Source organism: Leucopleurus acutus (assembly GCF_964270905.1).
Source record: "Leucopleurus acutus genome assembly, chromosome: 5".
NCBI lineage: Eukaryota > Metazoa > Chordata > Mammalia > Artiodactyla > Delphinidae > Leucopleurus > Leucopleurus acutus.
In genome coordinates, this window is record NC_139147.1 from 14306819 (window position 1) to 14378907 (window position 72089).

At 34.7% G+C, this 72089-nt stretch overlaps 2 protein-coding genes across 2 annotated transcripts in view; one reads left to right on the forward strand and one right to left on the reverse strand.

Moving 5' to 3' along the window:
- Positions 1-17899: 17899 nt before the first annotated feature.
- LOC309962494 (uncharacterized protein) lies at positions 17900-40876 on the forward strand (the record flags this gene model as incomplete). The annotated part of the gene is made up of 3 exons (XM_082840380.1): positions 17900-18079; positions 31106-31314; positions 40780-40876. The coding sequence occupies 3 exons, from the start codon at positions 17900-17902 to the stop codon at positions 40874-40876; spliced, it is 486 nt and encodes a 161-aa protein (XP_082696506.1).
- A 28550-nt stretch (positions 40877-69426) lies between these two features.
- The window catches only part of LOC309962495 (keratin-associated protein 15-1-like), a gene marked incomplete at both ends in the record, with an annotated part of 3279 nt that continues 616 nt past the window's right edge, over positions 69427-72089 (reverse strand). The window contains 2 exons of the mRNA XM_082840381.1: positions 69427-69584; positions 69780-69896. Coding sequence (XP_082696507.1) covers positions 69427-69584; positions 69780-69896 — 275 coding nt within the window. The remainder of the gene's footprint in view (positions 69585-69779; positions 69897-72089) is intronic.

Below are 72089 nucleotides of genomic sequence, written 5' to 3' on the forward strand. Positions count from 1 at the left end.
TTTGGTACAAATTGAAACTCTGTTGTAGGCAAAGTGAAGGAAATATCTTTTGACAAATCCAAACTCTCAGAAAACGACAGAAACAAGCTGCCTGATGTAAGGGATTTGATGATTACATTTTAAATGTAGAAATAGGTGTAGTCGTTAGCTTTGAACATAAAACCTGTTCTTCTATATAAAGACTGGGTCTTAGACACACTATTTAAATAAATTCAAAGGAAAAATTGACTTCATCCATGTTTGAAACTACCCTTAGTAATAAAGTTATGTCCAAGTGGTATTATTTTTTAATCAGATATTCATTTTCAAAGACAACGAAGCTCATGTTGTGGTTTGCCACACGTTTCACTGAGAATGCCAAAATGAACTGGTTTCTTTCCAGTCTTCATTCTCAGGACATTTATTTCACCATCAAACCAAATCTTCAACTCCTGATATGATGAGTTACTATGGAAACACCTACAGTGGCCTTATTTAGTGTTGGTGGCCTGTTTTATGTCTCTAGCTCCAGCAATGGATTTGGAGGCTATAGTGGTTCTGGCTGTAATACTACTACTACCTTTCCTCTATTGATGGAAATTACTGGTCCTTTGGGTTCTACTTTTTCTGTAGAACTTGCTGATCTCTTAGGCCCTTAGAAGCTACACACAGTCATGTGTTACCTTTACTTGCATGTTCTTCTGTATCATAAACCTCATATTTGTTTTGTCTTCTTTGGCTTGTAGCTATTTATTTGGCATCCAGTGGCAAAACAAACAAACAAAAATAACAGAACAAAACAAAACAAACAAAAAAAAACAAATCTGGGCACTGATTAAAGGTAGTAAGAATGATTTTATTCACTACTACTGAGGTAGGGGAAAAGTTTCATAGAACCGAGCTGAATTCCAATCTATGCAGAAATGACAGGGTGCTTTAGAAAGCGAATGAGGGAATAGGGTAGAGGAACAAACATGGCCTTGAGCAGAGTCAGAGCAATTGAAAATTACAAAAAAACAGGAAGAGAGGTTCACTAATGTGATTAGGCCATCTGGGTTTGTTCATTGGGCTATCTGAAGGAAAAACAACTTTTCAAATCTTCATCGCAAGAGGTAGTTTTGCAAATTGTATCAGGGCACCCAGTGAAGTTAAGCCCTTACCCTCTTATAGGACTAGAGGCAACGGAAAACCTTGGAGGTTTACATTTCAAAGAGATGACTCCCAGGTCCAGGAGGAGACAGTCCTGTGTTGTAGAAGATACATCTAAAAGGGACAGAGAAGGGATTTACAGTCACAACTTGTTAAAGTAAATGCTTCTAAGAAAAGGGTGGTCAGGGACCTATGGTCAGCTTTTGGCTGGAACAACCAACTTCTTTGGGCACTGCTGAGTTTAGGAAGGCTGAGAGTTGCAGTTCTTATAAGTCAAGTCTAAGGCTTAGCTCTGAAGGGAGCTCAGAGGAACCTGGATAAATTTTGGTCAAGAAAAGAATCTTTGTCACATGCAAGCCTAATGATGAAGAATGTGTACTCTTGAATAAATGCTAGTACAAATTGTGTTAGCAGGATCTCACACCTCAAACACATTCATGGATTGCACTATTGGGAAAATGTTCTACCATGCTATCATTGTCAAACTGTTCTTAAACACAGGGGTCTCCTGTGTGAATTTTCTGCTGATTAATAAAAAAAAAATATCCTTAGCTCACATAGCAAAAAAAATGCTCCATTTTTATTAGTCTTCTAGGTAAAATTCTTGCATATAATAATTTTTCAATTACAATACCATTTAAAAAGTTTTTATTATTTGATTCCCATTTTATATAGTATTTTTATTAGTATTGACTTCTAGAACTACTTGGTCTAAATAATTAAAGGTAAAATTTAGTGGAAAAAATGTATTTTGTCTTACATATACATTCTTTGAGTGCCTCAGTACTTTCTTTATTACTATTTTCTCTCTTTTAAATGACTTTTCTTCTCAGTGTCTATACGTCTCAAAACAGGTCAACATCTGCTCCCTCAATGGACTCTAATTAATTTTTTTTTTTTCAGTACGTGGACCTCTCAGTGTTGTGACCTCTCCCGTTGCGTAGCACAGGCTCCGGACGCGCAGGCTCAGTGGTCATGGCTCACGGGCCTAGCTGCTCAGCAGCATGTGGGGTCTTCCCAGACTGGGGCATGAACTCATGTCCCCTGCATCGGCAGGTGAACTCTCAACCACTGCGCCACCAGGGAAGCCCTAAGTATTTTCTTTGTTATAAGTTATACCTTCCTCTACACTTGAGTATATTTTTATCTATGCTTATATCATTAAACATATACATACTGACATCTATTAAAACAAATTTTCTTCTTCATTTATCTATCTATTTGGAATGAAACATGCTGAGGCAGGACCATCATTCTGTTATTTTTGTATGCCATTCAATTTATTGGACACTTTACATTTTTTCTACTGCATTTTAAAAACAATGGTAACTACTGGGACTCCTAAGATGAACAAGCTAAAATCCATTATTTCAAGAAAGTTTAAATATTATGCAATTTTTGAGGAGAGAAAATACATAACAGAAAAGTCTGTTTTAATGCAATAATTTTTAACCTTAACGTTGGATGAAAACTCTTCACATATATGTATAACTGAATCACTGTGCTGTACACCTGAAACTAACACAATATTATAAATCAGCTATACTTCAATAAAAAAAAGAAGATATATGCATGAAAAAAAAGAAGATGTGAGGCCTCAGTTAAGTACTAAAAAATGTATTTCATCTTTGGCAAATAAGAAGGTTGAAAGAAATAAGACGTGCTTATTAGCATGAGAAATGGTGTCCAGACAGGCATAAGCCATGCAAATTATTATGTATAATTATGGTATAGTATAACTTTCTTCATCAATAAGTACACCATAAAATTTGTAATCCTTTGGATCATATTATAAAGCCCTCCACAATCTGACACCAAAGTACCATCAAAGCATAGGTTCTATAATGGTTAAAGACTGTAATTTTTATAAAAAGCGACAGTAAGCATGCACAAAATTTTCCTATATGCATTAATCAAGGAACCAACAGAATGGCAAAACTGCTTCAAAAGAATATGTGAAAAACCAAGATATTCATTAGCAGTGAACAAAAGAAATACTGAGATAGCTAAGTTAGATCAAAAAATGATTAATTTGCAAATGGGCAATAAACAGTAATCTTTGTAGTTCTCTACGCTCATGAAAACAGCCTCATCACACTTCCTCAGTTTTATAGTTGGAAAATGCTGGGCCTTAATGCATTATTCAAATAAAGTTTTATTCCACTAAAGAGTCAGATGACCTTCAGGTGAGTTATTTGGAAAATATCCTGTGATATACAGGACACCTAGTTTCAGTTCTGGCATGTAAAGAGCTTGGAAGTCTTCAGACAAACTGAGACTCAATTAATTTTCTTAGATTCTTCAGAGAACTAAAGTTACTGGGAAAACTACCACCCCAAAACTAGAAAGACGTGTACCTTCAGAAAAACACAGCTACCAAAATCTTCTTACATGGAGCAGAAGTTGAGCAAGTCATAAACTGATGGGAACAGTTAAATGGTGATACTTTTGTGAATTTCTATACAAACATAAATGAGAAACTGCTGGGGGAACAGTATGTGGAAGTCCTTATACTATTTTTGGGTTTCCCTCCAAGAACCTCACCAGGTTTTCACTGTGAAAACGGGAAAGAACTCTTTTTGATTCTGGAAGGGAGAGGGAAGAGTAACCATAGTAATATATGCCCAGAGTCTTCTGGATAAAAAAGGCCTAATCTCCAGGAGAAAAATAAACAAAAACTCAAAACCAAAAACTTTGCCAGAGTGCAATTCTGAAACTTTACCCCAGATGAGGGAAAGAAATTCTCATGACTACAGCTTCCTCCAACCTTCTTGCCTTACCTAAAGCAGACTGAGGAGAATAAATAATAAGAAATAGATGAAGGAAATAGATCTAATTCCAAGGATGCAGCAGTCAAGGAAGAGAGTAAGGAGAAGTGGTAGGGAAACTATATACCTGAAGAAAAATTTAAGAAGGTCATACCACTAAGACCAGTCCCTGTAAAAAAAAAATGATACTTAATCAGAAGATTGTAGAATGATCATTTTCCCCACATCTTATCACCAAACTATTATTGGGTTGACCAAAAAGGTTTGTTCGGGTTTTTCTGTAAGATGTTACAGAAAACAAACAAAACTGTTGGCCAATGCAATACATTGAAGGGCTTCAGTGTAATAAATTAAAATGGATTCAAACTGAAAGGGGTGTAATACACAGATTCTCTCTGAGGAGGGGTACATAGGGAAAACCAAGGTCTAGAAGGATGACAGTACTTTTAATGTGAATGATATAAATGCACCAATGAAAAGACAAAGATTGTCAACACAGATTAAAAGCAAACAAAAAAATAAAAAACACCACCCAAGACTCAACTCCATGTTATCTGCAAAGAAAAACCCACTTTCAGTATCAAGACTCAGATATAGTAAAAGTATGGAGAAAATACACTATGTAAACACAAATCTAAAGAATATTGGGGTTCCTGTGTTAATTTCAGGCAAAAATACTTCAGAACAAGGAAAATGATCAAGAGCAAAGAAGGCATAATTCTAAACTGTATGCACTTAACAAAAGAATGTGAAAATATATGAGGCAAAAACCAATAAAACTTAAAAGGGAAATAGACAAATTAAGTAATGTAGCTGAGAACTTAACACCCTTCTGTCAATAACTGATAGATAAATCAAACAAAAAAAACAATAAGGATATAGATGACATATGTTCATATCTTTTCATAATCAGTTTGATACAATTCATATTCACAAAATATTCCATCCATTAAAAGCAGAATATATATTCTTTTAAAGCTTGCTATGTGCATTCATCAAGATAGACCATATTCTGGGCCATTAAACACACTTTAATACATTTAAAAGGATAGAAATCATAAAAAATTATGTTCTTAGACCACAAAGGAATTAAACTAAAAATCAATAACAGAAAGATAGCTGGAAAATCCCACATGTTTGGAAAGTAAACAGCATACTTCTAAATACACATAAATTAAAAATATGTCTCAAGAGAAGTTGAAAAGATATTTTAACTTAATGAAAATGAAAATGCAACTTATTAAAAGGTGCAAAATCAGCAAAAGCAGTACTTAGAGGGAAATTTATAGCATTAAATGTATATGACAGAGGACAAGAAAGGTCTAAATCAATAACCTTACTTCTACCTTAGGAAACTAGGGAAAGAAGAGCAATTTAAGGCCAAAGTAAGCAAAAGAAAATATAGAATAACATTAGAGCAGAAATCAATAAACTTGAAAATGGAGATCAACAAATCCAAAAGCTAATTTTTTGAAAAGTTCAATAATTAATAGATTTCTAGCCAAGACAAAAAAAGATAAGATACACATTGCTAACGTTAGAAATGAAATAGGGGTCATGACCACAGATCCAATGGATATTAAAATGATAATAAGTTTTCTACAAACAATTCTATACCCATAAATTTAGATAAAATGGACAAATTACTTTAAGACACAAACTATCAAAACTCACACAAGGAGAAATAGATAATTAAATAGCCCTATATCTATTAAATTAATTAAAGCAATAATTAAAGACCTTCGAAATGGGAAAACACCTGGCCCAGTGCTTTTCCAGTTTCACTAGGGTATTCTAACAAACACATATGGAAAAATATATTACAAATTCTCCACAATCACTTCCAGAAAATAGTATCTGAGAAAACATTTACAAACTCATTCTGCTGGGACATTATCCTAATATCAAAATCAGAGAAGAATATTAGCAGAAAAGAAAATTATAAAACAATGTCTCATGGAATTTGTTGCAAGAATCCTCAAGCAAATCTAATCTAACAATTTATTTTAAAAAAATGAATGAGGTAGAATTCATTCTAAGTATGTAAGGCTGGTTTAACATTTGAAAATCAGTTTATGTAGTCCACCATATCAATGAACTGTTAAACAAAATTTCAGAAAAAAAGACTTGATTGAAATAAAGAGACATTTATTTGGGGTTTGTTAAGACTGCAGCCCAGTAGCATAGGTTCAAGAAGCACTTGAATTGTTGTTCACTGGACTACAAAATAGAGGAAGCTTATAAGGGCAAAGACTGCAAGGCTCCAGTTACATGTTATTTGTCCAGAATTATTATTGGAGAGGCAAGAAGTAAGAGTGCTTGTTAAGCAAGGATTAGTTGCGGTCTGAAATGGTTGCATATTTGCAACAAGGTTATAACTAACAGATGTTGTACTAAGAATGGCTGGTGGTTGCCTTGGGTTTGGTATAGTTCAGAAAGTTCAAGTTCTCAGTGGTGCAGAAATGTATCTGAGACCAGAAACTCAGTGGCTGCCCGACTCCATTTTGAATGCCTGAACTATGATTATCCCATTATGATTTCAATCTGTCATCAAGGTGAAAACAAATAAACAAAGAAGCAAAACCACATGGTCATGTAAATGCATGTGGGGCATGTAATTCTCTATTATGTTTAAAAACTCACCTCCAACTAGGAACAGAGTAGAACTTCTTCAACTTGATAAATAACAGGTAAGAAACTTAATCATTAGAAACTAGAGACTGTCAACTAAAAAATTATTCACAACCTAGAAACTGAGTTATGCTTTATTCAGCTGGAATTTTTAAGGCTTCAAGCCCGAGGCACAGCATCTCAAGTAAGCCTGAGAGAACTGCTCTGAGGAGACGAAGAGGAGAGCCAGGATATATAGGAGTTTTGCAACAAAGGGCAGGTAGTCTGAACATCAAAATATTGTTGTTAATTAAAGAAAACCAGATGCGTCAAGTTAAGGAATTTAGCACTTTGTATGGAAGGATTCAAGAGTCTGGGCTCACGGAAATCATTCGTTTGATATGTACCTCAGCTATCTGGGACCAGTATCCTGTGTTTTCACATCCTAAGTTCCCTCAGGCTCACCAGCTCACCTTCGGCTGGTGGCTGCAAACTCTAATGACTGTGACATCCTTTGTTTACTGATATTGAAATGGTTAGGTGTCGCTTGGAGGAGCTTGGTCCTTTATGCCTCAGTGCAGAAAGAATTCAGTGAGTGGCAAAATGATAGATAAGTGATTTATTAGAATAGGATGCTTGTGAGTCTCACAAGTGGGCAGGCGAGAAGGTGCTGCCCCCGGAAAACTTAGTGGGCTACAATTTTATAATCAAAGGAAGAGAGGGAAGGGGGCAAAGATCATTTTCTTCTTCACTCTTGAGTAGACATCATGCTTTCATCATTAGCTCTTCCTCTAGATTGGGTTTCTTGTCCCTACATGGTCATGCCAGGACTGTCATGGCACTATGGAACTTATTATTTTTTATGTGTGCAGAGAGTATGTCCTAGGGGTCATTAAATTACTGAGCTTACTGGGCAGGATGTGGGTCTCATGCCACCATTGTTTTATTGCTTGGGAGCATGTCTCCTGTCTCTGTCACATGATTTTTGTTGCTAAGCAAGCTTTCTTTGTTTTGTGGTTAAGTAAACCTGTTTTCTTGAGTAATCGTCAATTACAGGGGTCTCCTATACGTTTTTCTTTACTTACAATCCCCTAGTGGGATTAACTATTTAAATACCTACTTTGTTCCTTTACTCTGTACCTATCATATGGCAGGCGATATTCCATTTCTCAATATATTGATTCTAAGATTGGGTTATTTTATACAGGTTGACTCAGTTGTTTTCTCTTTAGGAGATCAAATGGATCCCACATTAGGTATGAATATTCACATGCTTTTTTCCTACAGCAATTAACTTTGATAAAAGTTTTGAGATACTTTCAAAATTGCCTTTGTTCAAATGAGTTATCCTTATTCATGTTGGTTCTAAATTACAGACTTGAAGTATGTTATTAAACTACTGCTATTTCCTCTAAGCTTAAACAAACAAACAGGGCCAGACAGTAAATATTTTAGGCTTTCTGGTCAAATATTCTCTAACACAACTACACAATTCTGTTGTTGTAGTAGGAAAGTAGGCACAGAAAATATACAAATGAAGAGTGTACTTGTTCGATAAAACTTTGTTTACAATTACAAACACTGGCAGGATTTAGCCCATGGGCTATAGTTTTTATATTATCAGACCTAAAAGATAAAATAAAAATACTTTATTGGGCATGTAAAGTTTTTAGAAATAAAGGTTTTCTTTTTTTTACCTTATGTTATATCAATACCTCCCACCCCTGCTGCTTTTTATTCCAACATCATTAAACTTTATTCTATATACAAATTATGAAGTATTGTGGTTCTATAGCATGCTACTTAAAGTTCCTTCAGTATAAAAGGTTATATTTCCTTTTTTCTTCTACCTGTTAAATTCTTAGTTTCTCTTTCTGAAAAAAACTTATACATATGCAATCATGTTTATAGGAGGTTTGCTGGTTTGAGCTTCTTTAGATATGAATTACTTCTGGGGTGACCAACCATCCCAATTTACTTGAGACTGAGGGTTTTCAGTGCCCAAACTGGCACAGTCCCAGGAAAACAAGGACAACTGGTCACCCCACCTGTTTCCATGTTCTGCTCTCCTAAATATTTAAATTTAATACTCTCATTAAATTTAAGAGATTTTATATTCTACAACTATGACAATATTGAATTATAAAACATATATTTCATTTTCTATTTATTTTCCATAATAGTGAATTTTATAACTACAGTAAAAACTAGGTACTATTCATCATTTATTGTCCAAAAATATCATATAGTTCTTAAATATTCCATGACTATATATATATATATATATATATATATATATATATATATATATATATAAGAATGAGGTTAATAGAAAGTGGAAAGAAGAAAAGAGGAAGGAAAAAGAAAAAAGGAAGGAAGGAAGGGATAGCTCTGTGTAAATAAAGTATACATTAAAAAGTAACTTTTTCTTTAATAACCAAGAAACCACAATACAATTATAAAATTATTTAGCCTTACAAATGTAAAGATAGATTTTGGTAGAAATCTTTAATTACTTGTAATTATTTGTAATTAGGATTACAAGTAATCTTTAACTTTTTGATATAAGAAATTAAAGTAGTATTGACAGAAGAATATGAAAATATACTATTTCTTGCTATTACCAGAACATAATTGTAAATATTAAATGCTGGTCTTGTTGATTGCCTACTAAAATGCCAGATCAAAATTCTCACTCATGAAATACTTTTGTGTTATCAAAAGATTAAAACATGATGCAGAAAATAAATGGTAAAATGTAGCATCAGATAGTTTACAAAATTTGAATGAAATAAATATTAAAAAAGCATATGTATTACTAAATAATTGCCCTCTTGTCATGTTAAATTAATTATAATTTTATTAGCATTGCAACTTCAGTGACTAACAGGTCTAAGAGATGTCTTGAACATTGAAGAGATAGAAATCATTTGCCTCATTTAATATGATGAAAAATTAATGGCCAATAAAATAGATTGGGCTGTGGCTTCCATGACCAGTGGTGTTTTTAATCTGTGGATGTGGCAGCTTTTGAGAATAGGTGGTGGTGGATATGAATGCTTCCATCCAGCTTGTCATGGAAGACACCTCTGGTTTCTACTAAGTTTTAGGACCCAAGATTCTTGGGGGAATGATCCAACAACAACATCAAACTTTTCAAGTGTTTCATCCTATCAATTCTATTTCCAGCTTGTAACAAGCGAGAAGATGAATTGTAAGCTTACAACTTGTTGGCATAAGATTTAAGAGCTGTCTGTATATGTACAGATAGTATTCTGAATCACCAAAGGGAAATTGATATCAATGAGCTGTGTGAAAGCTTTATACTGAACCACTGAATCAAAGAGTCTACCCATCCTATCACACAGACCCTGTTATTTGTCTTTTAATTAGCTGACTCACGACTTATTTATAGGGTGAGGACTACTTAAGCTGCTCATCAGCTAGAAATTTTGATTGATTTTCTTTCTCCAAATCTTTGCTATTTCCACCTTTTAAAAGCATGTTCACAGAGTCTTTTTGGTACTCTGCACCAAAACCTTAATTGGGAAATTAATTGAAAGTCACCCTAATTTAAATTAGAAACATTTAAAAATTAACCTGATAGGAAATTTTCTGTAAATCACAATTAATCTAAATCATAGTCCATTGAGTAAAAAGAACATAACTTTTTTTTCATTTTAGCACTTCTAGTGGATGAGTATATAATTGTGGTTTTTAATTTGCATTTTCCTGATAACTCTGATAGCTGATGATGTCAAACATTTCATTTACTTATTGGACGTTTGTATGTCTTTGTTTCAGTGTGCCTAGGTTTTTAGTGATGTTTTATCTTTGGACATTCAAGCTGTAGGAGATCTTTTGATGAATATATCGATCTCTATCTGTATCTCTATTCCCTGTGTCTAATCTATATCTATATCATTTATATCTATATGTATATCTATCTATATTTTATTTCTTCCAGGCTGTGGATTGCTGTTGATGACGTAGATTTCACAATTTTTATATAGTCAGTGCTTTCTGCATCTAAAACAAATCAAAACAAAAATGTCTAGAGGCTTTAGAATTTTAGCTCTTATGCTTGGGTTTATAATACATTTTGAATTAATTTTTATGTATACTATGAATAAATTAAGCCATTTTTTCTGTTTTCATATGAGTATTTCATTGTTTCAGTACTATTTAATGAAAAGTCTTTTGTTCTGGAATCTTTGTAGAAGAAAAAGTCGAATTCTAGACTTCTTAATATTTTCCATTCTTTTATTTGTGTATCCTCACTTGAATATCACACATTCTTGATTATACTAGTTTAATGTCTTAAAATCAGTTAAGGCAATTTTTTTAAGATTGTGTTGGATATTCTAGGTCCCTAGGATTTCCTTATACATTTTAGAATACTTTGTAAATACATATTTTGTACAGGCTTTTTGATTAAGATTTTATTTAATATATAATTTTGAGGTATTCAATCTATTGTCAATACACAAACATTATATATAAACATATATATATTTATTAACTTATTCCAGCATTAATTTGTAACTATCAAGGACCAGGTCTTGCACATCTCTCTTTAAAATAATCTCTAACTATTTTATGTGTTCTGATAATATTTTAAATGATATTTGTGCATTTTATTTTCTAATTTTTAATGTATAATTTCATACTGGATTTGTAGATTGAGTTTATTTTTTCAAAGATATTTTTACATTTTATTTTCCAATTTTTCATGTATAATTGTATTATTAATTTGTATATAATTAAACTTGGGCTTATTTTATAAAATAATTAGTGTAAAATTAATATTATTTATTGCACTAATTAGAATTATTTAGATAGTTGCTAACATTCATCATTAATGCAATATGGGCTTAGTGTTTTCTTATTAGAAGTCTATTTTTTTTCCTACAAATTTATTTTCTTAAGAAATATAATCTTTAAAGTCTTTATTTTTTCTTGTTTCAGTTTTAGGAAACTTTTTATTTTGAAGAATGTTTTAACTTCTTCCAAGCAGTATGCAGTTTAGAAATCAGTACAGAGCGCTTGATTTTTATCTTATTTGGTATTAAGAAAGACTTTGGATGACTTCCCTGGCGGCACAAGGGGTTAAGAATCTGCCTGCCAATGCAGGGGACTTGGGTTTGAACCCTAGTCCAGGAAGATCCCACATGCCATGGAGCAACTAAGCCCATGAGTCACAACTACAGAACTTGTGCTCTAGAGCACATGAGCCACAACTACTGAGGCCGTGTGCCACAACTACTGAAGCCCATGCACCTAGAGCCCATGCTCTGCAACAAGAGAAGCCACTGCAATGAGAAGCCCACACACCGCAACAAAGAGTAGCCCTGCTTGCCGTAACTAAAGAAAGTCCATGCACAGCAATGAAGAACCAACACAGTCAAAAATAAATAAATAAATTTTAAAAAAAGAAAGCCTTTGGAAAATCAGGTTAGTTTGTTTTCTATTGTATTAGTCCTGTCCTGGGTGGAAACAGTTTTGAGCAATTGGTCATTCTATATATAATCATAATATTGATATAGCTCAATAAAATCCAAAATTGAGACAGTAGAATAAAGCAATGGCATGAAGTATTTTGTGACTTTTTAAGTCACCATAATTATCTTGAAGCTCTGTGGTAATCTCACCTCAGAGAACTTCAAATATGTTTCTAGTCATTTAGTAGCAGGTTCTCAAAAATGAATCACATGGATATCAGGCAGTGGAATATCAAATATCCCATTAACATTATGTGTAAACCCTTAACAAATATTTCCTTCATTTGTTCATCCTTTGATGGTGATGAATTTTAAAAATGTGTCCAAATTTTTTAAAAGATCTGTAATATTAAAGATATCCATAATTAATCTCTGAAAGAAATCACTACTGTAGGCTCACATTGTCTACTACTCTGTTCCTCTTCCCAGTTTCTGCACAAGATCAATAGAGCCATTTACTTATTTTCAGCATGTTATCATAATCCTGGATTCCAGAAACCAGTCCTAAATTTCCAGAATGCCCTCTTGAGTTTTTTGAGGTAATTATTGCAAAGGATTGTCAACATTTATTTAACTGGGGCACTGTTGGTTTTGACTAGGCTTAAATATAGGGGGAAAGGAACATTTATTTGCTTTGTTTTCTCTCTCTTCTTTCTATCTTCTCAGGTTTGGAAATGCCTTCTTTAAGGAGGCATCAAGGTTTTAAATATTGTCCATTAAAAATTAAGAAATCGGTCTATGCTGGACACTTTAAACAAGATTGGTTCTAAGTTGGCTTCAAACTGCACACAATCAAGTAGAAGTTGTTTGTATATCAGTATTTTTAGATATTTGACATCTAAGTGATTTTAATTTCAAATGAGACATGGATTTAGGAGTATAATTAGTGCCTTGATTACCTCAAATGATAAGAACTAGTCATTATTATGGAAAAATAAAGACAGAGAGCCTTCACAGCAAAGGAGAGTCATCTTCACGGTGTTGTCAGCCACTAAACTGGACTGGAGAGATTCTCAAAAGTCTAAATGAGGTGGAGGTTATGCCAGTCCTTATGTTAGAACAGTCTTGAAGTTGCAAATAATAATTCTTATTATAGACACAATTTAATCAGAGGAATCCTAATTGAGCTAAAGAGTTAATTTAAAAGTTTTACTATGATGGGCGATGACTCCGTGCATATTAAACAAAACAAATAGCCAATAACATTAGTTTCATAAAATTTCTTCTGAGGAATGAAAATGAGGTAGTTCTGAATGATTTACTACACCTGTAACTTAGGGTATAAGAACTTCAGCGCAGGTGTTGAGATCCATACACAGGAAACACACCTTCAATAGCAAACCAAGACTTCAGCCCCTGACACCATGAGCTACTACTGCAACTACTACAGAGGCCTGGGCTATGGCTATGGATAGGGTTGTGGATGTGGCAGCTTCCGCAGACTAGGCTATGGCTTCAGAGTCTATGGATATGACTCTGGTTATGAAAGCTTCAGATATGGCTGCCATCACTACCCATTTTTCTGTGGAACATATGGATTCTCTAGCTTGTATTAAAATTCTTCTTTATGGATCTAATATCTGGCTCCATAAGTAGACTTGCTTAATCTGATTTCAATCATGGGCCAATCAAGATTATGCTCGGTCCATTTGTTCAATATAATTAGTGCCAAAGACTTTTAGTACATTTATAATTACATCAGGTCTCCTCAATTTCCTTAATAAGCACTCTTAATTTGAAACAGCAAATATAGCTTTGGTTTAATTCATTTAGTCTCAATTATATATACATATAACTCAGTATAAATATTAGTCAACATTGAAGGAATATTTTAATATACTTTCTTGAATTTTTATTTCCTTGACTTTAATCAGATAATACTTAGAGTTTATTTCAACAACAATAAAAAATTCAACTTTAACAATTTTGAGTAACATATCTACGGTAACAAATAAAAATGATTTATATGTTTTACATTTGATGCAATTTTATTTATCAATGCAGTCCAAAATATGTAAATAATCCACCCCTTCTTTCAAAATATGTCCTTTTGTGGTAATTAAAGAACAGTGGTAGACTCCAAACTTCTAGGAAAGAAAAATATTTGTTAAATGAATTTCTTGATTATATATATCACCTTTCTCTATTTGCTGTTATTTCACTTGGTATTCTCATGAAAATAGTTACTTTATAATCTTACTAAAAATGTTACAAGCTAATTAATTAAAATATATGTAGTATTAAAAATATAAATTGGTTTAGATTTTTATTGTTACTGTTTTTCTGTGGCATGCAACAATATTCTTTTTCACTATCATCACCATCATCATGACATTAAATTCTTTTGCAACTATAAATGAATGCAAATACCTAGTTATAACCAATAAAAATATTATTCTGCAGCTTTACTTGAAGAGAATCGTCGAAAGAGTTTTTTTTTTTTTAAGTGGAATTTCAACCAATTAACACACACCAAAAAGCAAACATTTTATTGCTGGTGTTTCACATAATTGGGTATATAAATGATACAATATAAATATATTGTTTCAAATTTGAATGGCATTTTCAGGTAATATAAATAATATGAATATGAATAATTCATGTACAGTGAAGTTTGTTTTTGTTGTTTAAGTTGGTGAAATCTAACAAGGACAACAACAGAAATAGGAACTGGACCTAGCATTAAGGTTGTATAGTGCTGCTCCCTATAGTGCAACTAGGGAAACTGCAAATGGTTAAATGGCTTGCCTAGAGTCACAAACCCAAGAGTCAGAACCAAGATCAGAAAACAGTTCGCCTGAATTCTGGTGTTCTGTTCCATCATGCTGATTCTTTTTCATTGTATATTTTAAAAATTTGAATACCATCTGGAAAGTTCTCATCATGTTTTCATGAACAGCTATAATTTTATAGCTAAATTTATGGGGATTAATTTCCTCTTAGATTAACTACCTCTTATTGTGTTTCCTTTTACATTTTTATTGTTACAATTTTATTTTATTGTATGTAATCTCCTACTTCTCAATTTCTAATTTAGTTTTGCTTCGAGGCAAATGAAGAATGAATAATTTTAAAGCTCAGTTCTCAAGATCATGACTTTTTATTAGATTTAAATTTGTTTAAACTATATGAAGATAGAAAAAAATAAAACTCGGCCAGTTCTGGTCACTTGTCCAATCATATGTTATGTTTTCATAGGAGAGGTTATGCTAGTTAAATTTTGGTCATTCCGTTAAAGGAACTTTGACCCATATAACCAAATTTCATTTGAAACTATTCTATTCTCACACAGGTCAGTATCTTCACAACCTGAGGAAGCTGTTGCAAAGTTGCAAAGAGAAATAATTATAAAAAAACTTAGAATGAGAAATATGCATGTGTGGCACTCCTAGTATAATATAATATTTTTGTAACCTACATTTTCATACTTTATTGATTTGTGTCTGAATTTTAAGGAAAACTATGGAATGTATAACAAAAGTTTCCATTACATATAAGTAAAGACCATTACTTACCCCAAAAGCAAACACATTTTCTTCCTTGCCATCCATTATCATAGAATTATTTAAAATAAATTTCAAAGGAAACTTCCTAAAAGTGAAATGAAGGAAAAAAAAAAGATCATCATTCAGTCTATTTAGGGCCTAACAACGAAGCATAAAACAATATTTCTCTAAAGAAATATATACATCTCATTTTCCAATGGATACTTTCATTTTGATCATTTTTTTCACTTAGGAAAAAAACAAGGCAAATATTTGTTCCATAGAGTCTATAATATTTTAGTGTTGATATTTTATTGCCAATGATCATGAATCAAATTGGTTTTGGGCAAAACTCTCACATTTTATTCCTTGAAACTATTTTGATTTTTATTTGACTGTTGAAGTTTTCCATTTATGTTTTGTTTAGTATTTTATCTCAGGACGATGAATCCTTTTTATTCCAAACAAACAAGACTCTCCATTAATCACTCTCACACAATATGGCTGAGTTATATGGGCAAAATGTGATATCCTTAACTCAGTCTGAATTAGTTGTGATTCTATGTCTTCAAAAGGACTCACTGAGAATGAAAATTGAGCTTATCAACTCTTTCTAGTTCAGAATGAGAAGTCATGAAACAGTATTTGGATAAAAAACACATGGCAAATGGATTATGGCATACTGAGTCATATTGTGGCTTCAAAAGGTAGCTTGCTAAGGTGCAGTCAGAGAGTTGCACAGATTGTGGTAGCCATGATAGTAAATGTAATTTACTTATACTTTATTTATTAGTTCTATAAACAATTCTTAATTCCCTACTCTGTTGTTTAGAATTGAAAACATCTATTTGAAGAAATTAATCTTCGATAAAATACTTGGAAATCTTACAAAAGTTCAACTATATGTTCAAGACCGTGTAAATTAAATAACTTTTTACTGATCCAAGTCAAGAGTCAGGTGCTACATGGAGATTAATCCAGTGTAGGGTCAACCTTGGACCTCATTGACTAACTCAGTGAAATTAGCAGAGGAACTCCATGAAGTCCAAGACGAAAGTCCTCACATATATTTCTTGTTTCTTGGTTCTGTGTTATTTTGACATTGTGTTCTCATTTTTAAAAATTTGAAGATATTTTCAATATTAAGATACTATTTTAACAATCAGAAGGACCTAGGAGTTTGTTGTATGTTTTAAAAGATAAGACCCTAATGAACAATTAACAGATTAGTAGTGAGTGGTAAGAAATCGCCTGAAGATGAATGGGTACAGGACACACATATAAACAAATGGAAAGATATTACGGTAAATATAAAGAAGAGATAGAAAGAAAGACATTTATTGGAATAGCAAGTGGAAGACTGGGGTAGGGGGAAATAATTGTCAACTTTAAAAATTTACCTGGTTGTTCCTCATGAGTATTGAGAGGAAGGGAAGAAGAATGAGAGCTAAAGTGAGAAGGAAAATAGAGATCATATATGGATAACTGAAGAAGGGTAAAGAAAAGGAGAAATAAGCTGGCTTGTGCAAAAACATAGATGCAGATGCAATCTGCAATTTTAGTAGGACTTTGAATAGAACCAATTATGGAGGAAGGTTTTAGGATTTGAAATGAAAATTGAACTGCTACTCTGATAAGCTGGCTAAAAGCTGGATTTTGTGCCCTCAATTTCTGAAATTAATTGTTTCATGTTTTGCAACCAAAAGGTTCTGAAGATGGTGTGTAAAGCCAAAAATTATAAAGGTTATTATGAGTTAAATGTTAAAAATCAACATATGGCTTTTTTAAAAAAAAATAAAATGTTTTCATATATTCTAAATAGAGGCACTTTCTTCAGTCCTCACCCCATAAGTTTACTTTCTAAAAAATATAGACTTAACGTCTGTAAATTGAACAAATATTTGTGAATTTAGTTGGAGATGGAGTTATTCATTCAGGAGATGACAGAACAGAGGAAATGTTTAATTATAAAAGAAATGTCATCAAATGTAAATGGTGTAGTATACCTGATAATAAACAATTTAGCTTAGAGTTTGGAATGCACAAATTTTGAAGAGTCAGACATTTCTTCCCATAAAATCAAAGCAACAGGGTCAAGGACATCTTAAATAAGAAGCTAAGTAACCTGAAATATTTTAATGAGAATGAGGACCTCTCTCTGTGTCAGGAGACAGCAGATTAATGAGTTATAACATTACAGGTAATATGCCGAATGACACATAGGAAGGCTATACAGGTAATATGTAGAATGACACATGATTTATCACATGCTCTAACCAGGGTATATAAGCTTCCCTCTACACATGTTGAGATCCACACTCAGGATCTTGTCTTGAACAGCAAACAAACCTCACCACCTCTGACACCATGATCTACTACAGCAAATACTATAGCCATAGCCTGAGCTATGGCTATAGTGGCTTTGGTGGACTGGGGTATAGCTATGTTTGTGGATGTGGCAGCTTCTGCAGACTGGACTATGTCTGTGGCTTCAGAGGCTATAGCTATGACTCTGGTTATGGAAGCTTTGGATATGGCTGCCATCGCTACCCATTCTTCTATGGATGATATGGATTTTCCAGCTTCTGTTGAAATCCTACTCCAGGAGCCCAATATTTGAGGCCATAAAAGAATTATCTAAGTCTGACTAAAATAACTATACCAAACAAGATCACCCAGGACCAAGCCAAGATCAAAAGTATTTAGTGTCTAAGATTTTAGGAATATTTATCATTTCATAATTGCCTGCTTCATGTTTCTTGTTGTCTCTTATTCATTCTTTCTTAACTGTGGGATTTATCTAATTCTTTTGCAATAAATTTTCCTAAGTTAAGACAGCATACATGGCTATTATTTTTTTTATTTAACTCACAATATCAATGTGATTATTTGTGATTGCACCTAATTGACAATGAAAAAACTAAACTACTCCATGAAGAGCTAAGGTAATAGGAGATCTTACACTCACCCATATGGCTAGATAGATAAACATAAACCATAACCCTCAGTTGAAATAAAGGTCTTTTTCTCTGAATGCTAAACCAGATCTTATTCAATGCTTTTATTTAGATAACATTGGTATTTAAAACCAGCACTGAAATATCAACTTTATATATTTTCATATTTAAAGTGAAGCTAACATGAAGAATAAGTGTTCTTCTGTTTTGTCCAAAATTGATATTTATTTAGCTCTTTCAGTGATAGGAAAACATGATGATAGAATAAAACTTCTCTCTAAATATACACTGAAAAATGAACTTCTTTTTGTGAATCTCTATCATGTTTTCCTCATGGTCTGCCATGGTGTGACATGACATTGTTCTTCAGTATTATCAGCACATTGAAATATTTTGCACTTCATCAGGGAAACTTAAAAATCATTGTCATTCCTTGGGAATGACATTTGATCAGGACATATTTTACATTTGGTAGTGTATATAGGTCCTTTTTTTTAAATCTGTATTGAGGTTATGGCTGATCTGAAGCTTTATACATTCTAGCAAGTGTCTTAAAATGCTGACCTTCAAAAAGTGGGTCACTTCTTGTTAGTACTTCAAATAAATATTTGACCGTGAAAAACACATAAAAAAATGTCAGCATTTTCCCAAAAAAAGTTATATATTTAGGTAGTGAAACAAAAGTGAATATCTTTTGTTTGAGTTATTAAATTCAATAAAACCAAGGCAATAATATAATGACAGAATTGTGAAGCTGGCTGGGGCACTGTAAAACTTAACAAAACAGCATCTTAGATGGGAAAGTACCTCCAAAAAGTAAAATGAATTGCTAATGATCAAAAATGGCATGAGCAGGACAGACTAAGACGAGAACCAGTTTTACTGAATACTAGACAGTCTGCTTCACCATGCTTCCTATCCCATTCCTTGAGCACTTCCCTTTTAAGTGTTATCAAATAAAACATCTTGAAAGTTCTGGCCATGTGTCTTTGAAGAGATAAATTATCACAGCTGGTGGACCACCTCTATTTATTTTGATTTGCAAATATTCCGACACAGAATGTTGAACTACCAATTTCTTTTTTTTTTAAACATCTTTATTGGAATATAATTGTTTTACAATGGTGGGTTAGTTTCTGCTTTACAACAAAGTGAATCAGTTATACATATACATGTCCCCATACCTCTTCCCTCTTGCATCTCTCTCCCTCCCACCCTCCTTATCACACCCCTCTAGGTGGTCACAAAGCATGGAGCTTATCTCCCTGTGCTATGTGTCTGCTTCCCACTAGCTATCTATTTTACATTTGGTAGTTGTATATATGTCCTTGACACTCTCTCACTTTGTCCCAGCTTACACTTCCCCCTCTCCCTTCCCCCTCTCCGTAACCTCAAATCCACTCTCTAGTAGGTCTGCGTCTTTATTCCCGTCTTGCCAATAGGTCCTTCATGACCATTTTTTATTTTTTTTTTAGATTCCATATATATGTGTTAACATACAGTATTTGTTTTTCTCTTTCTGACTTACTTCACTAGTATGACAGTCTCTAGGTCCAACAACCTCACTACAAGTAACTCAATTTCATTCTTTTTATGGCTGAGGAATATTCCACTGTATATATATGCCACATCTTATTTATCCATTCATCTGTCGATGGACAATTAGGTAGCTTCCATGTCCTGGCTATTGTAAATAGAGCTGCAATGAACATTTTGGTACATGACTCTTTTTGAATTATGCTTTTCTCAGGGTATATGTCCAGTAGTGGGATTGCTGGGTCGTATGATAGTTCTATTTTAGTTTTCTAAGGAACCTCCATACTGTTCTCCATAGTGGCTTTATCAACTTACATTCCCACCAACAGTGCAAGAGGGTACCCTTTTCTCCACACCCTCTCCAGCATTTATAGTCTGTAGATTTTTTGATGATGGCCATTCTGACTGGTGTGAGATGATATCTCACTGTAGTTTTGATCTGCATTTCTCTAATGATTAATGATGTTGAGCATTCTTTCATGTGTTTGTTGTCAGTCTGTATATCTTCTTTGGAGAAATGTCTATTTAGGTTTTCTGTCCATTTTTGGATTGGGTTGTTTGCTTTTTTGTTATTGAGTTGCATGAGCTGCTTGTAAATTTTGGAGATTAATCCTTTGTCTGTTGCTTCATTTGCAAATATTTTCTCCCATTCTGAGGGTTGTCTTTTGGTCTTGTTTATGGTTTCCTTTGCTGTGCAAAAGCTTTGAAGTTTCATTAGGTCTAATTTGTTTATTTATTTTTTTTCCATTTCTCTACAAGGTGGATCAAAAAGGATCTTGTTGTGATTTATGTCATAGAGTGTTCTGCCTATGTTTTCCTCCAAGAGTTTGATGGTGTCTGGCCTTACATTTAGGTCTTTAATCCATTTCGAGTTTACTTTTGTGTATGGTGTTAGGGAGTGCTCTAATTTCATTATTTTACATGTAGCTGTCCAGTTTTCCCAGCACCACTTATTGAACAGGCTGTCTTTTCTCCATTGTATATTCTTGTCTCCTTTATCAAAGATAAGGTGACCATATGTACGTGGGTTTATATCTGGGCTTTCTATCCTCTTCCATTGATCTAAATTTCTGTTTTTGTGCCAGTATCATACTGTCTTGATTACCGTAGCTTTGTAGTATTGTCTGAAGTCAGGGAGCCTGATTCCTCCAGCTCCGTTTTTCTCTCTCAAGATTGCTTTGGCTATCCAGGGTCTTTTGTGTTTCCATACAAATTTTGAAAATTTTTGTTCTAGTTCTGTGAAAAATGCCAGTGGTAGTTTTATACAGATTGCATTGAATCTGTAGATTGCTTTGGGTAGTAGAGTCATTTTCACAATGTTGATTCTTCCAAACCAAGAACATGGTATATCTCTCCATCTATTTGTATCATCTTTAATTTATTTCATCAGTATCTTATAATTTTCTGCATACAGGTGTTTTGTCTCCTTAGGTAGGCTTTATTTCTAGATATTTTATTCTTTTTGTTGCAATGGTTAATCGAGTGTTTTCTTAATTTCACTTTCAGATTTTTCATCATTAGTGCATAGTAATGCAAGAGATTTCTGGGCATTAATTTTGTATCCTGCTACTTTACCAAATTCTCTGTTTAGCTCTAGTAGTTTTCTGGTAGCATCTTTAGGATTCTCTATGTATAGTATCATGTCATCTGCAAACAGGGACAGCTTTACTTCTTCTTTTCCAATTTGGTTTCCTTTTATTTCTTTTTCTTCTCTGATTGCTGTGGCTAAAACTTCCAAAACTATGTTGAATAATAGTGGTGAGAGTGGGCAACGTTGTCTTCTTCCTGACCTTAGTGGAAATAGTTTCAATTTTTCACTATTGAGGATGACGTTGGCTGTGGGTTTGTCATATATGGTCTTTATTATGTTGAGGAAAGTTCCCTCTATGCTTACTTTCTGGAGAAATTTTATAAGTTAGTGTTGAATTTTGTCGAACTCTTTCTCTGCACCTATTGAGATGATCATATGGTTTTCCTCCTTCAATTTGTTAATATGGTGTATCAAATTTATTGATTTGCCTATATTGAAGAATCCTTGCATTCCTGGGATAAAACCCACTTGATCATAGTGTATGATCCTTTTAATGTGCTGTTGGATTCTGTTTGCTAGTATTTTGTTGAGGATTTTTGCATCTATGTTCATCAGTGATATTGGCCTGTAGTTTTCTTTCTTTGTAACATCTTTGTCTGGTTTTGGTATCAGGGTGATGGTGGCCTCGTAGAATGAGTTTCAGAGTGTTCCTCCTTCTGCTATTGTTTGGAGGAGTTTGAGAAAGATAGGTGTTAGTTCTTCTCTAAATGTTTGATGGAATTCGCCTGTGAGGCCATCTGGTCCTGGGCTTTTGTTTGTTGGAAGATTTTTAATCTCAGTTTCAATTTCATTGCTTGTGATTGGTCTGTTCATATTTTCTATTTCTTCCTGGTTTAGTCTCAGAAGCTTGTGCATTTCTAAGAATTTATCCATTTCTTCCAGGCTGTCCATTTTATTGGCATAGAGTTTCTTGTAATAATCTCTCATGATCCTTTGTATTTCTGCAGTGTCAGTTGTTACTTCTCCTTTTTCATTTCTAATTCTATTGAATTGAGTCTTCTCCCTTTTTTTCTTGATAAGTCTGGCTAATGGTTTATCAATTTTGTTTATCTTCTTAAAGAACCAGCTTTTGGTTTTATTGATCTTTGCTATTCTTTCCTTCATTTCTTTTTCATTTATTTCTGATATGGTCTTTATGATTTCTTTTGTTCTGCTAACTTTGGGGTTCTTTTGCTCTTCTTTCTCTAATTGCTTTAAGTGTAAGGTTAGGTTGTTTATTTGAGATGTTTCTTGTTTCTTAAGGTAGGATTGTATTGCTGTAAACTTCCTTCTTAGAACCGCTTTTGCCACATCCCATAGGTTTTGGGTTGTTTGGTTTTCATTACCATTTTTTTCTAAGTATTTTTTGATTTCCTCTTTGATTTCTTCAGTTATCTCTTGGTTATTAAGTAGTGTGTTGTTTAGCCTCCATGTGTTTGTATTTCTTACATTTTTTTTTTACTGCAATTGATATCTAGTCTCATAACATTGCAGTCAGAAATGACACTTGATACAATTTCAATTTTCTTAAATTTACCAAGGCTTGATTTGTGACCCAAGATATGACCTATCCTGGAGAATGTTCCATGAGCACTTGAGAGGAATGTGTATTCTGTTGTTTTCGGATGGCATGTCCTATAAATATCAATTAAGTCCATCTTGTTTAATGTATCATTTAAAGCTTGTGTTTCCTTATTTATTTTCATCTTGGATGATCTGTCCATTGGTGAAAGTGGGGTGTTAAAGTGCCCTGCTATGAATGTGTTACTGTCAATTTCCCCTTTTATGGCTGTTAGTATTTGCCTTATGTATTGAGGTGCTCCTATGTTGGGTGCATAAATATTGACAATTGTTATATCTTCTTCTTGGATCGATCCCTTGATCATTATGTAGTGTCCTTCTTTGTCTCTTCTAATCCTCTTTATTTTAAAGTCTATTTTGTCTGATATGAGAATTGCTAGTCCAGCTTTCTTTTGGTTTCCATTTGCATGAAATAACTTTTTTCATCCCCTTACTTTCAGTCTGTATGTGTCTCTAGGTCTGAAGTTGGTCTCTTGTAGACAGCATATATATGGGTCTTGTTTTTGTATCCATTCAGCCAATCTGTGTCTTTTGGTGGGAGCATTTAGTCCACCTTACATTTAAGGTAATTATCGATATGTATGTTCCTATTCCCATTTTCTAAATTGTTTTGGGTTCATTATTGTAGGTCTTTTCCTTCTCTTGTGTTTCTTGCCTAGAGAAATTCCCTTAACATTTGCTGTAAAGCTGGTTTGGCGGTGCTGAACTCTCTTAGCTTTTGCATGTCTGTAAAGCTTTTAATTTCTCTGTCAAATCTGAATGAGATCTTGCTGGGTAGAGTAATCTTGGTTGTAGATTTTTCTCCTTCATCACCTTAAATATGTCCTGCCAGCCCCTTCTGGCTTGCAGAGTTTCTGCTGAAAGATCAGCTGTTAACCTTATGGAGATTTCTTTATGTGTTGTTTGTTGTTTTTCCCTTGCTGCTCTTAATATGTTTTCTTTGTATATAATTTTTGATACTGTGATTAATATGTGTCTTGGCATGTTTATCCTTGGATTTATCCTGTATGGGACTCTCTGTGCTTCCTGGACTTGATTAACTATTTCCTTTCCCATATTAGGGAAGTTTTCAACTATAATCTCTTCAAATATTTACTCAGTCCCTTTCTTTTTCCCTTCTTCTTCTGGGACCCCTATAATTCGAATGTTGGTGTGTTTAATATTGTCCCAGAGGTCTCTGAGACTGTCCTCAATTCTTTTCATTCTTTATTCTGCTCTGCAGTAGTTATTTCCACTATTTTACCTTCCAGGTCACTTATCCATTCTTCTGCCTCAGCTATTCTGCTATTGATTCCTTCTAGAGAATTTTAAATTTCATTTAATGTGTTGTTCATCACTGTTTGTTTGCTCTTTAGTTCTTCTAGGTCCTTGTTAAACTGTTCTTCTATTTTCTGCTTTCTATTTCCAAGATATTGGATCATCTTTACTATCATTATTCTGAATTCTTTTTCAGGTAGACTGACTATTTCTTCTTCATTTGTTAGGTCTGGTGGGTTTTTGCCTTCCTCCTTCATTTGCCATGTGATTTTCTGTCTTCTCATTTTGCTTAAATTACTGTGTTTGGGGTCTCCTTTTCGCAGGCTGCAGGTTCGTAGTTTCCATTATTTTTGGTGTCTGTCCCTAGTGGCTAAGGTTGGTTCAGTAGGTTGTGTAGGCTTCCTGGTCGAGGGAAATAGTGCCTATGTTCTGATGGATGAGGTTGGATCTTGTCTTTCTGGTGGACAGGTCCACATGTGGTGGTATGTGTTGGGGTGTCTGTGGGCTTATTGTGATTTTAGGCAGCCTCTGTGCTAATGGATGAGGTTGTGTTCCTGTCTTGCTAGTTGTTTGGCATATGGTGTCAAGCATTGTAACTTGCTGGTGGTTGAGTGGAGTTGGGTCTTGGCAACTCCAACTCTCAACTCCAAGGTCGTTGAGATGGAGATGTCTGGGAGAGTTTTGCCATTTGATATTACATGGATCTGGTAGGTCTCTTGTGGATCAGTTTCCTGAACTTGGCTCTCCCACCTCAGTGGCACAGCCCTGATGCCTGGCTGGAGCACCAAGAGCCTGTCCTCCACATGGCTCAGAATAAAAGGGAGGAAAAGGGCTTCCCTGGTGGTGCAGTGGTTGAGAGTCCGCCTGCCAATAGAGGGGACACAGGTTCGTGCCCCAGTCCGGGAAGATCCCACATACCGTGGAGTGGCTGGGCCCATTAGCTATGGCCACTGAGCCTGTGTGTCCGGAGCCTGTGCTCTGCAACAGGAGAGGCCACAACAGTGAGAGGCCCACGTACTACACACACACAAAAACAAAACAAAACAAAACAAAACCAAAAAAATGGAGAAAAAAAGAAAGAAAGAAGAAGATAAAATAAGTTATTAAAATAAAAAATAATTTTTAAGAAAAAATATTTTGTAAGTAATAAAAAACAAAAACAAACACAAACAAAAAGAAATGGACAGACAGAACCCTAGGACAAATGTTAAAAGCAAAGCTATACAGACAAAATCACACAACGATGCATACACATACACACTCACAAAAAGAGTAAAAGGAAGAAAAATTATATATCATTGTGCCCAAAGTCCACCTTCTCAATTTGGGATGTTTCGTTGTGTATTCAGGTATTCCACAGATGCAGGGCACATCAGGTTGATTGTGGAGATTTAATACACTGCTCCTGAGGCTGCTAGGAGAGTTTTCCTTTCTCTTCTTTGTTCCCACAGCTCCTGGGATTCAGCTTTGGATTTGGTCCTCGTCTCTGTATGTAGGTCACCTGAGGGCGTCTGTTCTTTGCTCAGACAGGACGGGGTTAAAGGAGCAGCTGATTCGGGGGCTCTGGCTCACTCAAGCCGGGGGGAGGGAGGGGTACTGATGCCGGGCGAGCCTGCGGCGGCTGGCAAAGGCCAGCATGACGTTGCACCAGCCTGAGGCATGCCGTGCGTTCTCCTGGGGAAGTTGTCCCTGGATTCCGGGACCCTGGCAGTGGTGGGCTGCACAGGTTCCCCGGAAGGGAGGTGTGGACAGTGACTTGTGCTCGCACACAGGCTTCTTGGTGGCTGCAACAGCAGCCTTAGTGTCTCATGCCCATCTCTGTGGTCCGTGCTGTTAGCTGCGGCTCGTGCCCTTATCTGGAGCTCCTTTAAGCAGCGCTTTTAATCCCCTCTCCTCGTGTACCAGGAAACAAAGAGGGAAGTAAACGTCTCTTACCTCTTTGGCAGTTCCAGACCTTTTCCTGGACTCCCTGCCGGCTAGCTGTGGCACACTAACCCTTTCAGGCTGTGTTCACACCGCCAGTCCTCTCCCTGGGATCCAACCTCTGAAGCCCAAGCCTCAGCTCCCAGCCCCCTCCCACCCCGGCAGGTGAGCAGACAAGCCTCTCGGGCTGGTGGGTGTTGGTCGGTACCCATCCTCTGTGCAGAAATCTCTCCACTTTGCCCTGTGCACCCCTGTTGCTGTGTTCTCCTTCACGGCTCCGAAGCTTTTCCCCTCTGCCACCCACAGTCTCCGCCCGCAAAGGGGCTTCCTAGTATGTGGAAACCTTTCCTTCTTCATGGTTCCCTCCCTGAGGTGCAGGTCCCATCCCTATTCTTTTGTCTCTGTTTATTCTTTTTTCTTTTTCCCTACCCAGGTATGTGGGGAGTTTCTTGCCTTTTGGGAGGTCTGAGGTCTTCTGCCTGCGTTCAGTAGGTGTTCTGTAAGAGTTGTTCCACATGTAGATGTATTCCTGGTGTATCTGTGGGGAGGAAGGTGATCTCCGCATCTTACTCTTCCGCCATCTTGAAACTCCTCCGAACTATCAATTTCTAATTGAGCTTCTTTGTAAAAATAGGTTCTAGTAAATAGTGTTAAAGCCAACTCTACTTTTAAAAAAATATTATAATGCATTTGAAAAGCTTAGACTTGTTTACTGCACATATGGATGGATTTACTCAGCCAGATCATATCCTTTTATTCAACTCAGGAGAGGAATCGTAGCTTCATAGTAAATAGGTCAGGGTAGATATATTTCAGTGTCACCATTGGAGGATGGTAATCTTCAGTTTGACTGAATAAAACATAATTTCATACGAAAATACTTTACCCCCTAACTGGACAATAGAATCATAGTCTAAAGAAAGACTTTATGTAGCTAAAGAAAAACTATAATCAGTATAACTATTTGGAGAAACTGCTTAGCATTCTTAGTATAATGCAGCTTTATTATTATACCTCTTACTGGTACATTATATTGATTTGTGTTGGAATTAACAGAAGAACTCCAAAATCTTCTTTTAGGGAAAAGCTGTTACTGGTCCGGAGAAAATGCATCACAGGATCATCAGCACCACAACTGAGGGAAGATATGGCAGAATTAAATGGTCAGCATGTGACATCATTAAACCTGTTTGAGTTATTTCTGATTTTATGGCTTCCTGTTGACTTAATGAGAATGAAATATTGAAATTAACAACTGTCTTTTAATGTAGGATGAACAATAAAAAATGGAACAAGTTCTGAAGAGAGAAGACAAAGGAATTAAAAAATAAGAGGTGAGGTAGCCAAGAGTTTTTTAAGACAAAAAAGCATTAAACATAAAATTTAAAAATTAATAAACTGGACTCATTCTATTAAGAAATTCTGTTCATACATAGACATCACTTTAATGTGCAAAAACAAGCCACATATAGAGAGAAAATACTTTTAAAACAGATTTGACAAAATACTTTTACCCAAGTACTCTACAAATCAATACTAAAATATTACAAATGCAATTAAAAATAAACAAAATAATTGAACAGCCACTTCCAAAAGGTTATCTAGCTGATCAATAAATGTATATAATGGTCCCTAGTGTTATTACTCATCAGGTAAAAGCCAAATTAAAACAATGCTCAGCTACTACTACTTTCCCACAAGAATGATCAAAATTAAATAGTCTGAAAATAGCAAGTGTTCTCAAAGATTTAGAGCAAGTGGAGCTCTCTTACATTGTTGGTGGGACTGTAAACCTGAAAATCATTTTGGAAAACTATTGATAAGATCTAAAAAAACTGCTGTCAAAATCTAGAAGGATGGTTATCTCTAGAGAGTGAGGACAAAAAAAAAAAAGGAGCATAGAGACACTTTAGGTGTTAGGGCATGCTTAGTATGGGTAGTGTATGCCTATTTATAAGAATTCATCAAATTTTACACTGAAATTTATATATAATATATAATTCATTATTATGCTTTAAAAAAAACCAGTGCAAATAAAATGATGGTTATATGTTCCTCTAAATTCAGAAAGCCATTTGAGCTTATTCCTCCTTTAAATCTTTATTGTTTAGATGCCATCACAGAGTTACCCATGCCTGTCAGAAGCGTGATGCTTAATTTTAAAGACCTTAGAATTCATTCATCCTTTCAACACATATTTGTTGTGTTCTTATTACATGGTAGCTATTAAGAGAGGTAAATAAATCCAGTTGGGAGAATTCATCATTTGAAAATTACTTAAAAGACTAAAAGAACCTGAACAATACATTTATATAAAGTTCACACGAATTTAAGGACTAGAGCCAAATGTTAAACGCAAAACTAGATAAATTTAACCAGGTTTGGGATAAGCTTCAGCTATAAGTGACTAACTTCTTAGAGTCAGCTGAGGGACTTTTGCTCTCAATTGTCTTTTTCCACCCCTTATCTTTTAACATAACATCTACAATTTGGAGATGCTGAAGACATTTCCGATGTTAATGGTATCTTATTGAATTTGATAGAGCCCTTGGATTTGTATTATTTTTTAACATCAGAAACCTTAACAAACATTTAATATCTTAGTGAGACTAGTATGGTGCTTCCTGAGAATAAGGGGACCAAAAAAATAAATAAATAAAGCACAGAAAAAGCAAAGGGAATAAAAGGGAAAACAGTTTTCATAAAAGTAAAGATACAAGAAGAAGAAAAAGGAAGAGATTAACTACGTAACTATAGACTGAGTGAAAATTGATGGGTGCCAGAGAGAAATTTTATGTACATCACAATTTTACCTAGCCACCATAGCCTAATGGCTAATTGGAGGACAGAGGCTAGATGACATGTAAAAAGAGATAGTAACGTATATGTTAGAATGGCTGAAATTTAAAGCACTAAAAACAATTAATGCTGGCTTGATTGTGGAGCAACAGAAACTATCATTCATTGCTGATGGGAATGAAAAATGGTACAGCAACTTTGGAAGACAGTCTGGCAGTTTTTCACAAAGCTAAAAATGGTCTTATGGAAAAGATTCGGTAATCATTTTCCCTGGTATTTACTCAAATGGCTTGAAAATTTATGTCCACACAAAAACCTGAACAGAGGTGTTTATAGAAGTTTTATTCCTATTTGCCAAAGCTTGGAAGTAATCAAGATGTCCTTCAAGAGGTGAATGGATAAATAAATTGTGGTACATCCAGACAATGGAATATTATTCAGGGATAAAAAGAAATGAGCTATCAAGCCACAGAAGGATAAGGAGGAATCATAAAGGCTTATTGCTAAGTGAAAGAAGTCAATGTGAAAAGGCAAAATACTGTATGATTCCACTATGACATTCTGGAAAAGAGAAAACTATGAAGACAGTCAGAAGATTAGTATTTGCAGGAGTTTGGAAGGAGGGAGGGAAGAATAGAGGGGGCAAAGGGGATTTTTAGGGCAGTGAAACTATTCTGTATGGTACTGTAATAGAGGTTAATGACATTATGCATTTGTCAAAACCCACAGAACAGTACAACACAGAGTGAACACTAATCTAAACTACAGATTTTAGTTATTAATGTATTAATATTGGTGTGTATGTGTGTGTATGGCATATAGGAATTCTGTATTTCCTGCTCCATTAATCTGAAAACTTAAAACTATTCTTCAAATAAAATTTATTAATTAAAAAAAGGATATTGTATAAGATAGATATATGGGTGAATAAACAGGAGGAAATGGTGAATGTAAAGACAGGGAGGAATATGTATACTTTGGAGGCAACTTGGGTAGATGACATGCCAGAGAATAGGGTCAGGATTTGAGAAGATAACTTTTAATATGCTTTTAAAGCTACTTTTGAAATAAATTTTTGATTACTGTGATTTGCCATCAGTTTCTGAACAATTTTATCCCATGGTTGTCAAAGCCCATAGAAGGGTACAACACAAAGAATGAAGAATAAACTATGGATTTTAATTAATAATTATGTCATTATTGGCTCATTAACATAAAAATCAAAAATGTTTTTTATTTTTTAAAGTAGCATGAAAAGTAAAAAGTATGTCAGTTATGATGGTCAATGTTCTAAAACTAAATAAAAAGTAGATTTATTTTTCTAAAGTTCCTTACTAGTGTTCACAACAGTCAAACTGGTTCTTTCCAGCTCTCAAATGTTTCTGTTTTCTTATTTCTGAAATAAATAAATAATTCAGTTTTGGGACAGAGGAAAATATGCTTTAAAAGGATATTATTGATTACAGAACTTTGACCAATTTCTTTGGTTTAATTTTCTTAAGTGAATTATCTAAAGAAAACCAGAGATGATGAAATATTTAATTGAAAACCACAACACAATCAAACCTGATTGGTATGCCTGTCTATGAAGAATAGTATTTGGGGTCTGATATGTCTAGACTTTGAAGATACAGCATTCCTTCTTATAAAGTGGTTCAATAACTTTTTTCACCTGCTTTCTTGAGGTATAATTGACAAATATAATTGTGTATATTTAAAGTGTGCCAAGTGATGATTTAATAAAGTGATGCAATAACTTTTAAGAGACACCCTAACTAGGTAACAAAGTGATCCCAAATATTTTAATTAGTGTGAGGCCTTCTCCCTGTGTCAGGGGACAAAGAATTAATGAGTTATTCCAAGTATATATATAATGTAAACATGACATAAAAGGAGGGTATACACATGATTTATCACATGCTCTGACCAGGGTATATAAGCATCCTTCTACACATGCTGACATTCATACTCAGGTTCTTGCTTTGAATAGCAAACCAAACTCACCACCCCTGACACCAAGAGCCATTACAGCAACTATTACGGAGGCCTGGGCTATGGCTATGGAGGCTTTGGTGGTCTGGGCTATGGCTATGGTTGTGGATGTGGCAGCTTCTGCAGACTGGGCTATGACTGTGGCTTCAGAGGCTATGGATATGGCTCTGGTTATGGAAGTTTTGGATATGGCTGCCATCACTACCCATCATTCTGTGGAAGATAGATATGGATTTTCTAGCTTCCACTGAAATCTTACCCTAGGAGCCCTATATCTGAAATTACATGGGGCTTTCCAAATCTGATCTCAAAAATTGGACCACAAAGATCATACTGGAGTTATCTGCACAGAAGTATCTAGCTTCTCAGAATTTTGGACAATTTTTCAATACACTCCTATACCTCCACCATAATCCTAGACTCCTCTAATATTGTTTTAAAGCTAACTGGATTATCTGTTTACCTTTCAGTAAAACATTAAATTTGAAAACAAAATATGTTTTTTGTCTTGTTCATGAAACTCAATTATATGGAAGTGATGATGGTTCCATTCTACTCAATTGTCAGTAAGGGATGGTATCTCCTTGGCTTAGAATCATTTTTTCTTCCATATACCTCACAAATATCCATACAGATAGAAAGACTGACATAAAGACTAATTCTAGACTAATATGAAAAGATTTTTTCAAAACTGTTAGTGATTTAATATTTTTACATCTCTTGCTTTTGTTTAGATAGTATTCAGATTTAAGTCAACAACAAAAAGCAATGCCGATTTAACATATCTATATATTTATTTATCAAATACATGTGTTTTATTTAACTTAACTCACATTTCTCAATTCAGTCCAAATGCATAATGAATCCTTCCATTTATTCAAAATCTATTTGGCTTTTTATTGTAAATGCAAATACATGGTAATAGATCAAACCATCACTAGGCTATGAAAGTAAACGACCTTTCCAAATTTTTTATATTTAGTATAATCCACCCTGTGTATCATAGTCTTCTACACATTATTTTCTTTGATATTTTCATCAAGCAGCTGATCTATAAGTAAATAATGAACTAGGGTAACGTTTTTCATATGAGGTCATTTAACTGAAAATATTTTAACTAAGACTTTTCTGTTAGCTTTCCTATATTCTTACTGAATCTTCATGACTTGACATGGTATTCTTCTTTACTACCATCATTATATTGGCCATTTTTTCAACCTAAGAAGGGAAAAAAACAAAAAGACATAATCGTGAACTAATTTATTTTTTATCTTAAGCTGATAACAAGCACAGCTATATCCAAAGAGCTTTCCTATAAATCTGAATTTCAGTTAAATCTGAATTTCCCCTTATAAAAATGGACAGGAGGGGACATTTCATTGGTGAAATAAGAAAAATATGTAAGCAAATACCAATTTTTTCCTAAAATAAAATGATATATTCAGGTAATAATATAAAATTAAGATTTTTTAATTGAGGTATACTTGACATATAACATTCTACCAGTTTCAGGTAAACAACATAATGATTCAATATTTGTATACAATATTTGTATACACCACAATAATTCTAGTTAGCATCCATCACCACACACAGTTTCATTTTCTTTTCCTGTGATAAGAACTTTTAACATTACTCTCTTAGTAACTTTCAAATATGCGATATAGTATTATTAACTATAATGACTATGCTGTACATTATATCACCGTGATTTACTTAGTTTGTAACTAAAAGTTTGCAGCTTTTGACCTCCTTCACTCATTTTGCCCACTCCCAACCCCCTCACTCTGGCAGCCACCAATCTATTCTCTGTATCTATGAGGGGATATTTTGTTTAAACTGGTCAAATATATTTGATTCAGTCAGATAGCCGTATCATAAACAAACATTAAATGTCAGCAGTGCTTTGTACTGCATTTCTCAGCTTAAAAAAATCTCAGAAAAGTAATTGGTTTCTATAGAATTATATATTAACTCTAGTGATAGCATCAGGACCAAGGCCAAGATCTTCTGAATCTAGGTGCCAGAATGCAGCTGCCTTCTTCAGTTTATTTTCCCCATTCATACAAGCAAATGGAGTATCTTGAAAGCTTTGCTCAGCTTCCATGAACTTAGCTGAATTTATGGGGGATGTGAAAGAGGATTCACCTTCTTAGATAGAATTACCATTTTTATAACATTTTATTCTTATAGAACATATAAAAAATAAAACTCAGTTTCAATGTTAGCTTTATCTAGATTTCACCTATATCTATATCTATTATATTTATACATGTATACCTATATTTATACAAGATCAAAGTCTTCATTTGAAAGGTACATACTTAACCTACATAAAGAGAAATTTGCTCAGGCATTAGTTATCACCTATCCTTTCAATCAATTCAGTCTGGGTGTTGTAGAGTCTCAGTGTACAGAGCAGGTGAGATAGAGTTGTGTGGCTCCATTTTGCACACTTAATGAGGTAATAGTTCCACAGTCTATGGACATGCCTTATAGGTCTAAAAATAAAAATAGCCATCAACGTCATTAGACTGGGAAACAATCTAGTGTGCATGATACTCCTAGTGAAATACATTATCATTATTTTATTACATCCTATTTTATGATTTAATTAATTATGTCTAAGAAACACATTTTGAATTCATGGTAGAAGTGCCCTTAGCTTCCTAATAAAAGCTACAATTTGGCCAGTGGAAGAATATATTTTCATCATTTAGCACATCAACTCAGGATCTGAGCTTCACAATCAACTGATTGTCTTCTTGTAGAAAACTCCCAAAAAGATTAACAAAGAATTGTGCAAGTCTTTGAGTCCACTGAACTAACAACAACAACAAAAAAAAACACAAAAAAAATCTCAAAAGAAATAAACATTTTTCAGTTTTCAAAGATAATTAGTATCTAAAGGATATTATAATTGTTTTATTTTTTAACCCAGAAAAAAGTCAATAAAAAATATTTGGCTCATATATTTCACAGCATTGTTTCACAATTTTTTGTTCTTAATTATATATTGAGATAATATTATTTTCTTTGAAAATACACAAATAAGTCATGGTATATTTCATTATTGAGATTTTTTAAAAATTTGTAAAATCTATTGGATTTTATCTCATGTGAGCATAGCTATTTTCATTGGAAATAAGAACATAAATTAGCCCTCATCACAGACAATCTAGCAAATTTACTTAATCATTCATGGGATTCTTAAACTTGTTAGATTTATTTGTGATCATTTGACTTCAAAATGACTCACTGAGGAAAAAAGATAGTTTTTGCCAACTATTTTCTTTTTCAGAATAAAAAATAAAGATGGAATAACGTTTGCTAAAGGAAAAAACAGGATTTAACAGTAGGATTAATTATTCCTTTGAGTTAAATATTCCTTTAAAACCTGAAAGCCATTTGAGTCCATAATTCAACTTAGAGAATTATTACAAGTTGTGTGTCATGCAGAATTTATTTTTTCATTAATTCAACAAATATTTTTTGTTTGGAAAAACAGTAAACAAATCCAGTTAGGGAAATGTATTATCAAAAATGTTATAAAAACACTAACTCTAAAAGATATTTGCGGGGAGTTCCCTGGTGGGTTAGTGGTTAGGATTCTGGGCTTTCACTGCTGGGGCCCGGTTTCAACCTTTAGTCGGGGAACTGAGATCCCGCAAGCTGTGCAGCAGGATAAAAAAAAAAAAAAAGACATTTGCACTCCCATGTTCACTGCAGCATTATTTACAATAGCCCAGGTATAGAATCAACCTAAGAGACAAGTGATGGATAAATGGATAAAGAAAATGTGTTACATATATATGTGTGTCCAAGATATGGGCACATCTAGTGGGGCTTAAACTTGGAATGGGTTTACTGTCTTCACAGAGCAAACTGAGAAACAGCAGAAGACTGGCCCACTACTTCATATACCTGATTCCTGTCTCAGTCATTTCATCACTGCACATTCATTTTTGGAGATTTCAAGGCAAGAGGATTTTAAGAAGCCCTGTTAAAAAATATTGTATGATTTTAAGAGCATACAAACATATATATATATATATCTCTTAAATTTAAAACCTTAATGAATAAGTAACTATGAAAAAAATATTTGCTGATTACCTGAGAAAAAGTAAGGGTCTGGTATACACAGAATTGGAAAAGAAAAATTTAAGAGCAAAATTATTATGATAAAATTAGAGACGTGAGTAGAGGGATAAAATATTGATTGGAAAAAGTGGGTAAGAACAAAAGACCTAGCTGGTGCAAGCATGTATTGGGAATGAACGTAGAATGAGATTTAAAGAGATGTTTAATAAGAGAATGATATATGGATTACAAAGAAGCATAGAGAAGAGAAGAAAAATGGTAACTGTGTAGCATAGAGCCAAGATCATCTGCATTTTTAGATCATATTTTGGGTATTGTCCATTCTGGAAAAGTGGGTAATTGTGTAAAGGGAATATTTTTTAATGGTTTTCAGACTGGTTTTGAAAGTGAGTTTGTCTTGTGTGTGTATATATATATGATATATATGTATATGTATATATATTTTATATGTATATACAAATGGGAAATAAATTTGATATTTATTTGGAGAATTTTATAGATTTAAAAACTTTAATCTTGGGCTTCCCTGGTGGCGCAGTGGTTGAGAGTCCACCTGCCGATGCAGGGGACATGGGTTCGTGCCCCGGTCCGGGAAGATCCCACATGCCACGGAGCGGCTGGGCCCGTGAGCCATGGCCGCTGAGCCTGCACGTCCGGAGCCTGTGCTCTGCAACAGGAGAGGCCACAACAGTGAGAGGCCCGCGTACTGCCAAAAAACAAAAAACAAAAAACTTTAATCTTGATCAGCGTATTTAAATCTAGGTGGAATTAATACACAACAATCCAAAAAATGCTATGAAAATGAGAAAATATTTAATGAGAAAACTCCATCAAATATGAATGATGTAATATGCTTAGTAATGAAGAATTCTATTCAGGGAAGTTTTATTTTGTGACTTTGAAGACAGATTTTTTTTTTCTCATTAAAAAAGACTGTAATGAGTTCAAGGGCCTTTTGACCAGGCAGCTAACCAAGTTCAAATATTTTAATGAGTGTGTGCCTTTCCTTGTGTCAGCAAACAGATGAACAATTTGTCTCAAGTAAATGAATAATCTGGAATGATACAAAAGAATGGCCACATGTTTTACCACATGTTCTGACCAGGGTATATAAGCATCCCTCTATACATGCTGATGTTCACACTTAGGTTCTTGCTTTGAACAGCAAACCAAACTCACCACCCCTGACAGCAACTACTATGGAGGCCTGGGCTGTGGCTATGGAGGCTTCAGTGGTCTGGGCTATGGCTATGGCTGTGGATGTGGCAGCTTCTGCAGGTTGGGCTATGGTTGTGGCTTCAAAGGCTACGGACATGGCTCTGGTTATAGAAGCTTCAGATCTGGCTGCCATTGTGGTCCATTGTGCTATGGAGGTTATGGATTCTCTAGCTTCTACTGAACTATGGCCCTAGTAATCCAGTACCTGCTACCATGAGTGGATTTGACACAACATTATTCAGTCAATGAATTGAGATTACCCTAGACCTATTTAGCAAGAGAAACAAGAATTTCAGAGAATTTATTATTTGTAAGCATGTCTGCCTTATGTCTTCTGGCATCTGTTAGCTTGGGCACTAACAGATGATGTATGTTGACTACCAATAAATGACCTAATTTGAAATAGAAAATATAGCTCTTTGGGGTTCATTTAACTCAGTTATGTGTACATACCTATATGTATTTTTGTTATTTGTCAATTATAATACAAGGATTATCTCCTTTAATTTTTTTTTATAAAAACAAGTCATGTTAGACACACCTATTTATAGTTGCTAGCCATCCATATTATTAAAACTGTAGTCAGAGCATACTTGCATTTCACACATATTATAATACATATTTCTAAATTTTTAGAGAATGTAAGCTCTGCTTTTCTGTGAATCTTTGAATTATATGTTATCTTCCTTTATTCATAATCTGCTTTCATCTAGTTTGTTATGCATGTAAGATAAGACTGACTTAAATTACTTAAAAGTCATTGACAAATTGGATAATAAAAATCTGAACTTGGACACGCAACTCATCTCATTTATCCTTTTATGGGAACACTGTCCTTCATCTTCATCATCATTACTACACTGAAGTATTTGTAATCCAGTAAGAACAATAAATGAATGGACATATCATCAAGGAGCAAAACATTGTTTACCTTCAACTGACCAAAATTACCATTCAGTAATTTTTTTAAATTTATATAAAGATGAATTTCAGTCAAACATTATCTCTTCAAAAACAATCATTTTATTGCAACATAAGAAATAAGGAATAGAATAGGTAAAATACAAGATTTCCTAACTAGTTTTCCTAAAACTGAATGATATCTTCAGGTAATGATATAAACCAAATAATATTTGGTATAAACTGGGCAAATATAACTTTAAAAAAGGACTAAAATTAAATCATAGAGTTAAAAAACTGAAAGGGATATTAGAACTCTCTAATGCTGCCTCATAATCTTGCAGGCAGGGTATCTCAGAATAAATGATTTTCCCTTGAAAATTAGTGGTAAGACTAGGGTCTGAACCCTGTTGTCCTGAGTCCCAGGACAACTATACTATGTTGAGTCTCTCTTTATGTATTTTCTCTTTGAAGGTTGTCAAATAGACCATTTAAAATGTTCTGTTCATGGTTACAAGAGGAGCTAAATTATGACAACTGATTTTTGAAGATTGGTCCCTTTACCTTGATTAACACCTGTGCTTCTTTAACATTTTTATTGTTCTGAGATAGAGATTGTACTTATAATTTTCTAGTCTATCTGCTGTTGAATGTAACTAAACAATGAGCAATGTTAAAACTCAAGTCTAAGTAAAAACAAGACACAACAAAACAAAAAACCCATGACTTCTTCTTTTAGTCATTGCTACCTAAAAGTTGTATGTAGCTTCACAGTGGGCTGAGCAGGAGAAATAAAGACAAGTTACTCTACTGAAGGATCAGACTATGTACTTTGACCCAGGAGGACAAAATTTCTATTTTCCTTTCACTTGGTTAATAACTCTAGGGACAGTATCCATGGGGCTGACAAGGAGTAAATAATCAATACAATCAAACAGTATTATTATTGTTGCTGACATTCTTAGTATAATCAATATTATCATAATTCTGTGCTAAGATTGCATTGATCTATGTCTTAGGTGGGAGAAAAATGTTTTGAATTTATAACAAAAGACTTCTTTACTTCCAGGGAAAATGTGAGAACATTTTTCACTCCATGAACTGAAACTTAGGTCATGAGTTAAAACTTTAAAAAATATAATGACAATCCAAATCTGCTTTTGATCCACTGATTGGACAGAAAAATAATAACTCCCCAAAGAAATTTCCAACATGACTTTTTCTCTTGTGCATGTGGAGGAAAAAAATACAGATTTGTTCCATATTTTTCAAACTGTTTTTTCTTGCTTTTGCAACTAATGGACATTTATGAAATATGCATACCTTTGTCACATGTTTTCTTTTTTGAAAACACATTTAGCATTATTGTTATTGAAGATTTTCATTTATATCCCATATTCTTTCCATATATAAAGTAGAGACAGTCTTACACATTTAAAAAAATAGCTCTTAATCATGGTCGCATGCTCTGACAGAGTTACTCAAGAAGAATGTGAAATCCTTAATGTTATGTAATTTATTCATATTTGTAAATTATTCATTAAAAATAAAAAGATTCTTATTTTCAATTGGCTGATTTTCTGAAATGAGGAATAAAAATGGAATAAAGTAGGGTTAGAGTAATATGGAGTTTAAAGCCTTATACTGGATTAAATGCTAGTCTGTAACCAGAAAGCCTGTTGGAACTCATGTCAAACTTAAAATATTTCTAGAATAGCCAGTGAATTGCTCAGGTTATGATATGCATGTTCCTTGTTTTAATATTAAAGTCTTATAATTCTTTAAAAAATAACTGTTGCTATGCTTTATTTAGATACTAGGGTCAGCTTAATGAACAAACCTGTCAAAAAATATGTCATCCAAATATTACTTATAGATCTCAGCAAAAGTTTAGCAATATGGTTATAGTCATATAAGACATGTTTTGTGAATCTCAAGTTTCAAGATATGGGCACACTTACCTAGGGCTTATTCAGGTATGGGATCAACTTTGGGTATTAGTAACTACCTCTCTGGGCTGAGGTGAGGAACTCTGTGAATATCAGGCCAAACATTTCCAAAGAGTGTCTCCTTATTCTCTGTCCATTTTTAAAATTATGCTTCATATTTAGATAATTTAAGTATTCCAGATTGTACAAGTCCTTTTAAAATTCAGATGATTTTAGGAGTTGAAATATGTTTTAAACAAGTATCAATATCTTATAGAAAGGTCTAGTTGATATTTTAGAAAAGACTAGTAACAAAAAATTGGCACAGACTAGGTAAAGAGAAGACAAAGGCAAATGTAATATATTGCCTATGAGATCTAGATGGAAGGAATGCAGTGTTGATTTGAGTATGTAGGTTAGAGCCCAAACCATTTTTCTCTATTCACACTTTTACCTGGATGCATAATGAATCATGGAGGGAGGAAGTTGGATGATGTTCAAAATGGAATTCGAAAAAGATGTAAAGTACATGGATAAATGATGAAGAGGAGAGAAAGAGAGAAAATGTGTGGAGGTGAGTATAATCTGCATTTGGAGCAGCAGTGAGACTAGAACTTATTCTGGGGAAACTGTTCAGGATATTAAAAAAAAATAACTGTGCATGAAGGTTTTTCACAAGATGGAGTTTTGATCACTGTGATAGTCTCTCCATTTCTGAGTCCAATTCTGCTAGTTTTTAAACCAAAACAAGTATGCTGGTGTGTAAAACCAAAAATAAATCTATCATAGTACATGGTCAAAGTTCTAAAACTCTAGAAATCAAGTGAGCTTTTGTTGTCGCTTTCTGGTATACACAGCAAGTGAACCAAATCTTTCTGGACTTAGAATATTCTTTTATCTTTTGAAGAAAGGTTCATCCTTTGTGTCTCATGCTGCAAAATATGTGTGCCTTTTGACAAAATTAATCAATTTAAATGTCTTGATATTTCCTAGAATCAGTTATGACAACCCTCAAATGCCTGTGATGAGAAGATAATTAGAAATTCAACAACATTTAATATAACTGATGTTAAGTGACTGGTGATAAAGAATTCAATTTAAGGTTTGGTATGCCTATACTTTAAAGAAAGAGCAATTCATTTTAAGAAAATTAATGCACCTATCTCAGGAACAACCTAACTAGGGAGCCAAGCTGGTTAACACATTCTTAATGAGTATGGTCAGAGCATCATAGATTAAGGAGTTTTCTTAGGCAAGTATAATTCATGAATGAAACCAAAGGATGGCCACCTGTTTTATCACATTCTCTGACCAGGGTATATAAGCCTCCCTGTAAAGATGTCGACATTCACACTCTGTGTCTTGCATGGAACAGCAAACTCACTCACCACCTCTGATACCATGAGTCATTACAGCAACTATATGGAGGCTTGGGCTTCAGCTATGGAGGCTTTGTTGGCCTGGGCTGTGGACATGGCTGTGGACATGGAAGCTTCCGAAGACTGGGCCATGGCTGTGGCTTCAGAGGCTATGGATATGGCTCTGGTTATGGAAGCTACAGTTACAGCTGCTGTCACCATCCATCGTGCTATGGAGGATATGGATTCCTTAGTTTTTACTAAAGAAAATGGAAATTGGATGCAGAGGGAAAACCTCCAAATTTGTTTGGTCCTATTTTGTGCTTTCATCCCCAAAACATCCACCCTATTTTATCCAGGATCAATTAATAGCATTTATCAATGGTTACAGTGCTGCTATGAATATTTGGTGACTTTTTACCTCTGAAGCTGCCATCTAAATGCATAGTCAATATGTATCACCATTCTAGTTTGATATCCTCATTTTGGTTTACTCTTCTTGCCACCATTACCATGATGTTCTCTTTCTAGCAAGACCACAGAGAAAACTTGTATTTTGCTTTTGTCTAATAAACTGATACTTTAATAAAATATAAATGTTTCTTTCTGATGCTTTTATTTTTTTAACTCCTTCTTTTGAAACTAATCTAAAAAATTTACTTGTGAAGCAGTGAGAGCTGTGGTTACATGTTATAGTATGATGCAAATGTTTCTAGTTCACCACATTATATAAGCTTGAGAACACCTAGGGTGTCAGTTAACACTAAATGAAATTAACGTGTCCCTGTTTACTCACTTAGGATATCAGCCCCCTCAAATGTCCCTCAAATGTTCCTAGAATGACTAAGGATTCTGGGGTTCTCATATTTGCATTCAAGTGCATCCTTCTGTGTGACATTGCTGTTAGCTAAATATCTTCTTTTTTTAAGACTTTTTTCTTAGAGCAATTTTAGGCTCACAGCAAAATTGAAAAGTAGGTATTATGATTTCCCACATACTCTCTGCTCCCACACACTAGCAATATCTCCCTAGAGTGGTATACTGATTACAACTGAAGAACCTGCATTGACATATCATAATCACTCAAAGTCCATAGTTTACCTTAGGTTTCATTCTTGGTGTTGTACATTCTATGGGTTTGGACAAATATACAATGGCATGTATCCATCATTATAATATCATACAAAATATTTTCACTCTCTTAAATCTCTTCTATGCTACTCTTATTCATCCTTTCTCCCACTGAATATATTCTTGGTACCACTGGCCAGACATGCCTTTGCTTTATTTCCAAACTTTCTCTTGGACAAGGGGAGGTGATGGGGAAGTATCACTCATTTCCTGGGAAGGAACTACATTTCTATAGTTGGCATCTACTGAAGGCCATTGTCCCTTACAAGGCTGATCCACTTAGCACTGCCAGGATGCACTTGATCATAGAGGTACAGTGTTCTATGGAAAATAGGGGTGGGGGATCTTTTCTCATTTCTTTTTGCATTCTATTAGAGTGTTCTTAATATTCTATACATTTTCTCATGAATGGATGATGGTACAAGTCAAACCTGAGTAACACAAAAGATGCTTTGCTGATAAGAGTTTCTCATGGTTGTCAACTCTGGCTCCATTACTCTGTCAAGGTCAAGAAAATTTGTTGGCTCTTTCTTCTTTCAAGATTTATTCTCTCCCAGAAAATTCCTCAGTTTCTCTAGAGGGACTTTCTTTTTAGCTTATTTCATCATTCACCACTTGGAACAAGCCTTTTGGAACAAAAACAGTGAACACAGATTGAATCCTCCTCTAGAGGGTTTCTTAGCCAAAAGGCCAGAGCAGCCTGTTTCACCAGTTTGTCCAACATGACCAGACATGTCTGAATCCACTTAAATTCATACTTGGACCACTATTGCTTGCCTCTTGAGAAATTCTTTTCATCCTTTTGTAAATCTAAAGGAAGAGCATTACTGTATGAAAAATTGCCCACTGAAAAAGTGTTACTTTTTAACCTACACTGCAGTTTAGATTTCAAATTAAAAAAAAACAAACAAACATGAGAAGCAAAAGAAAAAAAAATAAATGAAAAAGAAGAATTCATAGATCAAGGGCTCAGTGTCTTACATAGAAGATGGCTTACATCATGGGGATGACATGAAGCTCAGAGTGAACACACACCCAGTGCTATTAGCTGGAAGGCGTCAACTCAAAGAATCTCCAGAAGATCCCTTTGTATGCATTTAACCTTGCTAGTGATATATAAGCTTTGTATTTTCATGCATAAAGCTTAGTATGTTCTAAATCCCTTGGATAAAATAGAAGAGTTCTTCAGATAATTATTTTGTCCTTTAACTAAAAAGGGCAATGGAATGATCCTTGTAGATTAATAATGATGATAATTGTAGTTCTTGTTCTGTATGATTCATATCTTTGATTTTCATTTTCTATTGTCTAAAATTTAACAATATGTGAATTGATTTGTATGTACTCTGATAAACATACAAAACATATGAGCCTTCTAGAGGACTATTACTTGGAATATATAGTATGTGATTGCTCAACTTAATTTTCTCCAGACAGATAGTACCTCCTACTAAGTATGACCTTGTATACCATGTATGTTATGTTTAAATATTGGCCTTATTTGAAGGTGTTTCTGATTTTTTGAACTGTCTAGATGCTAGTAAATTGGATTTGTGCCCAAACATAATTAGTGATTCTCCTGAGTGTCATATCTTTTAGAAGCATATTGCAAAAGTGACGTTTATGTCCTTGGTTAGCTTGTAAAAGAATTGGAAACCAGGAACATGAAACATTTTAAAATTGCGATCACTAAATAGTTCTGTTGAGAGAATTTTGTTTATATCTATTATGTCCGTAATACGTTAGAAAATAAGTAGGGGAGAAATCTCTTGATTAAAAATAAGGTCCTAATTTTGAAGAAAGCATAATAGTGTTAGTTTTATCCCTGGTATGCTAGTAAATAAAGGTTGCATAATTTAGGATCCAAGATTAATGTTAAAGGATAGAGTGGAGGGAGAGTAATTTCTTGAAATGTGGATACAAAAAGTAAAATTTCTTACCCCCACTAAAAAGGGTTTTAGAGGCATAACATTCATAATCACAACTCATTACAGCTTAAATTGGTCACAGGAAATCTAATGATAAAAATAAATATAAAAACTCTTTAATCAATGAAAAGTACTCTATTAATATGAAAGGGCAGTTTAGTAAATATTTTATCATATGTATGTATAGAATAAAAGTTCAGTATACCTAGTCCATTTTCCAAGTCTGAATCAAAGCTTATTTTTTTTTAAATATATTTAACAAATATAATTGCTGGTCTCCAAATGAAGGGGCCTAGGCTAAATCTATGAATCCGCCTATAACTGTAGCTATGAACTTGGAGATTCTGAGGCTTAATATTGGCATATATTTAGTTATGTTCTTGCCAAACACCTTGCTATGGGCTGTAGAAACCATGTGAACTCTATTGTCCAGTTTGTTGATAATGGCACAGTGATCCATACAGCCACTCTGGTCAGAATTTGGAGAGGCTTCACATGTCTTTTCTCTCATCCATATCCAATTGGTAACCATTTTGTGCTGCCTACTTAATGTATGTATTTCAGTTTACTAATTTTTTAAAGTCTATAGTTATCGTTTGTCTCTTGGGCTATGGCTATACATTCTCATCTATTCATTTTTTCTTTTTATAAATTTAATTTTTATTGGAGTATAGTTGCTTTACAATGTTGTGTTGGTTTTTGCTGTACAGCAAAGTGAATCAGTTATACGTACATATATCCCCTCTTTTTTAGATTTCCTACCCATTTAGGTCATCACAGAGCATTGAGTATAGTTCCCTGTGCTATATAGTAGATTTTATTTCTGCTTTGCAAATAAGTTCATCTGTACCATTTTTCTAGATTCCACATATAAGCAATATTATATGATATTTCATTTTCTCTGACTTACTTCACTCTGTATGACTGTATGACCAGTCTCTAGGTCTGGTTTCCAGGACTCAAAGCCTCCTTTCTTTTCTTTTCTTTTTTTTTTTTAATTTAATTTAATTTATTTATTTTGGCTGCATTGAGTCTTCGTTTCTGCGTACGGGCTTTTCTCTAGTTGTGGCGAGCAGGAGCTACTCTTCCTTGTGGTGCACAGGTTTCTCATTGTGGTGGCTTCTCTTGTTGCAGAGCGTGGGCTCTAGGCGGGCGGGCTTCAGTAGTTGTGGCTCACGGGCTCTAGAGCGCAGGCCCAGTAGTTGTGGCATACGGGCCACAACATGTTGCTCCGTGACATGTGGGATCTTCCTGGACCAGGGCTCGAACCCGTGTCCCCTGCATCGGCAGGCGGATTCTTAACCACTGCACCACCAGGAAAGCCCTCAAAGCCTCCTTTCATCCTTTGGTCCCTTTGTTGAAAGCCCTTTGTTTAAAATGGTTTCTTATCTGTCTTGGGATGACATATTATGCTGCTATTATGAAGAGAATAATTCAGCTCCCAATGTGCTGATATGGAAAGAATTCAATTAAAAATCAATTTGCAGAAAAACATGGATCATAAATTTGGTCCACCAGATATGAAGCTCAGTAAACACTGTCTGAATGAATATGTGTAATTACCTAAATAATCCATAATCTTTCTCAAATAATTGCGTTTGTCCTAGCTCCTTCCTCACCTCAGATGATATGGTCTTCTCTTTTCATGATGAGCTCCTACTCATCTTCAAATATCAATCTAATTATTATCTCTGTTGGGATGCCTTCTTGTATTCCACAAGGCACCCAACAACATCATATACAAATGCCCATTCCTGACTACCTTATTGGCCTCTACTCCCCTATGTAGCTTTTTCCTCATAACACTTATCACCAATGGATATTATATATTTGCTTATTTATTCACATATATGGTTTGTCTTCCCCAGGAAGTGTAAACTCCATATGGGCAGAGACTTAATATGTTTTACTTACTGCTGAATCTTCAGTGTCTAGAGCAATGTTTGATCCATTTAAAGTATTTCATAAAGTATGTACTGAATAAATCTCTGCTAGCACTAATCTATTAATTATTTTTTATGTCACATTCTTCATTAAATTGGAAGTCATTTATTATAATAATATGATTCTATTGATGAAAATGAAAAATAAACTTTTATTTTTATTTTAAACATCATGCTTCATCATCTTTTTCACAGATATTTATTAACCGTTTACAATATGCTAAGCACTCTGCTTGGTACAAAGGCATAATCATAAGCCAACATCAATATAACTACTAGTAATAATAACATATTTATTGTGTTCTTACTTTGCCTGTCATTGTCACACCTAAACTTCAGAATTTTAAGAGATTGTTGCTATTCTAGGGTAATAAGTGAGGGAATGATAGTTTGAGAGGCTAAATTACTTATCCCAAATCACACAATAGTGAGTTGTGAGATAATAATAATCAATGATAAATTAAAAAGTAAAAGATTTTCAACCTCAGCACAAGTTCGTATACATGTAGTAAAGATGGTCGGTTATAAGAATGTACCTTCATGCTGCCATCACATTGCTGGTTAATGACTACAAACCTCAACTCTATACAAAAATAAGTCTAACGCTCATCCGAGAGCTGGGGGAAATGAAATAGATTTTCTGGGTTCACTAACATGACTGGGGGTTGGTGTGGGTACTTGGCTCTGCACCACACATCTTTCATACTCCAATAGGCTAGACCAGATGCGTTTTCATGCAAATGTCAGGGGTATGAGAGCAAAATAAACACCTGCAAGGATATTGGATACCCAAACCCAGAACTGACACACCATTAATTCTATCTCATTTTCTTGGTCAAAGCATCTTATATGGCTGAACTAGGGGTCAGACTGGGAGAACACTAAAAAGTCATAAGGCAAAGAGAGTCGATGAGAAAAGGGGCAAAACTTTGTATTTTATCAAGGACATCATTGTCTACCCTCACCTTTGAGAATTCTTTTTCTTAGGTAATGTCATTACTCAAGGCAATCAGTGATCTCTTCTCTGCAAGCTGATGACTCTCAAATCTATATCTACAGTTTGTAGGGATGCCAAATTAAAAACAGGACAACCTGTGAAATTTAAATTTCAGATAAACAAAAAATACATTTTAAAAATAGGAATGTGCAAAATATCAAATGGAACGTACTTGTACTAAAAAAAAAATCATTTGCCTGAAATTCAAATTTAACTGGCACTATGTTGTTTTGTTTTTCTTTTGTTTTTTTTTGCGGTACGCAGGCCTCTCACTGTTGTGGTCTCTCCCGTCACGGAGCACAGGCTCCGGACGCACAGGCTCAGCGGCCACGGCTCACGGGCCCAGCCGCTCCGCGGCATGTGGGATCTTCCCGGACCGGGGCACGAACCCGTGTCCCCTGCATTGGCAGGTGGACTCTCAACCACTGCGCCACCAGGGAAGCCCATCACTATGTGCTTTTATTTGCACTATATTGTATCTGTCTTAATCTAGCCTTTCTTCTGATATTTTTCTGCTTGGAGAATGTTTCCAAATGTGTGTCTATGTAGGCAACTGAACCTCAACATGGTCTAATAGTTTATTCTTACACATGTACCCTTTCTGCCTCCAGACCCTTTGTTCCGGTATTTCCATCCACCTAATACTACAAGACTGAAAAATCAGTCACAAAAATAATTCTCAATTTGTCTCCTCTCCTCATTCATTGATTTATCTTTAATTCTGCCATTTAAATCTTCCTAAAAGAGATCTCATCTTCTTCATCACCAATTCTTCTCCGTTACTTGACATCTTTTTATCTCTTCATCACAATATTCTCCATTAAGAGTCTTCTTAAATCAACTTTTACTCCATTCACATCTTAAGATGACATTCTCTTTTACATCCATTGAAGTCAGACCGCTTGGGTTACAATGTCAATGTCGAATAACTCTATTACCTTGGGCAATTTATTTTACCTCATTAAGTCTCATTTTTGTTATCTGAAAATTGAAGATGATTTCATTGTTTTCCCTGTAATGTTGTGAGGATTAAATGAGCTAATGTTTGTAAAGCCCAAAGAATGGCCAGAGTAAACAATAGACTTGAGCTATAGGTATAATTATTACTCTAATACTTTCATTGCTGTATAATACCTTTTTCCTCTATTTCATTCCATAGAAGCACCTCCTTATCCTGTAAGGCTTAGCATATAAAAACTATTCTTACATCATGGTCCTGAAAAAATAAAAATAAAAAATCTGTCCTCAACTATATTCTTTTCATGTGTTTTATTTTTTCACAACAACCTTTATTTTATAATGTGATGTTTGCTTTTCTTTCTCCCCTGCTCAATAGTGAGCTCCTTCATTGAAGTCTAGATTTACTCAAGTTTAATGCAGCTACATTGAAATTCATTACAGACTCATACAGTGAGATGTCTTTCTTTTTTCATTCATTGCTGTAATACTAGATTCCTATTAAGACTGTAATACCAGATGGTTCTTAAACTTGATATGATCTTATTATAAGTTAAACTTGATATGATCTAATTATAAGTTGAATTTCTTTTATGCTATATTTTTATGCTAAAATGAGAACTGAAATAATTTGCTAAAAAGATTTAAACAGCCCATATAAAACACTGCATTGCTTCCTAGGTAGACAGTAAATGCACAATTAAATTATCAGAACCCACATTCCAACAGTCATTTGTACCATATGAAGAGGCTCAAACCCACGTTCTCTCCACCAGTCTACTTCTTCTATCTGCCTGTCTACTCCAAGGTTCTGTTCAGAGATCTTAGGAAAGCACTATTTACTAAGCAAGGAAGTAGTTAAAAGAAAGATTACCAAGTCATTATCATTGTCTTCATCATGTACTTTTCTTCCAGAAGTAAAGAATGTAAGGAGAAATTGGATATATATAACATAGTTCTTGATTGGAAGAGATGGAAACCACTTAAAAAATAAATTTATTGATAGTACAGGTAACTCAAAGAACCTGTTGGTAAGCTGGGAGATTAATTTAACAAACCATACAGGATCCAGGGATGTAAAGATGGCTGGAATAGCAACCAAACCAATGCTACAGCAATAGTCTTGTTACAATATCACTTTATCCATTACTGTCACAGTTGGACTGATGTGGTGGGACCTGCCCTGTGGTTTTTATAATTGTTAGAAACTATTAGCAATAATCAGGAAACTTTGGGGAAAAAAGAAAAGGTTTATTACTTACAGGACCTGGAAATTACACAACACACCTGGGGTCACACAGCGAGGTCAAGGGGAGAGAGAGGGAATGCATGGGTCTGAGGTTCTGCTTTTATTGAGGTTGAGGGTGAAGACCTAGGGTTTCATGGTCTTACTCTTTATTGGTGAATTAATACATAAGAGTGAGAATTTACAGTGCAGGAAGAGAAAAAGAAACAAATGGCCCAAATGGTCAGTTATTGAAATCAACCAAGAGCTCTAAAACAAAGGTGACTTGACTCTCTTTATCTAATCATATGGCTGGAAATGTGTTTATTTGAGATACCTTCTTTGAAGTGGATGTCTCTTTGAAGTGGATGCCTGGGTAATCAAAGCTTAAGTCAGGCACTTGACTTACAAAAAGAAAAAAGTAAAACAAGACAAATGTCAAGGGTTTACACTACATGGTGAGAGTATTTCTTCTTCTTTTTTTTTTTCCAACATCTTTATTGGAGTAGAATTGCCCTACGATGGTGCCTTAGCTTCTGCTGTATAACAAAGTGAATCAGCCATAGGTATACACATATCCCCATATGCCCTCCCTTTTGCATCTCCCTCCCACCCTCCCTATCCCACCCCTCTAGGTGTCCACAGAGCACATAGCTGATCTCCCTGTGCTATGCGGCTGCTTCCCACCAGCCATCCATTCTACATTTGGTAGTGTATATATGTCCATGCCACTCTCTCACCTCGTCCCAGCCCACCCCTCCCCCTCCTCGTGTCCTCAAGTCCATGAGTATTTTTGAGATGTGGTTAACATCTACAATTAGTCCGCTTTAAGTAAAAGAGATTACCTGTGTAATGTGGGTGGATCCAAACCAATCAATTGGAAACCTTAAAAGCAAAAACTAAGGTTTCCCAAAGAAGGACTTGGAATGCTTTTAAGACTGCAGTAGCAAGTCCTGCCTGAATTTCCAGCCTCAGTGTGTGTGTGTGTGTGTGTGTGTGTGTGTGTGTGTGTGTGTGTGTGTGTATGTGTATATATATATATATATATATATATATATATATATATATATATATACACTATTGCTTCAGTTTATCTGGAGGCCCCAAAGATGCACCTTCCAAACAATTCCTCCAGTTTTCTATAGGTGGTGAAAATTTCCCTAAATCAAATCAAATCACCACTTAGCACTTAAGGTTATGACATGTGATCATGGTTAGAACTGTCAATTTATTTCCCAGGGTTTGAGTGCACAGGTGGTACATTACTCCCCACCTGTCCCTGAAACACTAGACACAAAAATAATGGGAGGAAAAGGAAAGAAGAAAACAAAGAGATAAATCTGGAGCAAGAGATATGGTGTCAAGAGGGCAGACTCATGTGGAGTGACACAGTGAGAGCCTTGGAACCTGTGAATGAAAAATGTTGCCCTCCATATTAGTAAACAAAGGAGGTTGCAGCCATCAAACCACTACAGTCATCCCCAGCAGTGAGCCCTGAGGGAACTCAGGATGGAGACAAATGGGCTGCGCACCACCAAGCTCTCAGCCACTGCAGCTCTCCAGAGGTGTACCCCAAGGGCACTCAGGATGAGAAAGCACAGGATACTGACCCTGGATAGCTAAGGTGTATATTAAAGGGATAATTTCAATGAGACCAGACTCTTGCGTCTTCCCATACATAGAAAAGTGCTAAATTCATTAACTTGAGGTATCTAGTTTTCTTTAATTAATAGTAATCTTTTGCTGTTCCGACTACCTGGCCTTTGTTGCAAAAACTCCTGTACATCCTGGATCCTCCCTTACCTCTTCAGAACAGTCCCTCAGAGTTCTTCTGAGAGGCTGTCTCCCCAGCTTGAAGTCTTCAGAAAGTTCTCCAAATAAAACATAGTTCTCAATTTTTAGGTTGTGCTTTTTTTTTTCAGTCGACAAACTCAGGGAAAAGAATTTGGTGAGGGAGATCCTAAGAACAGATGTGACAGGGGTGAGAGACAGTGACCAAAAGGAAGAGAAGTCACCAAAGATCAATCACCTCTACAAAAATTATGCCCCAAGCTTTTACTTGTTCTAAGTGTGTTGTAGAAACACCATCAAGAAGTGTCTATCTTATTTCTCTTCTGGGGGCTCTCTAAATCAGCAGTTCAGGCAAGTGAAAACCAGATAAGCTCTCAAGCCTCTTAGCTAAATTCAAAACCAACTTATGCAGTTAATAGCTGTGATGCCTTGGGGCATGTTATTACTTAAGTGCTCTGTGACATCTGTGGAATGGGGGTAATAATAGTATCTACCTCACAGGATGATTGTCTTAAATGAATTAATACATCTAAAGTTTCTGGCACATAATAAATATGAATAGACACTATTTTTACTATTATTATTACCAAGTTGAGATTCCTTGTCTTTATTAGTTGTCTGATTATCTAATAGGGAGCCTATAAAATCTGCAAGGAAAGTGCTACAACATTCAAGCCAAATATGTTTCCAGCTTTACCTAATGTACAAAGGCATAAAAGATAACTGCTCTTTAGTGTTTACTAAAGAATCTACTGAGAATTTAATTTCATGACTTGAAATAACTTGGGTTAACTGATTTTTATTTTCAAGATATTTTCTTACCCTTCACGAATTGATTTTTATTGCTAAAAATAAAACAAGTAAGCATATGCTTTTTGATGAGTTTGAGCTACAGTGCTTAGCAGTTAGTCTGGCTGGCCTCAAATTTAATCACCTGGGATCAATTGAATTTAATTTAATAAAAAATCAACCATTTAAAGCTGAATAATTTGCAACAACATGGATGAACCTGGAGGATATTTTGCTAAGTGAAGTAAGCCAGACACAGAAAGACAAATACTGTGTGATATTACTTACATGTGGAATCTAAAAACGTCAAACTCATAGTAACAGAGAATAGAATGGTGGTTCCAGGGTCTTTGGGCTGGGGGAAGTGAGCAGATGTTGGTCAAATGGTATAAACATTCAGTTATGAGGTGAATAAGTTCTGGAGACCTAATATATAGCATGAGGACTGTGGCTAATAATAATGTATTTTATACCTGAAATTTTTCAAGAGAGTAAATTTCAAGTGCAAAAAAGAAGTTAACTATGTGAAATGATGGATATGTTAGTTCACCTGATTATGGTAATCATTTCACAATGTATATGTATATTACAACAGCACGTTGTACACCTTAAATGTATACAGTCTTTATTTGTTAATAATACCTCTATAAAGCTAGAAAAAAGTTGCCATTTAAATGTGCCATTTCACACTAAACATTCTATCCTCCTCATATATCTATAGATGGGGAAGAGGAAGAAAGAAAACCCCTCTCTTTCATAAAATTCACTAAGGTTTTATTCCCTTCCTTACAAGGCAATAGTTGTCAAAAGTACCTTTGGACTCATCAACTTATTTTTATTTGTTCAATTTCTTCCTTTATTATATTTTCTTTAGGTCACTTTTAATCACCTTTGTCCAAATTTCCCATTCTTTTCTCCAAACGTTTCCTTTACTGCAAAAGACAAAAAATAATTCCTTTCCAACATGTTTACCTCCTTAAATTCTTCCTACATTATATCTCTAAATTAAAAGGAAATAATAGAAAAACGTACAGAATCAACTAAATCATCCCTTGACAGATTAGACAGAAACTATAAATATCAAAAACAGCTCCCTTTTTGGGGTAAATATCAAGTATGTGTTTGCATTTGAACAAATGCATATGTAGATTTTGAACTTTCTATATGTGAGGACCGTCTTGAAGACTATTTAAAATGAAATTTGTATTAATCTTTATCTGCATCAATTTTAAGAGGAATACATTCAATTTTGAATATAACTGAAAGGTTTTTGAGCATCTAACCTCCAAGCAGAAAAAAAAGAGAAAGTACTTTTAATATGAGTTGATAAAATATTAAAGTTGGCTGTTTCAGTCTGAGTGTTCATCAGCTAGTGTTACTGAACTGTGAAGACATAATTTTAAACACATCACCTTCCATATCTTTTCTATGAGTCTCTTAAGGAAAAGAATTGAGTCTTCAGAAATCAAAATGAGAAGTGCAGAGAAAAGAGAAGAAATGTTTTGCTAAATTGCTTTAGTTCTTGTCATACAAAGATTGAGAAACAGTATTATAGTAGTATCATTGTATGAATATACCACATTTTCTTAACCCATTCATCTGGAGATGGATGTTTAGTTTGCTTCTGTCTTGAATAATGCTCAATAAACATGGGAGTGCAGATACTGCTATTTCTATTTTGAGTGAAAGGTACTGAAGTCTCCATGGGTGACTTTATAAAGCATTGACCTTATAAAAAATTAATATGGAGAAAAATGTAGTTGCAGAGAAGAAAAGATATAAGATTAGCTAGCATTAAAGATGCTAAGAACTTTAGAAGAGACAAGTACAATAGGAGAAATATAACATACAAAAATATTATAGACATCACTTATTAATTACCTAATTTAAGTCAGGCATTTTGAATACCTTACATAAACTCTGAAAAAATTACTATCCCCATTGTAAAGATAAGGGAATTGGATCAGACAGTGGAAGTGACTTGTCCAAGACCAAGCAGCTGGTAGGTGGTAAAGTTAGGATTTAAATCTGGATTCAAAACCCATGTTTTTTCTTTATGCTACACCCTGCTGTTGCCAGAGAGAGGCACCAGTGGTGATATTTGGGATAAATTGTGGACTGCGAGAGATGATATTGATTTTGTAGTCTTCACTGGTTAATTTATAATGAGCATTAATTGGTAAAACTCAATAGAGTTTTAGAAACCAGAAAAAAATAGGGAAAATGAATTTTGCTTAAGATCATAAGTTTTTCATTGGCATATACCTGGGAAAAATTTAGGAAACTTTAGTATAAGCCAACTGTGAGTAATTTTCTATAGTGTTTTGTTTTAGCATATCAAATTTTACATAAATTGAAATAGATATTAATAAATACTTTGTGTATCGCTGTTGAACAAGACCTATAATTTTAAGTAGAGGATGGACAGAAAATCACTTAAATAGAGGAAAGTTCATAAGGCTCAGGATCACAACAGTGGGTCTCGGTCTAGTGGGATATGGGTGAAGGAAGAATAGTCATGTAAGCAGCAGATTCTAATCTTTCTTCATCCTCCTGTTACTCTCTCTTTTTCACCATGGGATATATAATGTCTCAAACCCTAACTTTTAAGGAAGGGAAACTTTGCAAATATTCTCCCAGGTGGAATAAGACATTTTGTGGGAGGTAGCCTAGGTATTTGGAAGGAGAATTTTTGAAAGTATAATCCAAATGGAGCACAGATTCTCAAGAAAAGGGAAGATGGACTCTTCTCTTCATGGAACATTTTCCTAATGTGCAATGTTGCCTAACACATAAAGTCTAGCTTCTCTGTGCTAAGAGTGGTTGGATTATTATTAGAGGGCAGATGGTTTGAACAGCAGAGGTCATATAAATGAAGCATTAATTAAATGTAGTTGTAAATAAAGTAATATTTGAAAGTAAAAAAAAAAATCATGGCTGTGGAAAGACTGTATTTGATTTTCTCAAGATTGAAGAGCCTCTAAAAATCCCTGATACAGGCAGACATCTTTTTCTTTAAGCAAGGCAAACGGCTGCAGAGGTACCTCTGTCCACCAGGGGGCATGTCACCATTGTTTACTCTCCACTTTCCACTTAGGAAATTTCGGAAGTAATTTTCAGAACTTTCATTCACTCCCTCTCTTGCTCATCAGCTCATTGATCATTTGGTTATCTTTCAAGACTGCCTTTGGTCTCTTCTAATTTTATCCTGGAGTCTGAAGACCTTGAAGCTGGCTGGGAGTTTCTACTGCAAGTGTCGTTTATAGGCCGACTGAGAGACATTTTAAGATTGGAATAAATCTCTTCAAACTTTCTTTATTTCAAAGCCTAAATTCTTTGTTCTATTAAGCCTGACACTTCTGTTGAGGTAGAAACTGCTGCAAATTAGGAAGAGCACGACCTAGTTTTACATGCTTTGGATGGTTGTACTCCATTGCTAGTTTGCTGAGGATCTTTCTGACCTTACTTAGAACAATTCCCATGAAAATCAATGAAAAATTAGTGATACTTAAGGACACATAGAAAAAGTCCTAGAATACTGTCTAATGCTTCTTAAAGAAAAAATATTCATTAGCAAAAATCCTTTATTTTTAGTTATTAAAGAGTATATAGATTTTTGAAACTACTGAACCATAATCCTTGGTGTACAGAAGGTACTACTGCAGCCTTTTTGCCTTTGTCAACAAAAAGAAAAGGAGATTTCTCTCTCTCTCTCACTTGCTCTTTCTCTGTACACACACACACACACACACACACACACACACCTTTATTACAATTTCAGGACAAATTGAAATGCAAATGTAAAATAGAATATAAAAAACGAGCATTCTCAGCCAATTGATTTTTAACACTTGAACCTGAAGGAAACAGAGGCTGTGTATCAATAATAGAAAACATGATTTTCAATTTGCCTTGCAAGGCACAGTCTCTGTAAGGTGAATCCCTCATACAGATCAGAGTTAAGCAACATAATGGAGAACAGCATCTGACGTGGTTTCTGAGGCATGCCATAAATCATATTCTATTTCAATTTGGAAATGTCTCTGCTGGCAACAACCTTTGCATTCGGGGATCAAGTGGAATACTCATCTCCTATTAAATCAATGCAAAATGTGAAGCAAAGCTTAGTGGCTGTGTTGTGGTTTATTTCTCAGGGGACTCTGGTAATTACAAGTGAAAAAACCCTGGACTGTTCTCATGATAGAAGGTTGTGGAAATAAATATACCAATGCACAAGTGTTGCTTAGCAACATGGTTTTCATAAGGAAAAAAACAATTGTTGAACCTTTCAGAAAGTCATCACTGTGAGTATACCATATTCCAGTGCCTTTAGTGAAAAGGTGAGAAAATTGGAAAAAGGTACAAACACTTTTGACCCCACTGTTGATGCTAAACTAGTGATGTTTATGTGTAAGTTCCAATATTTATTTACTCATGCAAGAATTCACATTTTGGGGAACATCTGCTACAAGCTAAGTGTGCACTCCAAATGTGATGTCAATATCTCACCTCATCAGAACAACATCCATTATCTCTTAAAGAAGTAGCAGATTACAAATAAAATGATTACCATTTCATAGTACTTCCATATTTTTTAATGGCCATAAAATTGGAAAGAAGAGCAATATTGTAGGGGTCATTGTTTAAGACTGTTTAAAACATTGTTTGTCTAGGTAGCCTTCTCTAATTACATTAAGTCCAATGAAATAAATAAAAATGAAATTTCTAGTATATAACAATAAAAAATAGAAACCTGGGTTGGATGCTGTATTAGATTTTTAATGAAGTATGTACTCAAATGGTAGGAAACAAACATACATAAATTTCCCAATACAAAGAGAAAAATGGTTGTCATAAGTAGCAATATCATAGAACAGAGGAACACTTCTGAGAGGGTGAAAGTAAGAACAGGCTTAGAAAGAGTCGAGTATTTCAATATATAAAAAGCAGAGCAAGGTCAAAAACAAAAGCAAATGTATATAAAAGCATAGTATAAGAGGAACTGATGAATAATTTGGAGTGTGGCAAGAAATAAACTGGAAACAGTAGGTTGGAGCCAAATCATAGATTATTATGTGAAAGAACTGTACTGAAAAGATGAGTTTGGATTCAGACTGAGCTAAGAATCCTGGCTCCAAAAGTTATTAACCCTGTGTGCCCTGGGGCATATTATTTGTTTTCCCTGACTTCTAGTACCAACCGCACAGAGTTGTGAGAATTAAGGTACCTCATGGCAAGATGAGACCTCATATTTAAACAGCAATGAGAGCCAGGCACTTTATATAAATAAGTACAAGAGAGCCACACATAAGGATTCAGTATATCATTTTTCAAATGGTATCTTAGCTTCCTTTTTTTTTTCTCACAAACACACTTGGTTAGTGTGGTTAGTGTATTCAGTATGTAGAAATAATCTTTCACAAAGAAGTATGTGCTTTAATATTTTTAAAAACATAGAAACCTCTCAGTATTTTTTTCACTTTTGATAGAGACTAGGGTTCAAGAAATATTTCACCGCTTTTAAAATTTTACTGTATGATAGAAAACAGTGCAAGTACATTAAAAAATTCTAATCACATTAGTTCTCAGTTTAAAAGAAAGAGGTGAACTGCTGCAAAGTGAGGATCATATCCCAGGATAAAAGGAAATATATCTACAGTTTTAATCTATTGTCCTGTAGGAGTCAGTCTGAGACTTACCAGATTAAAAATAAAAAATCCGAGTAGCAAGATATCTTTTAATTTCTCCCTTTTAAAACCTTGAAAACCTATTCAAATTAAAAAAAAAACAAAAAACACTAGGGCAATCAACATTATGTCAGTTGAACAAAACTTGGAAGAATCATTGGCATACAGAGATTCTCTATAACTACTTATTGAATGAATGAATGATGACTGAATGAATGAATGATTGATTGAATAAATGAATGCAGGACCAATGTGGCCCACAGTTTTTGAACTCTGAAGTAAAGTATGTATCATATATGCCAACAGATAGTTCTCAATAAATCTTTATTCTTGTTACTATCATTGGCAAACCACTGAACATCTTTAAGGGAAGAAATGATATTATCTGAACTGATTTAAGAAGACAACTCTGTCTTATTATTCAACTCTGTTTTATCAATTAAATTCTGTTTTATTCAATGCAGAGATTAGATTTATGTGGAAAGTAACCAGACGCAGGGAAGTTCTTGCAATATTGTCTGACAAGAGGTCACACAGGCCTCCATAAGAGAGTAGGACAGAAATGAGAAGAAATGGTAGCTATTCAGAACATTTTAAAGTACAGACTAATCTGATTTGTTGTTAATGAAGGTTAAGAGAAAGATAAAAATCAAACAAATATCAAGATTTTTGAGACTCGGTTACAGAAGTAATGGTTTATCTTAATAGAAATAAGATATAACAATGAGTTCAAATTTAACAAGCTGCATTTGAGATAGTGATGGTTAACATACATGGCAAGACAGAACTTCCCTGGTGGTCCAGTGGTTAAGACTTCACCTTCCAGTGCAGGAGGTGCGGGTTCCATCACTGGTTGAGGAGCTAAGATCCCACATGCCTCGGGGCCATAAAAACCAAAACATAAAACAGAAGCAATATTGTAACAAATTCAATAAAGACTTAAAAAAAAAGGTCCACATCAAAAGATATATATATATATATAAGAAAAACTACATAGCAAGAGGTATAAGAGATATCTAGGAATTAGGTGACTTTCAAGACTTTCTTAGGAAAGTAGTTAAGATTTTGAATTCAAATTTTAAAATTATCTGCAACTTTGATAGTGGAAAACATGAAAGAAGATGCAATTGTCCTGGGAGGGAATATGGAGCTTAAAAAAAGAGAGAGCATGGTACTCCATCTTGCAAGATTCCTACATTTGAGGACTGGATAGAAGGACATGGGAATGGAGAACTTATGGTGAGGTGCATGGTGAGAGATCTGAATGACACAGAATCAAATAAATAGCTTCACGAGAAGTTCAAAGGAAGAGAGAATTTCAAGAGAATGTAGAAAAATAGTCCTATGACACAGTTTAGGAAGGGCAGGTAAAGTTAAGAATGAGAAGAAAAGTACTGAGTTTGATCACTAGCAGGGCATTGGTGACCACTAACTCAACATTTCAGCAGAGAGGAAGTGGCGGTGGCCAACAAAGAGTGAACAGGTAAGAAAAAGAAGAGACATCAAATATGAAGTTTATTTGTAGGGACTTCCCTGGTGGTCCAGTGGTTAAGACTCTGTGCTCCCAATGCAGCGGGCCCAGGTTCGATTCCTGGTCGGGGAACTAGATCTCGTGTGCATGCCACAACTAAGAGCACACATGCCGCAACTAAAGATTCCTGCACATGGCAACAAAGATTCCATGTGCCGCAACTAAGACTTGGCACAGCCAAATAAATAAGAAAATACTAAAAAATAAAATAAAAAGAAAGTTTGTTTGTAGATGTCGGTAAGGGTCATGGAGGTGAAAAATGGGGATGGGACATGTAAGTAGTATGGAGGCAGGGGAAGGGGCTGCGTCAGGCAATCAGATTTCACCAACTTGTTCATTTTTTCTCTGTTCTCATGATATGTGTATTTAACGTTACACTTTTTATTTGTTACAAGTTGATGAGTTGTATTGTGATTGTTTTGAGTCAGTCTAGATTGTAAACTCAGCATTTGCATGAGCGCCTTGAATTATTATTGTTCTAGTGACTAAACCTGGTAATGTCAGTGGAATGTAAGCTCTCCGAAGTCAGGAATCTTCCCTATCTTGTTCAACACTCTATACCCAGCCTGTTTGACACATAATGGGTCAAAAGATGTTGACTGATTGATGTAGAAACCCTTTCTGACTCACTTGCTCTAATGTTTTACATGCATATCTACTTCCTTAATTGGATTCTAAGTATCTTAATGGCGAGAGGTGTCAGTTTTTAATTCTTTTGGTTTCCCACAGTTACTTTGAAGATATGTGATATTCTTAAATGGTTTCCAGAAGGGTGGGTGACAATTAGATTAAATTATAAGGTGAAAAATATCTGATAAACTGTATTATCAGACTATTTTTAAAGGCCTACTTTTTAGGCATCCAGTTAGCTCAGGTTGTCCTAGATGCTTAGTCATGGCACATACTCTAATTCAGTGTTTTGAGAATTAATGTCTAAAATTATGTGAAATAATTACTTTAAAAAGATAAAACGTTTCTGAAAATGAAGTATTTTATTAGATTTATAATATATAAATAAATCTCTCTCACCACCAGCTCCTAGGAAATTCAACTAAATATTAATGATCATGACATTTCTGCCTGCAGTTTCATTAAGGTGATAGATTCATCCAAATATCATGGTTGGACATCACAACCATTAGTAAGGCACAAAGGTTAGAATACTGGGTGCAATACTTTCTCAGACCACTCCCTAAAAACGAATGCATCAGAACAATTATCAACTGACGTTCTGGAAACTTCAGTCAGGTCCTTAGGGTTCCTTTTAGCATCTCTCCTTCATTCCTCCTATCCAAGTCACTTTATTCTCTTCCTCATACCTTTAGCTTCTCTCCTTCATTCTTCCTATCCAAGCTACTCAATTCTCTTCTTCATGCTTTTCAAGATGGCTCTCAAATCCATGAAGATTGCCATGATTCTTTCTGCAATGCCATTCACTATCTGTGCTCAACCCCTGTGTATCCAGCCAAAACTTTCTCCCTGTCTCATTCTTGACAAAGAATTTATACCAGGTAGTGGGATTACAGAAATGGAGTTTACCATCTGAGCAGAGAATTCCTTGGATTTCCATCTTTAAGTTATGATCCCTTGTGATATCTCACCAGGTGGAGAAACTGGTCACCTTGCAACTGATACATGAGTGTCCAGAACCTATGGCTGAATGTGTGGGACTTACCAATCAATGTGCTGGCCCTTTTGTTGGGATTCTTCTGGTTTTGAATATTAGCAATCTGCAAATTCTCTATTATGAGGACATTGTAATACAATACCTTTGAGAAAGTAGTAAATACCTGTATCTTCTATAGTACAATAGATGGTGTTCACAATGTAATGTATTAAAATACCATATAAACTGTAAAACACTATATGAAAATTAAGGAACATTAAAATTTGTTAAGAGTTTTACTTGAAATAATTCAAACTTGAATAGGTACTTGATTAATATGTTTTGATTACAAATATAAGCAGAGATATATGTGAGTTATTTTTTAATTGATTTAAATTTGCATCAACATACTTTCCTAATTGTTATTTATTCCTTTTAGAATAGCAACTCTGATTTTGTCCTAAATCATCTTTCCATCTAAGGTTTTGTAATTTCAACTGAAAAAACATGTCTAGAAATCTAAGATTTCTTCTATGACCATCTAGTGACCCATGGTAGAACCATTGCTTATTAGGAATTTTGTTCCACTTACTGGGAGAGAGATAGTGCGGTGTTATATAAAATAATGGAAAATGTTCGAGTTAAGGTTAAGTAGAAGGACATGGAATTAGCTGTTTCAGTAACTCTCATGTGGGTAATATTCTTAGCAAAAGTTTCCATATGTGAGTTTTGTATAATTAATGGGTCACAAAATCTATTTCTTGATGGTGACCAGTACTTCTTCTAGTGAGGAATAATAGAATAGGATAGGATGGGATGGGATGGGATGGGAAAAAATTTCAGAGTTATCTCACACATTTTTTTCTGAAAGTTTGTTTTTTAAGAGAGAGTAAGACACACACACACACACACACACACACACACACACACACACACATACACAGAGACACATACAGAGAGAGAGAGAGAAAGAAAGTAGGAGAAATAGGTTCTGAAGTAAAATGTGTTTCTCAGTATTGGTCAGGGTTACACATATTTGAAAGGCTCTGGTATTACAAGAACTTTCCCTGTCTCCCATTGCCCTGCCTGCATAGTGAAGGCCACTGTGTCAGGGATGGTGTGGAAAATCTTCTAGTAGAAGAGCAGATACAGTTCTGGATACTGTTCTGGATACAGTTTTAAAGACTCATACATAGAAAGAGAAATAGTAAAATTCCTATGCAAAGTGTCCATTTTACTCTTCCAGCACTTGAAAACAATTTTCTTCTTGTGCTAGATGGAGTCTATTGTTTCTAATGCACTTAAATACACATGGGGATTTTCTTTCTTTCTGCTACAGTTTTTCTAACTGCCATGTAAGTTGTTTGAGGGTAAGAACTATGTTTCTTCATTTTGTAAACCCAAGGCCAGAACAGTGACTGCTACACTGTTGACATTCAGGGTTAAGTATCCACTGAAGAAATCTCCATGCTTTAGGACATATAAATTAAAACTAGTAAAAATAATACATCAAAGGGCCTCACATTTGTGGCCACCTTCCATTGGATAACAAGTGTTTTTTTATATAATGTCTCCTTTAATTCCTAGTCTAAACCTGCCAAATACAAGATTTTATTCAATTATAAAAATGAAGAAATTGAGGTTAGGAGGTAAGTCACCAAGAGTCACCAGTTTGTATGTCAGGAAAAAGTCACCCCTGATAACTAAGTTTAAAAGGAAAAAAAAATTAAGTAGATTTCTCAAGAAGAAGATGTGGAAACTGAGATGGGTCATATTTCCACCATAACTGAGCTCAGAGGATATTCAGGATCTCAGTTTCTCAATAAAAACAGCCTCTCTCTATTACTTAGTGTTATTAGTTTCAGAAAACACTTAAAAAAAGGAAAACACTTTTATTCTTAATAGAGCTCATTTTATATATAAATATAAAATGGTTGTATATATTAAATTGTTGTATATGCAACAGAATAAGAACCATAGACAAATAATGAATAGTTATATGTACTCATTGAAATATAAGTCATCTTTGGGGGTTGAGGTGAAGAATCAACAAACTAAATAAATCCTAACTCCTCATAATAGAATTTGTACAAAATTGGCCTATTTCATAATTTTTAAGGGGCTAGAATGAATTTGCATTCACTTGACCACTGCTTCACAGAAGCCTGGTACTATGAACTTAAGCAATTTAGAATTTATCATTACAGACTTGCATTCCTCTGTTTCAAAAGGCAGCAAAACATATTCCGTGCATGACATACAAAAGAGCAAATTAAAATGTTTCATAATTTTAATTTTCTTGTTGGTACTTCTTGTGTTCCTTCTATATTAATGTGAAATCTGATTACTTAACTTGATCTCATAATAGTTGGAAATCTCTAATTTAGTTGTTATGAGAACGTGGTAGCCACATGTGTTTAATGAGACTGCATTGTGCAATATGTAAGAAAGCCTGCTCTTTGCTTGGGTCTTCTGCATGAACACCCTTGTCTTTGTGTAGAGGTGTCAAAATTTAAGTAAAATAGAGCTTCTCTTCAATTGCAGGCAATTTTGTCCAATTCTCCACACTATTTCTTTCATGTCATCATTTCTCAATTTGTACTTCACTTGCTCAAAAAATATTCTTAGATACCCATCATGCATATGGCTATAATTATTCAGAGTGTTTTTCAGCATTCATTTTACCTTTTACTGGCCTTTACAAAATAAATTTGAAGAAATGCAATTTGTTAATGGCATAGATTCTTAATAACAAAATGCTACATTTTTCAAGGCCTTTGAAAAAGTAATGCTCAATACTTCCTTGATGTCAAAAGCTTAGAAAATATCAACAAGGAAAATAGATACTTTATTATCTAGAAGACTGTGATGTTTCACCATCATCAGGATGTGTTCTTTTTAAATTAATTAATTAATTATTACTCCTTGCATTGGGTGATATGTTAAAAAGATAAAGTTTTAAAAGTAAAGCTGAGTTTATAATACATCACTAACTAGCTGTATGATCTTGGACAAATTGACTTCTTTGTACATTATTTAAAAACAACACAAAAACAAACAGACAAACAAACAAAAAAACTGAACTAATACCCAACCCAACTCTTTGTCTTGTTTTATGGATTATAAGAGTATATTGTTATAACATATATTATTAAAAATGAAAGCCCTCAAAATTTAGACTACTGCTTTTAAAAGTAACATAAAAGTGGATGAATTAATGACTGTAATTGTGATAACTAATTTTTATTTTTGTCTACAATGAAAATTTTTAAATGTTGTGATCTTTTTTTCAGCCAGCAATAAAAGCCTAACAATATAATTTGGTATTAATGGAGCGACATTGTTCAAAACGTCCTTACACACAAGCATGTTTGAAATTCTCATTAATAAGAAATATGTGCTGCTTCTGAGATGGAACATTCAGCTCCTTTGAGGGGATTGCTCTGTCTCCAAAATTTTCTACTGTTCATCAGGAAACATGACCTGTCTGCAACATAATAAGATACATGTCAGAAACATCAGGAAATAACAGAGATTTTTGTCGATCAAGACAACTTCTGAGGGACAAAAGATATCAAGGTAGTTTTCTACATTTAATAAATAATTTATAACTAAAGTGCTGTGCTCCCTTAAAAGAAGAGTGACTCAATTGTTAGCATTTTATTAAATGATACTCTGAAGGTAACAAATTATGAAGAAGATACAGTTCTTATCTTGGGGCTTCCTTTCAGGCAAGTGGGCAAGAGTTGGAAAAAAAGGATATAACCCTCTAACTACAAAATATTTCTAATACCTTTCGGGCCAGAATGATGCCAAATGATAAAACATGAAAAAAAAGTGAATTGCAAATATATTGCAAAAAATCTATTGACTAAAATAATCAAATGAAAGTTCTCATTTAAAAATCTGCCCCCCAAAATGCACATTAAATTGAGATGACAGAATGAAATTCTAAAATTATTACTCAGAAATTTCTATTGATCTCCAGTTTCTTATATAATATAATCTAAATTTGTAACTATGATACCCATGGCCAAATAACCTTTCTAGTTCAAGCTGAAGCTTCTTTTCCACACACAAAGGCAAGGGAGTATCCTCATAGATACTCTTTGCCTATTTCACTTGTCCTATTTCCTGTGACTTTAATCTGCCTGTTCAAATGTATTATCTTCTAAGTCCTACCTTGAGCTTTACTTTTTTCTGGGAAATGTCTTCCAATCTTCATGTCTTGTCTTGTGAGATTAAATCAGTCTAACTAAAATTATAGTTAGTTTACAGTATTGTTGATAGCTGTGTGTCAGTTTCATTACACTATTACCTAAACTTGTCTTCTCCAGGACCTAGTATAAACCCTGGCATATAGCAGGAACAAATAAATGTTTGTTTAAATAAACTTGTTTTCTTGTATTTGAAATATTAATCTCTTTGGGTATATGAAATATTTAGCATGAAATATTTGGTAGATACAACTGAAGAAGTTCATAGTAAAGTACCCATATGATGAATTGAATTGAAATGTTGAGATACTTAGAGAGTAAAACTTGTGATGTCAGCTTCAAAGCCTCAAATTGAAGAAATGTAGTTTATGATCAACTTCATCACTGCTGGCACATACTAAAAGAGTTGAAGTCTTTTTTGTGGAGTACACAGAATGAGTCAGATAAATTGAAGAAAGCTCTCAGAATGTCCAAGAGATATTGCAGTAGAGTCTATAAACCAGAAATTGGCCTCAATTAGTCTTGACTATTTGAAACAGAGTGAGAAGATAACTAAGTCTTACTATTACTTTTTGGTCTGGGATGATCAGAATAGGTGTGATCCCAACAGACAACTTAGACATTCTAGAGCTGAGAAGCTTGTCACAAACATACCATTTTCTTTTCTCTAATTGCATTTGAACAGATCATTATAATTGTAATAATTGTAAACATAATCACAACTACTATATTTATGTGCAACAGTGGAATAATATTTGCCAAGTAAGTATTCAACATTATTTTAGATTTATGAAGTATAAATATATTTATTGGGTAGTCATCATTCATAACACCTCATTAATCCATGGAATAAAGTACTATTGCATTTTTAATGTTCTAGCCCTATCCAAAACATCTCATTCTCAGAATACCCATCTAAATCAGTGGTTCTAAACAAGGGATAATTTCACTTCCAGGGGACATTTGGTAATATCTGAAGACATACTTGTTTGTCACAACTGGGGTGAAGAGGGGATGGTAGTGGGAAGAGACCAGGGATGCTATTAAACATCATACAATGCACAAAACAGCCCTATCCTAACAAAATAGTATCCATCCTAAATGTTGATAGTGCCAAAAGTTATGGAAACTGTGAAGAGAATGAATACATGTATAAAGTACAGGAAACAAAGCAGGAAAGTAGAAAATGATAAAAGAAAGGCATGACAAACAATGGGGGCATGAAAGAAGTTAATGAAGCAAATATGAGAAATATGATGACAGAAATAGCATAAGTTGAGCAAATAGATTAAAAATGATCTTGGAAATAAATTCTCTGAACATTGCCCTCTGCCCTAATAAGTCTCTTGTGCACAGCTGGGTCAGAGTTGTGTTCTTAGCAGAACCACACTAAAGAGGCCAGAGTGCTCATTATCAGAAAAGAAATAATTTTTGTGAACAAATATAGACATTTTATTGAGACTTAGTTATTCTAGTGAGTGATCATGAAATTGTGCTAGAAATCTCTCTTACAAATTAGACATAAGAATCTGAAAAATTGATTATTAAAAAGTATGAAAATAATCTTGTAAACTGAGAGGAAGATTGCTTATAAGTAAAATTTTGATTTACTCTCACTTTCAGTCTTTCCATAATTTAAACTATATTTTTTTATGAAACAGAAACTGTGAGCCCAGATTTTCTTGGAAACAGAGACTTTGATGGTTAATTTTATGTGTCAGTTTGGCTAGGCTATGGTGCCCAGTTGTTTGGTCAAATACTAGTCTTGCTCTCATTGTAAAGGCATTTTCCAGATGAATTTGTCGTTTATAATCCATTGACTTTAAGGTGATTGCTCTCACTAATGTGGGCAGGCTCATTCAACCAATTAAGACCTTCAGAGAAGAAGACATTCTGCCCATCGAAAGCATGCTGCCAGACCCTGCTTGCATGAGTAGTGTAGCAAGTGTGTGTGTGTGTTTCCTTTAGGCTAAGAGGGTTGGCTCCACAACAAGTGGATCCTAGCAGAGGAAAGCTGGGTGGGTGCAGCACTGCTGGTGGGCAGGAACTGAGGGTGAGGACCTACGGAGAAGTTATGGAAGTGTGTGTGCTGTCAGGGTAACGGTTCAGTGCAGAGGGTCCCATGGAGTGGGGCGGGTGGTAAGACGGTGGTTTCTGGAAAACATACCACCAGAAAAGAGCTAGTATTCAGACATGAGTGATAAGTGAGGATATTCAACAGCAAAGACAGAACCATAGGGGACACTTAGCACTGGCTAAGTGGAAAGACTTTTGATGTCCCTTTTGAACATCTCAGAATATCACCAGACAATCTGTTAACTAAGCAAAATGAAGTGTATTCAAACTTCCTGCAGAAAAGGGAACACCGTTGCATGGAGGCATTTGGCTGCGTCTCTATAGACAGACATTAGAAGTGAGATCTTGGGCTCAGATGGTTTCAAGGCACAGAATTGACCAGCACTGGGCAAATTTATTAGTTGATAGTTTAGAATTGATGGGCATGGCAAAGAGAGGGTACCAACACGAGTCTCTTGATAAGTTAACTGTTGCTTAATTAGAGAGCTATTTTTCAGGTCTGCAGACTGTTGTATTCATACTACAGGAGTTTCCTGAAGCATACAGTGAAATGATTTATTGGTTTAGTCTCATCTTTTCCCAGGAAAAGTTTCCTGAATCAACTAGCTCATGCTGACACAGTTGGTTTAAAGCAGATTGAGACAGATGGCCTCAGCTGTCATTTCCTTTCCTCCCATCCTTTCTCTTTGGCTTGAAGAGGAGAAGCCAGGAGGAGCACATTAATGGAAGACAAGGGAGATCAAAGCAGGTAAATAAAATGATTGGGCTCCTCCAAGTCACAGGCGGTCTACGTAATCACATGACAGGCTTGAACTCAGGATAAAGGGAGGAGGCTTTAATATGGCTGTAAGACTGGTTCTTAATTTATACTGGAGTAAACTTAACTACTAATATGAAATAAAATGTTTCTTAATATCTTAATGTGATCATAGATCTGCACAAGGTATTATTCAGAAATTCAGGGAAGTTAGAGTCTGCAGGTCAAGAGTGAAGTTCCATAGCAGGAGAAAAATGAAGCACTTTCCTAATGGTACCCTACTGGGTCCAATCTGTTTAATACATCACTTGCATTTAAAATCAAAGATGGCCATCCAATAATTCTGAATTGTTTCTCACATTCAATTGTAAGGTTTGACTTTCACTCAGTGAAAGTCTAGGGTCTAATATAGGAATTATATAGGTCTAATATAGGAATAGGGTCTAATATAGGAATTAAGTTTTTTGATTGATGAAAGTAAAATAAAGTATATTGAACTTAATTCATGGAAAAGTCTTTTTTTTCAGTTATTATTATACTATTTGTCATTATTTCAGCTTATTTGAAATCAGAATAAATTTCATGAACATGGAAACTATGAAAATGTAGCTCTTAGAACTTCCCTGGAGGCACAGTGGTTAAGAATCCGCCTGCTAATGCAGGAGACATGGGTTCGAGCCCTGGTCCAGGAAGATCCCAAATGCCGTGGAGCAATTAAGCCCATGCATCAAAACTACTGAGCCCACGTACCACAACTACTGAAGTCTGTGCACCTAGAGCCTGTGCTCTGCAGTAAGAGAAGCCACTGCAATGAGAAGCCTGTGCACCACAACGAAGAGCAGTCGCCGCTCGCTGCAACTAGAGAAAGCCCGCGGGCAGCAGCAAAGACCCAACACAGCCAAAAATAAATAAATTTAAAAAAAAATGTAGCTCTCATATCTCCCACTTCAGGGAGCATAACTGACTTACAGTCCCAGCTGCCAGTCTCTGAATCTACCCCAGCGTTTATGCCAAGGTCATGCTGTGCCCTGTTCTTGGCCAGTGACTGAGCTTGGCAGGGATACTCAGGCAGGCCCATCTCTGTGACTTGCGGGTGACTTACCAAAACTTTCTTGGAACTGCCTGAAGAAGATTATTCTAATGCAAACTTCCTTCCTTCCTTCCCTCTTTCCTTCACTGAGCTCAGACCTGCATTGTTGTCTGCTGGATCTCCCAGAATTCTCCAGCTACCTACCCATTTTCACTGACAGATATTTTCCCCAATAAATATTTGTCATGTCAAATCCTAGAGAGCAGCTATTTCTCAAAGGACCACAACTAACACATTAGAACAGCAAGATTTATATTTTTATATGAACTGGTAATTTACACTTACTATTGTCAATAATGAGTTTTATGTGATATTCTCACCATTCTTTGAAGTTTCTGTTCTTTGTGTTCCCTTTGAAACATGTTTTTATCACCATTTTGCACTTGCTACATGGCAGTGAGTTAAAATAGTGTGTGTGTGAATTCCGTGAAGGCAGGGAATTTATGTCTTCATTCAGCAAAAATGCCTGGTCTAGCACCAGAACACAATAAATATTTTTCAACGAATGCCTACCTAAAAACAAAATTTTCTAAAGCAATTGGGTGAACAAATGCACCCATTGAGGAATATAAACCTGTTAAGACATAAGATATGCCATATATTTAGATTCTCTAAACTTCCTCTTTTCTACCCAGAAAAATATTAATGAAACATATGAAACAAAGAAAACAACAAGATGTTTAGCTAATGAAGACAGTTGAAGTTACTGGATGCATTCACTAAATGTACCATATGGATAAAAAAATGGAATGTCATAATTCATGCTAGAGAAATAAGTTTATTTTAAATGCCATATCTATTTGAAATACACTTAAGTGAAAGAGTCTCAGGAGGAAAATAAGAATCTTATTAAGATAGTAACAGAAATGATTCAGAACATTGGTATAGGAATGAAAATTCAAGATACATCTCACATGTCTGATTTAGAAAAGGTTACAGGCCAAGGTTACTTTGTTACTTCTGGGAGGACTGTGACAGCGAGTCCTAGTGTTGAAGATGGTCAGTAGTCAAAGACGTTGGAGAGGCTGAGTGTTAAAGTTTCATAAAGTGCAGATATAACCATGAGGTAACGGGAGACATTCAGTAAATTTATGCAAAAAAACGAGAGCTAAAGGCTGGTTGGTAACAAGATGATTGGCAATTCCTGGAAGGAAAGTAAGTTGGGCAGCAGAAGCTGGATCCACACCCTAGAGACTGCAAGCCAGTATTTCCATAATCAAAAGATCCAAGGCCAGTATTTCCAAAACCTAGAGATCCAGTGTAATTTGTTTGCCAGGGACTGTGGAAGATGATATTTTTTGGATGGAAGTAGGATTTCTAGTAGGATCTGGTCACAGCCCAGGGTGTCTGGAAGCTGGTGGGCTTAAAGAAGGTCTCATGACAACCCCCGTGGAGAGAGGATCCCAGCTGGAAAGTGCTGGGGTGGGGGTAGATTATATTGCTGGGGTATAAAGAATCATAGGTGGCAACTGGGTACCCCAGGTAACCTCTGAGGGAGAGGGAGGAGAAGTTTCCAGAGCTGCAGTTGAAAGAAATGTTGTCAGGAGTTCTAAGTTCAACTGAGTTGCAGAGGGAAGTTTGTGAGTGTGAACATTACCTTCTATAGTGGACAGTTATATACTGTACTCTAGCAATGGGTGTGATAGCATGTGCCCATTTTAATAAGAACACTTAATTAGGTTCTAGTCCAAATGAAATACATTAACCTTCAAAGACCTTTTTTTATGAATGTGGACTTTTAAATGAAAGAATTGCATTCGTTTTTTAAAGTAATTGTTCATGAAGCAAAAATGTTACTGTACTATAATTGTACCTATAAGATTGGTGTTTTATTCATCCTATCCTTAAAGATATTGTATTGAATGGGTAACACAGTGAGAATTTTGTTGTGTTTAAGGCTCTAAAAAATACTTTGTATTCTGGAGGGGACATTTATTTAGTTCAAAGTTTAGCAACCAGATTGAGAAAAAGAAACCCTCAATATCTGCTCCATCTCCCAAATTTTGTGTACCTTATAGAAGAAATAACCTACTTACAATCCTCAATTGGTACAAACATTAGATGAGTGTTTAACACATTTACATTCTAGTTTTCTTATAGCAGGTACCCAAGCTGCTCTTGTGTGCGTGAGTTTTTGATTTAAAAGTAAAGGTTCAGTATTTGCAGGAGTGCTTTGAAGATTACATTATAAAAATACTTAAGTCAAGAAATTTTTGTTCTGAAGTTGATTTGCTTCTTGAAAGAACTCATCAATAAATTTAATTCTCAAAAAAATCTCTATCCCCATAAAGTTTAAGTAACTTTTGGTGGTGTTGATGTTACTGAGAAGTAAATGATAAGCAGTATACATTAAATATGGGCTTTTATTTCCTTAGTTTTCACTCATAGAGTGGGATTTTTATTACAGAAGGTAAGTAAAATCAAGAAATTAGGAAAGTGTCTACCCCGGGTAAACTTCACCGAAAGATCAAGTTAGAAAAATTCATAGTTACAAATGATCTTTATAAATTGAACTGAGAGTGGAGGTTATCAAAATGTATGATAATGTAAAAAAGAGAATGAATCCTTTTGGGACCTCTGATGTGGTAAATATATCAAATGACGTATATATATTCTGCCTAGAGGACTAGTATAAGTATTTTTCTAGACTCTCTCATAAAGTTCATCATCGTTAAGTGTAAATAGAGTAGTGCCTGGTACAAGGGATGGCTTAAGATAACTTGTGGGTATAGGCAAATCTCTTAAGACATCTATCTTCAAAAATTGATGTATTGTCCAATGGAAATGAGCTGAGACTCATTCTATGAAGACTTGAAATTACTAAGTGGAAGTTTTGAGGAAAGATTCAGCTAAAAATCTAAAACAAGGTACTTTTGCAGGTAAGTGAGATTTCCATCTTGGGGGCACTTCTTAGATATCCACCTAAAGAGGTATTGTAAATGGGATTCCAACATGGTTGAGTACTGAAGGTAATTGCAAAACTCCCTTCCAAACTGTAGATTTTATGAGTCTGAACATTTTGAGTAGACAAATTGGTCTTCAATCATGTTGCATATACTAGGTAACATAATACGTGCTCCATTTCTGTAATAAACAATTCTTATTTATTAGGCTTCTTAATTATGAATAGAAAAAACATTCTAGTAGATTCCAAACCTTCCTGTTTTATTTGTTAATAAATTATTGAACATCAAAACATCCATATAAATATTTAACTCAGCCAAATTGAATTTGCTTGCTTCAATGTCATCCACTCTTATATAAGCGATTTCTGTGGAAGAATATTCTATGAGATCAGATATTAAGTAATTTTGAACATCCTTTTCTCAACAAAATGGAGGTTTGTGTACCCAAGCACTTTTGTTCAAAAGTAGAAGGGAAATGTTTTTCTATGAAATGAACAAATCAAACAGCACAGAAACCACAGAAAGATAAACCTTCTTAATCTCTCCTCTTCTTCAAGGTTGTCGGTCTTCATTAGCCTACTACACAGAGGTGGAATACAAGTCATAGAACAATAACAAAAAAAATGACGATTATTCTAGAAATTTTCTAATACTTGTCAGAAACACCTGAAAACAATTTAAGTCAAAGTGATATATGTCGCTTTCTGAGGCAAAGGAAGAATCTGCTTAAGATGACTCCTTTGCTCCAAAAGTTCAAGGTAATTACCTTATAAACTTTCTATAGAACAGGGGCATTTTTCAGATTCTGGGGAATCCTTTTAGTGGTAAACATTGCCTCTGATTAGA